General features: G+C 50.1%; 1 protein-coding gene across 8 annotated transcripts; it reads right to left on the bottom strand.

The window, feature by feature from the left end:
• Positions 1-12221: 12221 nt before the first annotated feature.
• LOC140904195 (uncharacterized) lies at positions 12222-60551 on the bottom strand. 8 transcript variants are annotated; one of them, XM_073326552.1, is made up of 5 exons: positions 53581-53598; positions 50265-50391; positions 46416-46529; positions 43949-46047; positions 12222-15197 (listed from the first exon to the last, which is right to left on the bottom strand). In XM_073326552.1, the coding sequence occupies exons 2-5, from the start codon at positions 50296-50298 to the stop codon at positions 14241-14243; spliced, it is 3204 nt and encodes a 1067-aa protein (XP_073182653.1). In that variant the 5' UTR covers positions 50299-50391; positions 53581-53598; the 3' UTR covers positions 12222-14240. The 8 variants fall into 8 exon arrangements, 7 of the variants coding, with proteins under 7 accessions (XP_073182653.1, XP_073182651.1, XP_073182650.1 ...); XM_073326550.1 differs by lacking the exons at positions 12222-15197; positions 53581-53598 and adding exons at positions 59579-59668; positions 60490-60509 and having other exon boundaries at positions 33483-46047; XM_073326549.1 differs by lacking the exons at positions 12222-15197; positions 53581-53598 and adding exons at positions 59579-59668; positions 60399-60483 and having other exon boundaries at positions 33483-46047.
• Positions 60552-71218: the final 10667 nt, after the last annotated feature.

A 71218-nucleotide genomic window follows, 5' to 3' on the forward strand; every position in this document is an offset into this window, starting at 1 on the left:
CCGTCCTCCTAGCCCCGCCCCCGGGTCCAACCGCCCCCCGGCCCCGCCCCCGGGTCCAACCGCCCCCGCGGCCCCGCCCCCGGGTCCAACCGTCCTCCTAGCCCCGCACCCGCCTCCAACCGGCCCGCTCGGCCACGCCCCCGGGTCCAACCGCCCCCCCGGCCCCGCCCCCGCGTCCAACCGCCCCCGCGGCCCCGCCCCCGGGTCCAACCGTCCCCCCGGCCCCGCCCCCGGGTCCAACCGCCCCCCGGCCCCGCCCCCGCGTCCAACCGTCCCCCCGGCCCCGCCCCCGGGTCCAACCGCCCCCGCGGCCCCGCCCCCGGGTCCAACCGTCCTCCTAGCCCCGCCCCCGCGTCCAACCGTCCCCCCGGGCCCCGCCCCCGCGTCCAACCGCCCCCCCGGCCCCGCCCCCGCCTCCAACCGTCCTCCTAGCCCCGCCCCCGCGTCCAACCGCCCCCCGGCCCCGCCCCCGGGTCCAACCGTCCTCCTAGCCCCGCCCCCGGGTCCAACCGTCCTCCTAGCCCCGCCCCCGCGTCCAACCGCCCCCTCGGCCCCGCCCCCGCGTCCAACCGTCCCCCCGGCCCCGCCCCCGCCTCCAACCGTCCTCCTAGCCCCGCCCCCGCGTCCAACCGTCCTCCTAGCCCCGCCCCCGCGTCCAACCGTCCTCCTAGCCGCGCCCCCGGGTCCAACCGCCCCCCCGGCCCCGCCCCCGCCTCCAACCGTCCTCCTAGCCCCGCCCCCGCCTCCAACCGTCCTCCTAGCCCCGCCCCCGCCTCCAACCGTCCTCCTAGCCGCGCCCCCGGGTCCAACCGCCCCCCCGGCCCCGCCCCCGCGTCCAACCGTCCTCCTAGCCCCGCCCCCGCGTCCAACCGTCCCCCCGGCCCCGCCCCCGCGCCCAACCGTCCTCCTAGCCCCGCCCCCGGATCCAACCGCCCCCCGGCCCCGCCCCCGGGTCCAACCGTCCTCCTAGCCCCGCCCCCGGGTCCAACCGCCCCCCGGCCCCGCCCCCGCGTCCAACCGTCCTCCTAGCCCCGCCCCCGCGTCCAACCGCCCCCTCGGCCCCGCCCCCGCGTCCAACCGTCCTCCTAGCCCCGCCCCCGGGTCCAACCGCCCCCCCGGCCCCGCCCCCGCATCCAACCGCCCCCGCGGCCCCGCCCCCGGGTCCAACCGTCCCCCCGGCCCCGCCCCCGGGTCCAACCGCCCCCCGGCCCCGCCCCCGCGTCCAACCGTCCCCCCGCCCCGCCCCCGGGTCCAACCGCCCCCGCGGCCCCGCCCCCGGGTCCAACCGTCCTCCTAGCCCCGCCCCCGCGTCCAACCGTCCCCCCGGGCCCCGCCCCCGCCTCCAACCGTCCTCCTTGCCCCGCCCCCGCGTCCAACCGCCCCCCCGGCCCCGCCCCCGCCTCCAACCGTCCTCCTAGCCCCGCCCCCGGGTCCAACCGCCCCCCGGCCCCGCCCCCGGTGAAAGGTTTGCTCGTGGGTGGAGTGCTGAGGCAGACCGCTTGGGCACTGATTTTGAGCAGCCAGATACCAGGGCTGTCAGAGGAGCCCAGAGGGGAGCTATTCGAATTAGGGCGGCTTTGAGGCAGCACTTTGACAATGACCTCCAGTAACATATATCTCTTTCTGAGTTGGTTCGATGTTACGTGCCATGTTGTTTTCCTTGGGGGCAATGGTGACATTTGGGGCCTTCGCTTCCTGTAATAAAGTGATTCAAATGCCTGTGAATGTATTGGCACTTCCTGCTATCTCACCGTATAGGGAAAAAAATAAAGAGGATTTACCATTATAGAAGTTTGCTTTCATTGCACAAGAAACAGCACACACGAACGTACAGTTGCTTGGCAGGAAAGGAGGAACCAGGGAAGGCCAGACTCTCACAGCTGTGTGTGGGTCCAGCTCTCGCTGTGAAAGTTGCCCGAGGGGGTAGAGTGAAGGGGAAAGTGAGAAGTCACGAAAGGTGGAAAGGAATGTGTGGGCAGAGTTGGGGGGGCAGGGGAAAGAGTTCTGAATGTGTTGCAGTGAAGGTGGAGCGCTGATCTGCTGATGCTGCAGCTCTATTAAGGACTTCAGCATCTGCGTTTGCTCCTCCATTACTTTAATTATCCGCTCAGTAGTATTCTTAACAAAGGCATGATTCTCTTTTCTGTCCTGCCGTTCGGCTTCCCAGCACTGCTTTTGTTTCCTTTTCTCTGCACTGGAACACTGCATGACCTCCCGGAACATGTCGTCTGTTCTGCATCTTGAGCGCTTTCTCATCTGGCGGAGAAGCTCGGCCAAGGTGCGTGGGGTGTTCCTGAAGACCACATCTGCTAAAGCACAGGGGACAATGAACAGAAGCGGGATTGTTAAATTCATGCACAGCACTGAAACATTTCTGTTAAACACAACATTAGCAACATTGCCATCACTTTCTCAGTGATCCTGGCCAGGCACACATCTCTGTGAACACCCAAAGCATTGTGAGTGTTGGCGGGGGGGAGAGCCCCACATGGGGAAAAGAGCACACACTCTTTGCAAGGGTTGTTTCCCCCACAGTGGGGGAAGGAACAAAGCTGCTCTGCCACGTAATCTTTGGCAGAGGATTGCCAATTACCTCCAAGAAACTTTCTTGTCAAGAGCCCTTGCAGGCCAGACTTGGTGGGGGGAGGGAATCATAACCCCGACATGGTGGCCGATGCTGGGAAAAAGGGTCCCGCCAGCTAGAGCCTGAGGGCATGTGGCCACCGACAGAGCAAGTGGCTGACCCGTGGCATCCCTGCACCACAGCCAGGACCTGGAAAGGAGGCCTGGAACATGTGAGAGAGAGACTGTGAACTTCCCTTATGTTCCAGAGACTCCTGTTTGCGATAGCTTGTGCCTCAGAATGAGATTACGTGTTTTCCTCTAACCTTTCCCATTTTCGTTATTTTTAAAAATCGATTGCTCTTTAATAAATTGTATTTGCTTGCTTGAAGTACATGCAACAACACCATCTTGGCCACTATGGATGTAGAAGCCCTCTACACCAACATTCCACACAAAGATGGACTACAAGCCATCAAGAACAGTATCCCCAATAATGTCACGGCAAACCTGGTGGCTGAACTTTGTGACTTTGTCCTTACCCATAACTATTTTACATTTGGGAACAATGAATACCTTCAAATCAGCGGCATTGCTATGGGTACCCGCATGGCCCCACAGTATGCCAACTTTTTTATGGCTGACTTAGAACAACGCTTCCTCAGCTCTCGTCCCCTAATGCCCCTACTCTACTTGCGCTATATTGATGACATCTTCATCATCTGGACCCATGGAAAAGAAGCACTTGAGGAATTCCACCATGATTTCAACAATTTCCATCCCACCATCAACCTCAGCCTGGTCCAGTCCACACAAGAGATCCACTTCCTATACACTACACTGCTAATAAACGATGGTCTCATAAACACCACCCTATACCGGAAACCTACTGACCACTATTCCTACCTACATGCCTCCAGCTTTCACCCTGACCACACCACACGATCCATTGTCTACATACAATACAACCGCATTTGCTCCAACCCCTCAGACAGAGACAGACACCTACAAGATCTCTATCAAGCATTCTTACAACTACAATACCCACCTGCGGAAGTGAAGAAACAGATTGATAGAGCCAGAAGAGTTCCCAGAAGTCACCTACTACAGGACAGGCCTAACAAAGAAAATAACAGAACGCCACTAGCCGTCACCTTCAGCCCCCAACTAAAACCCCTCCAACGCATTATCAAGGATCTACAACCTATCCTGAAGGATGACCCAACACTCTCACAAATCTCGGGAGACAGGCCAGTCCTTGCCTACAGACAGCCCCCCAACCCGAAGCAAATACTCACCAGCAACCACATACCACACAACAGAACCACTAACCCAGGAACCTATCCTTGCAACCAAGCCCGTTGCCAACTGTGCCCACATATCTATTCAGGGGACACCATCACAGGGCCTAATAACATCAGCCACACTATCAGAGGCTCAAAGAGAAAAGGAGGACTTGTGGCACCTTAGAGACTAACCGATTTATTAGAGCATAAGCTTTACATCCACCAATGTGATATATGCCATCATGTGCCAGCAATGCCCCTCTGCCATGTACATTGGTCAAATTGGACAGTCTCTACGTAAAAGAATAAATGGACACAAATCAGATGTCAAGAATTGTAACATTCATAAACCAGTCGGAGAACACTTCAATCTCTCTGGTCACGCGATTACAGACATGAAAGTTGTAATATTACAACAGAAAAACTTCAAAACCAGACTCCAGCGAGAAACTGTTGAATTGGAATTCATTTGCAAATTGGATACAATTAATTTAGGCTTGAATAGAGACTGGGAGTGGCTAAGTCATTATGCAAGGTAACCTTTTTCCCCTTGCTTTTTCCTACCCCCCCCCCCGCCCCAGACATTCTTGTTAAACCCTGGATTTGTGCTCGAAATGGCCCACCTTGATTATAATACACATTGTAAGGAGAGTGATCACTTTAGATAAGCTATTACCAGCAGGAGAGTGGGGTGGGGGGAGAGAAAACCTTTTGTAGTGGTAAACACCCACTAGGAAGACTAGGAAGCCTAGCCCTGGCACTCCTTTTTTAAGCACCAGGTGGGCAAGAAGAAAAGTGTGGCAGCAAGCAAAAGGGCCAAACTTTTGGGCATCAGGTGAAGCAGCGAGAATCCCAACCATCAGGTCAAACTGCAGGATTGCAGACATCGGTAGTGTTGTGAATTATACCCGATAGGTCACGCACAAGGACTGCTGCGAATTATACCCGATAGGTCATGCACAGTTTGAGTCTACGCTGAGGCACACGAACAAAGTCCACAACTTCAGAGTTCCCAAAGATACTAAGTTTATTACACTCAAGCGTGGTGTCCCCCTGCTAGTCAGGTTATACAAAGATTATATACCCTTCAGCAAAGCATGTTGCCCTTGTGCATCAGAAACAATAGACAAACCCTGTCCTTATCTACCACCTATCCCTGCTAGGTACATTCCCCATGCTTAAACTGTTACTTCAACTCCCCACCATGGCCCTGAAGCAATGCATCAGTAACTTTTCTTATCAGGATGGAAGGCCCACATCAAAAGGCCAGGAGGCAGGGAGTTAGGAACAAACAAAGAACAGAAACCGGGAATCGAGACAGGCTGGAGACAAGGGTCGTTTTCACAGGAATGCAGTATATAAGAAACACTCCTTCTGGTACATGATGTGTTTGCTTTTAGACAATGGTGGGCCCCAAACCAAAATGGAGTCATATATGCAAACTTGTCCTTAACAGTAGCCAAGGTGGCAAGTTCTAGAGGCCCAACCCACTGCCACCATCCCGTCACGCCATCCCGACCGAAGACCTGGCTCTGGTGGGCGAGAGTCACCCAGCTGGAGGGAAAAGACTCACTCTTTCACAGCTGGAGACAGGGAAGGTGAGCACTTCAAGTGCCAGGGCTTTGCCACAAGCAAAGAGGAGGTCCCACTGAGATTTGAATTCAGATTGCAGGATTCAGAGTCCTGACCGTTACACCATGGAACCAGCTTGTGCTGTTTTCTCTGGACATCTGTGACCCTCATGGGGCTGGCTTGCATAAGGGGATTGTTGGCCCCTTACTAAAGCTCAGTGGGGTTTTTTGGTTGGCTAGTTCCTGGTACAAAAGGAAAGGAGAAGGGTCAATAGGAAATCAGGACCCTGAGACTGACAGTCCCCAGGAGCAGTGGGGAGAGGCCAAAGCTCCAAGTTAGCCTGACTTTGTGCGGAGTCTCTGTCCTGCCCACTCAGCACTGGCCCTGGGGTCTCTCTGGCCCCTGGTGCCTGCAGCTCCTGGCCAGGGGCGGCAGAGCCTGGGACTGGGTCCAGCTGGAGAAAGTCCCCACCTCAGATGGGCCCAGAAAGTGCTTCAGTGAAAGTCTGTCCCCGGACCTGCCCCACGGGGGCCGCAGCAGCACCGGTAGTGTCTCGTACCGTACAGAGCCCCGCCTCCGGGATCTGCCCCACGGCTCTTTTCCTGCCCTCCTTCCTACCAGCCCTCAGCTCCCAACCTGGGCTGCAGCTGCCGCACTCACCAGGCCAGGGACTCTCTGAGGTGGGAAGTAGCCCCATCTCTGCTCCTCCTCCTGCCTCTGTGTGTCCCAGAGCTGCTGCAGGACTGACCCACACCCAGGCTTTCACTCCTATTAGCACTCGCAGGGGCCAATCCAGCTACGGGAGAGTGAGCGCCCCTAGGAGCAGGGAAGTGACCAAGTCTCCCTGCCAGAGGGTGGGGGGAGGGGAAAGAAAGGGAAAGTGAAGAGACTGAAAGGGGATAAGGAGAAATAAGTGGGGAAAGCAGTGCCCAGCTCTTTTCTCCTGCATCGCCCCTGAGTGGATTGCTCCTGTGCTCTGGGTAAATATCCCCCAGTGTCCAGGGTCTCCCAGATCCCCCTGCCTCCCAATGGAATGCACGTAGGTGTCTCCTTCCTGCCAGTCGTGATTACAAGCAGCTGCAGGTGTCACCCTTATGCCACGATTTGAGAAAGACAGCAAACCTTGGGAACATGCCTCTGTATTTACAGTCCAGTGTTACAATCCTTTCTCCAGGAGATGTTTCTTCTATACTCCTGCTGGATGGGCACAGAATGGGGCAGCAACAGGTTTGTGTCCATTTTGGTTGCTGCACATTCCTTAACTTAGAAGAGTATAAAATGAAGAAAATGGGAGATTCAATTAAAGGGAAATATACAAATACAAGTTCCAGCCCTGGTTGCTTATTGAAAGAAATGACTCGATATCCCAGTTACATGCTTTATTAACATGAACAAATAAATCCAAGAGCTCCCATCATGAAGGCTAAATGACTGTGGACACCACTCAACTAAGGGTTAAACAATGCAGTGATAAAGTTCAGGTCAAATCAGTAAGTCAATGAGTTAACGAGGATATTGCATTGGAATCAAGTCATCAATTTAGTCAAACCATCAGATTAATACAGCAGAAAATCAACACTTATAAACCCTAAGAGAGCAACCCGAAGAAGGCAGGTGCATATTTAGTGATGCTAAAACCCCAATCAGAGATTTTTACCCAGACAGTGCAACCCAGATTTAGCTGAATATTTCAATACCGAAACCAAATTATTGTTTACATTTAGCCTACAACCTCAAAGCTAATTAGTTTTCTTCTTAGATTTCACTATTCTGTAGCTAATACTTCTCCTTGCCCTCTCACCTCAAAACACATACAGACCTTAGAGAGACATTAGTAAAAGCAGTTCAAACAGCTCTCGCTGAACAATATCTATCTCACAGCTCAATTCCTTGCAATACTTCCATAGGTGAGGAACATGCATTCAGTCATTTCATTGGGCAGAGTTTGAAGGCTATTAAGATTTGGGGAACTACTCTTCCTAGCATATTTCCCTTTGTAGATTTCAGAGGTGTTACACACACACACACCCTTCCCCCCAATAGAAAGGCTGGGAGGTCTCCAAGTTCAAAAAGAAAGACAAAAAGAAACAAAACATTATTAAGATTATAAGGGGTTGGATCTCTGCACCTCTCGGTCTTTGGATTCACCTGGAGTAGGAACCGTAGTTGCAGTTTAGGAACCAGGTAACGCAATAGATGGTCCAGCACGTTGGGCTAGCAGGCTTTTCAGGTATAGGGAGACGAGTGAAGGCTGCATAGCCTGTCGACGTTGTGATTCATTCCCCAGAGGGGATCAGTGCTGGGATCCTGGCAGTCAGTCTCTCTGAGGCTACATCTACACGGGCAGACTTACAGAGCTCAAAGAGCACTAAAGGGAAACTGCTATTGTGTACTCACACTGTCAGCTGCCTGCGCAATAGTGTGTTCACACTTGCGGCACTTACAGCGGTACTTGGAGCGGTGCACTCTGGGCGGCTATCCCACTGAGCACCTCTTTCTCTTCTGCCGCTAAGAGTTGTGGGAAGGTGGAGGGAGGTGTTTCCTGAGCCCAAAAGCGGCATTCCACTGTGGTCAGCACCTCCGTGAATGCCCCGTGATGCATTGCTTCCCATCTCAGCAATCCCTGTGCTTCCGTCCACATTTGGTGCCACCTTTCAATGATTTGTGTACTGCACGCTCTGCAGGAATGGATCCCGAACTTACTAACACGTCACGACTGGCAGAGGAGTTATTCCTTAAACTACAAAGGTAGAGGAGTTAGACATTGATATTGCCATCCGTAGTAACTATGATAAAAGATTCCTTGTGGCATTCATGGAGGTGTTGACCACAGTGGAACGCCGCTTTTGGGCTCGGGAAACAAGCACAGAGTGGTGGGATCACATCGTGATGCACATCTGGGATGACGAGCCGTGGCTGCAGAGCTTTCGGATGAGGAAAGCCACATTCACGGGACTGTGTGATGAGCCTGCCCCAGCCCTGCAGTGCAAGGACACGAGAATGAGAGCTGCCCTGTCATTGGAGAAGCGCGTGGCAACTGCACCGTGGAAGCTGGCTACTCCAGACTCCCACCAATTGGTTGCTGTCAGGGTTCCTTCCCCACTCTGAACTCTAGGGTACAGATGTGGGGACCCACATGAAAGACCCCCTAAGCTTATTCTTACCAGCTTAGCTTAAAAACTTCCCCAAGGTACAAACTTTGCCTTGTCCTTGAACAGTATGCTGCCACCACCAGGTGTTTTAAACAAAGAACAGGGAAAGAGACCACTGGGAGATGTCTTCCCCCAAAATATCCCCACAAGCCCTACACCCCCTTTCCTGGGGAGGCTTGAGAATAATATCCTAACCAATTTGTTACAAAATCATCAAAGACCCAAACCCGTGGATCTTGGAACAATGGAAAAATCAGGCAGGTTCTTAAAAGAAGGATTTTATTTAAAAAAAGAAAAAAGAAAAAAAAGAAAGGTAAAAATCATCTCTGTAAAATCAGGATGGAAAATACTTTACAGGGTATTCAGATTCAAAACACAGAGGATCCCCCTCTGGGCAAAACCTGAAAGTTACAGAAAACAGGAATAAACCTCCCTCTTAACACAGGGAAAATTCACATAAAACAAAAGATAAACTAATCGCTTTGCCTGGCTTACCTATACTGATTGCAATATTGGAGACTTGGATTAGGATGGGTTGGAGAAGATGGATTTCTGTCTGGCCTCTCTCAGTCCCGAGTGAGAACAAAATGTAAACAAAGAGCACAAAACAAAAGCCTTTCCACCCTCCCACCCCCAAGATTTGAAAGTATCTTCTCCCCTTATTGGTCCTTTGGGTCAAGTGCCAGCCAGGTTAGCTGAGCTTCTTAACCCTTTACAGGTAACAGGATGTTGCCTCTGGCCAGGAGGGATTTTATAGCACTGTATACAGAAAGGTGGTTACCTTTCCCTTCATATTTATGACAGTTGCTAACCAGTTTTGGAGTCAGAAAGTTGACCATTGGATGCATATTGACGAGTGTGCAGGGCAATTAATTGCATCCTGCTCTGAAAGACTGAGGCTCTGGGCAACGTGCATGACATTGTGGATGACTCTGCACAAATATGATTCCCTACCTCCATAGGGGGATAGATGGCATGCATATTCCAATTCTGGCATCTAACTACCTGGCCACCAAGTACATTAATCACAAGGGGTATTTTTGTATGGTTCTCCAGGCACTTGTGGATGACTGTGGGTGTTTCACGGACATTAACGCAGACTGATCTGGAAAGGGGCAAGACACACGTATCTTTCAGGACACTGGCCTATTCAGGAAGCTGAAAGCAGGGACTTTCTTCCCAGACCAGAAGATCACTGTAGGGGAAGTTGAAATACCCATTGTGATCCTGGGAGACCCTGCTTACCCCTTAATGCTGTGGGCAGAGACAGCATTGTAGAAAGAGCCTTATAATCATTCCTGTGCCCACATTTTCCACAAGCTGTGTTCATTATGGAAGATATCTTGCTGCTGAGGGTGAGCAGGGAATCAAGGGAGGATCTTCTCCAAGACTGCGGCGTCCACCCTGGCCCTGAAGTAGCTCGCCTGTGTGAAGCAATTGTCTCCCCCACTCCTTCCCAGTGAAGGCAGTGTTGCACGGGAAAGTTACCCTGATGGGGGAAGAGACAAAGCAGTTCTGCCAAAAAAGCTGTGGCAATGGGTTGTCCAATATCTTCAGGAGAGATTCATGGAGGTCTCTGGGGCAGATTCCAGTGAAGCGAGGGAGTCAATAATCACCCTGTTCCGCCGCTCAGACTAGGCATATGCTGGTACACACATCATACAGACACAAGCCTGCTTTCTGCAACCCTCCTGCCCCGAAGAACTCACTTCAGTGGATTCCCAAAATCGAAGTCACTTACCAGGGGCCTCCTCTCCTGTTTGCACTTCACCAAGCTCCAACAGCTGTGACTGGCTAGCTTCCTCCGGGATAGAGAAGAACTCCTTTCTGCATGCATCTCTGACCCCTGACTCATCATCTGCCTCTGGGTCTCCCTCCCCCTCCTCATCCAAGATTTCCTCCTCCTGGCTCAGTCCACTCTCAACTGGCAAGTGAGCCACCGAAGTATTCACACTGGACTTCGCATTGGAGGTGGGGTCACCACAAAGTATCACATCCAGCTCTTTGTAGAACTGGGAGGTCATGGGTGCAGCACCAGAGTGGTGGTTTGCCTCCCGCGCCATGGAGTAGGCCTTCCACAGCTCCTTCACTTTCACCCTGGATTGCAGTGTGTCCCAGTGATGGCCCCTTTCTCTCATGCATCGTGAAATCTGTCCATACGTACCATAATTCCTATGGCTGGAGCACAGCTGGAAGGAGACAGCCTCCTCTCCCTAAATGCTGATGAGGTCCAGCAGCTCAACATTGCCTCAAGATGGGGATCGCCTGATGCGTGGAGCAGGCGTGGTCATCTGGAAAGATGCACTGAGACCACTGCATGCGTCACTGAGCCAACAGGAAGGGGATTTTCAAAATTCCCAAGGAATTTAAGGTGTGGGGTTCACAGTTGGTCACCTGCGGTCAGTGCAGTAGAGTTCAAACCGATGACCAGAGAGGCGAGAACAGGCATTGTGGGACACCTCCTGGAGGCCAATCGCAGCGCTGTGATCGACCCGGGTGTTTACACTTGCACCACGATGCTGTAGCCTTTGCACAGAAAGCTCTAGGCCTCTCATTGGGGTGGTATTTTTACAGCACTGCAACTTCACAGTTTCTGCTCACTAAGTGGCTTGGCTGTGTGTACACCTTGGGACTTACACCGCAGAAAGCTGCTTTACTGCGCAGAAACTTGCCAGTGTAGACAAGGCCCTAGATGGCTTACATAAGAACGCAAGACTGGCCATACTGGGTCAGACCAATGATCCATCTAGCCCAGCGTGCTGCATGAGAGTGACCAGTGCCAGATGCGTCGGAGGGAACGAACAGAACAGGCTTGTTAACCTGCAAGGTGAAGGTCTGTCACCCTTACCTTTAACATTATTAAATTGTTGATTCCTACTTATCCTATCTTACCACACCTCCCCTGAGGTCTCTGGACAAATCAGGTGTGAACCACTCCTTTGATACAGACGTGTCCCAATCCAACTGAATTGAGGCAGACTTTGGGCCAATGTCAGTTTGGAAAAGGCCTGCTTCACCCAGCAGGTTCCTCAAAGTACCTGTTGCTGTGAACCGCATGTAGTGTGAATGTGTGAACCCCAAAGATATCAAACATAAAAGACACACAAGGCCAGCTTTGGGGAGGTTTCCAAAGTCAGGCCTGAGGGTTTAACAGTTGTGCTCAACACCTATAAAAATAACTCGTTGAAAAATTTAAATTAAAAAATGAAACCAAAAAAAAAAATCCACCCTGCAGAAAAGCTCCCATCACATGCCCATCACCATTGTAGATTTCGACATCTCCTGCCTGATGTGACATCTTTGCTTTGCAAACAAGAGCCCTGGGGAACTCTGTGGCTGTTACACTCTAACTCGGTAAAAGGCTCCACATCTTGCCTCAAGTAATTTTCTTCTTCAGGGAAGATTTATTTTAAAATGTATTATAATAAATTCCATTTTAAATAGAAATAATTACAGTCTATACTGGGACTCTATTCTCATACATACTATTTCTCTCACATATTCCCCCACTCTAATTCCTTTGGAGTGAGGTTTTAATTTCAGGATTAGCCATCATTTCCTATGTAGTAGAAGGGGGCAGGGAGAGAACAAGAAGGAAAATTGAATTATATTGTAACTCTGAAAGTTATCACATGATCAGCTTCTTCCATTACACTAAATTACTTCATGTTTAATTTCATTGTCGCTGGTAACAACTTATTCACCAATTACAAAATATAAACAGATAGGGCAGTGTTCTCTTAATTCCCATTTCCACCCAGTCAGCTTTGTGTGAAGTCACATTCTACAATAACCTAGGAGCCTTCCATTTCTGTGAGTTCATTTCTCCCTGGGTCTTCTCCCATGAGTGTGGGTGGAAGGGGTCTCACACTACGCAGGAAGATCGCATCATGAGAAAAACCACCAGTGCTCTATTTTCACACTTTCTAATCTTTCAAAGTAGCAGCAGGAGAAGAAGTGATACAGATGCATTAGACTTAACAGCAAAACTAAGAGACCAAACCACAGATTCTGGACTTAGCATTCATGTATCCTGCAGTCTGAACTGGGAATCCGATACATTCCCTCATTGGCTACCATCATTTGCCCAGCATGGAAGTGCTTCTTGTCCAACAAGGCAGCCAGATTGGGACCAATAAGCATGGAATGGCTCTGAAGGAATCAGCTGTTTCTTTCTGTGCTTCATGAAACTTTGGATCCAAATGGTAAAAGACAGCTGTGCCCAGTGTAATGATGGCATCCTGTAGGAGTGTGATCAGTGCCACTTAACTAGGGAGCAGCGTTCTAAAAATAGTTTACCTGGGCCACAGGTCACCATAGCGTCCATCTCTGGGGTGAAAATCAACCACTAGCACGTGCAATTTCTACCTGAGTTCCTGTCAAATCCTTGACCTTCCTTGGAGTAATTTTACACTTCTCTGGTGCAGAATTCTTCACCAACCACACAACATATCAGTAGCGATAGTGAGGTATAACTCCCCGAAATATGTCCTTTTATTCCTTTAATCTGGTGGCACAGACTTAAATTAGGGACTAAATTTAGGTGCTACTTAGAATCCCTGTAAGACACCAAATGTCAGGTATCTATTAACAATAGGTGTCTTTCTGCAGGTATATCCCATTCAACATGGATTTCATTTTCTACACATTTGCAGGATCTCCCAGGGGTGAGCTGAACAGAAACGTCACTTCCATTTTTCCCATCCCGACCTAGATAGGGATTGCATTTCCCAAATAATAGGCAACATGCATCTGATTAGGAAGGAGATAGCTTCAGGAGCAACCTCCTGCAGGACCTGGGCCACAACTGCTTTAGGAGCCAAGTGCATGGGTATTTTGCTTAGTTACAAGTCATTTTTACTAGGGAATCCTCTTCCCAGCCCTTTAGAAAAGAAATTAACTTAAGCAATTGAACAACAGGGGGGATTGGGATGGTGATGGGGAATAAGGGAATCCCTCTGACTGACCCTATCTGTTGTTACAGAGGGGAAATGACATTTTCCCCTATCCCTGCCCTGTTCCTTTTTTATTATTTTATATATATATTATATTTTCTTTATTATAGTTCAATATATTTTAAGGGAGGAAAAAAAAATCTGCTCTCCAACACAACCTGAAGCAACATCAGAGCAACTGGGAATGAAATCATTTGTTCCCGAAGGGGGAACTTGATGACTAACAATTGCTTTGAAATGGGGGAACAGTATAACTGTGATGCTCAGAGTTTGTTTATACTAGGAAAAGTGATGGAGTTTAGGTCAGGTCAAGGGGAAAGCTAATGCCAAACACTGCACCTGAGCTGCATCTGCTCTACCACTAGAATTGTCCTTTTACACCAAGATCACGCACTTGAGGAGCCAAAGCCATGTACAGACCTAGTGGATGTAAGGCATGGGTAGTTTTTTGACTCAGTGAAGCTTGTTGGGATCAAACCTCTCTCCCCATCTGGGAGCTGTTGAATGTTCCTGGCTAGAGGGACACACATTCCTATGACTCAAAAGGAAAGCAGTTGAAAAGATCACAGGACTGACCCCAAAGAAGGGTGAGCTGCAAAAGGCAGACGCAGGCAACTGATCTCAGGGAGCTGATAGACCACAGTGAAGATGGTGCACAGATCACTATGTGAGAATTAGCAAATGTGATTTAAAAAAAAAATCTTTGCCCAGCCCTAATCAAGGCATTTGTCACAGTTCTCTCTCACGTGGATTTTCTGATGTCTAATAAGGTATGAGCTGTTTTTGAAGCTTTTCCCGCACTCAGAGCATGTGTAGGGCCTCTCTCCTGTGTGGATTCGCGGATGTGTGACGAGGGTTGAGCTCTGAATGAAGCATTTCCCACGCTCAGAGCATCCATAAGGTTTCTCATGCATGTGGATTCTCCGATGTGTAATCAGGTCAGAGCTCCGACTGAAGCTTTTCCCACACTCAGAGCATATGTAGGGCCTCTCTCTTGTGTGGATTCGTTGATGTATGATGAGGGTTGAGCTCTGAATGAAGCATTTCCCACACTCAGAGCATCCATAAGGTTTCTCACCCGTGTGAATTCTCCCATGTATAATTAGCTTAGAGCTCCGACTGAAGGTTTTCCCACACTCAGAGCACGTGTAGGGTGTCTCTCCTGTTTGGATTCTACGATGTCTGCTAAACTGTGATTGCTGACTAAAGCTTTTCCCACACTCAGAGTATGTGAAGGGCGTCTCTCCTGTGTGCTTTTTAAAATGTAAGATAAGGTGTGAGTGCTGACTAAAGCTTTTCCCACACTCAGAGCATGTGTAGGGCTTCTCTCCTGTGTGGATTCTACGATGTCTGATAAGGTTTGAGCTCTGATTGAAGCTTTTCCCGCAGTCAGAGCATGTGTAGGGCGTCTCTCCTGTGTGGATTCTCTCATGTGTGATAAGGTTTGAGCTCCGATTGAAGCTTTTCCCACACTCAGAGCATGTGTAGGGTTTCTCTCCAGTGTGGGTTCTCCAATGTGTGATAAGGGTTGAGCGCTGACTAAAGCTTTTTCCACATTCAGAGCACGTGTAGGGTTTCTCTCCAGAGTGGGTTCTCCAATGTGTGAGAAGGTCTGAGCTCCGGTTTAAGCTTTTCCCACATTCATGGCAAGTGTAGCGTGTCTCTTCCAAGTTGATTCTCTCACATGTAATAAGGTCTGAGTGGCTACTCAAGTTTTCCTCTGGCCTCTGCCGAGCCTCACAGGCTTTTGCTTTTTCTGGGAGTGCACAACTCCTGGAACCATTCCCTTTGGATCTTCCTGATAACGTTCCATGTGGTTCTACTTCCTCAGCATCTTCCTGCTGGGGTGTCTCCTCCTCATTCTCACTCAACATCCCATCACTTGATAGGAGACAGAGAGAATCCAGCCATAGGTCACTCCCTGCACCGGAAAGAAAGGAAATCTCAGAGAGAGGAATGGAAAAAGGGATGAACAAACCAAAATATGTGTGGGAGAGATCAAACCTATCAGGAGCTGATTTTCCCCAAACCCTTTCCTAGAGGAGAGAAGAAGGGATCAGTTTTGGTCTGCATCTCCCCAGAACACTCAGGGGAAAGCGAGATCGGGGAGGGACCTGCTGCCAGTCGGCAGTCAGAATAGGTGGGAGGCCATGAGTGACATCTGCCATAATGATTCCATTCTGCAGGGAACTATCCTGAAGTTGGAGAGCTCACAAGGTCTTTGTAGGGCATCCCATATGTTTCCTGCATTCCCAAACAGTTTTTGAGTTGGTTTAACCAATTCCTCACCTGCGCAGGCAGCTCTCAGGAGCACTTCTTTCTCAGAGCCCTGGAGGTCTGGGACCCATGGCTCTTCCCCTCGTTCCAGCTGCGAGATCACATCAGGTTTGGGAACTGGAAACCCTACTCCAGGGAAAGAAAACAAGGGAGGTCAGTGGAATTTGTGGGATACCTGTTGCAAAGAATATTCCATGGTTTTAATCCCAACTTATTTTTAAGCAGTAACATTCCAAGGCCATCTTCTTTGGCTCAAAGTGGCAGGATAGTTATTATTCTAAATCCTTAGTGCCTAAGGAGCGACTAACAGTGGGTCCCCATTGTTCTAGGCAAAGTACAAATAGACAATAGTAGATGGCCCATGGCCTGAAGAATTTACCATCTAAATAGACAAGACAGACACAGAAGGGGGGTAGAACCTACTGTTAGAATATAGGTATTCAGGACTGCCTGTAAAGCTTATACTTTAAGAACTTAGGTGTATTTTTATCACTTAGCTACTGAAAAGGGGTATAAAAACAAAGAATCAAAATCACAGTCCACCTGTGTGTGGGCATTCTCTCACGAGGATAGTCTTAGGCCTTATTATTAGGCTAAGGCCTTTGGCTAAGCAGCAGGGGCAGCCATAAGCTGGGAAGCATAGGGTCACATCCTCATATCCCAAACCAGTCACACTGACATAAGGTGTTACTGGGCTGTTAGGAACACGATCCTGTCCGGATAGTGCCCATCACCACCAGATAAAGAAACAGATCTTAAGATGGTTAAAGAAAACATAGTTTGATAGCATCCTGTCTGGCAATAAATCACTTATCAATGGTTGTGGTTGTGAAACCCTCATTTCTGTATTGTTTTATCTTTATGGCCACCACTTTTACCTTGTTAATCAGTCTGGTTCTCAAATTGTTTCTGTCTCCTATATAATTAATTTTGCCAGGTGTACGTTAATTAGGGTAATGGGATATAATTGGTTAGAGATTTGTGTTACAACATGTTCAGATTGGTTAGTTAAATTTCAGTACAATGCTTGGTTAAGGTATAGCTGAGAATATTATAAAGTATATATTATATTATAAAGTATAATATTTATATTATATAGTATAAACCTGTGAGCTCTGCCAGCAGGTCCAGCTGAACGACACTCCTCTTCAGAGACTATTCCTCATTAATGCTTCAATGCACCTCATAAGGCACACTGTCATGGATCTGTGCAATGCCTGGGCTTTTAAACAGCCCTTGGGAAGCCTCTGGCTTCAACACTCCTATTTCAACCTGTGAGCTCTCCCAGCAGGTCCAGCTGAACGACACTCCTCTTCAGAGACTGTTCCTTAGTCAATGCACAGAGCAAGTTTGTGCTGTGACACTGGGCAGACTTTTAAAACACAGCAGGGTTTATTAGTCAACTGAAACACAGCACTGGAAAGCCCTTAGATTAGGACAGGCAAGCGAAGAAGACAATATAATCCATACTGGCCAATGCCCTTGAGCCATGCTGCTGAAGAAAACAGTTTGGTTTCTTTTCACTGTGCCTGTCCATTAGTCTTCGCTCCGGCAGAGCTCCCTGTGTCTGCGAGCCCAGTTCTTCCTGCTCCCAAAAACATAACGCGTCCATGTATGCTTCACTCAGCCAAGCAGAGATCCTCCCATGGACAGGTGACAATTATTCCCTTGTCTGTGTCGGGTATTCCATTGATGTAGGTTAGTCCCAGCCAGTCCTTAGTGACCCATTCATATCACCCCATGACAGCTACATGACAAAAAACCTCATGTCTCCTGCTCTTTATAATCATAGCAATACCAATCACAGAGGGAAACTGAGGTGTGTATTGGCATCATACATGTATCACTAAAATACCCACCTCTATCACACACACACACACAGCTCACTGCCCTTGGAGAGAAAGCAAAGCACAGGAGCTGGAGGTTAGTCCAGTGAACACAGTGGAGGACAAGCTGCAATCCCCAAACCCTGGTCAAAAAGGAGAGGCATGTGGGTCCCGACCCATAGAGAAGGGCTGGCTAGAGGCCTGATACCTGAGAGGGCATTCCTTGAGCAGATCATGGAGGCGGGTCAAAGGCTTAGCTACCCCAGAACTGTGACATCGCAAAAGCACATTCTGGGGAATGAGGAAATCTAGTGACTCAGGTGTAATGGGAGGGAGAATGAAACTCTCCCAGTGTGTGGAGAAGGCTGGGGAATTAAACACAAAATTTTGGGAGCAACAGCCTCTAATTCTTCCAGAAAAGGAGAATGTAAGAAACAAGAACTGGGACACGCAAACTCAGGAGGACCAGGTTCAAAAATCCAAGGAGCCTGGAGGGAAGACAGCTTGTGGCTGCTGCAGATGGGGAGAGGGGGGAAAAGACTCTCCAAACTCTCACTCCTGTTGACCCCAACCTGATTTTATGATCTATGACGTAGTCTCTTGTCTTGTGGGCAATTTTATACTCGCTAGAGGTAAAATGTCATGATCAGAGTGTTGCTTATTAGCTTGGAACATGGGTGGAGGGGCAAGGAGGTGAACAGAAATAAATGGAAAAGGAGTACTTGTGGCACCTTAGAGACTAACCAATTTATTTGAGCATGAGCTTTCGTGAGCTACAGCTCACTTCATCAGATGTTTACCGTGGAAACTGCAGCAGACTTTATATACACACAGAAATCATGAAACAATACCTCCTCCCACCCCACTGTCCTGCTGGTAATAGCTTATCTAAAGTGATCAACAGGTGGGCCATTTCCAGCACAAATCCAGGTTTTCTCACCCTCCACCCCCCCACACAAATTCACTCTCCTGCTGGTGCTAGCCCATCCAAAGTGACAACTCTTTACATAATCAAGTCGGGCTATTTCCTGCATAGATCAAGGTTTTCTCACATCCCCCCCACCCCCATACACACACAAACTCACTCTCCTGCTGGTAATAGCTCATCTAAACTGACCATTCTCCAGGTTTAAATCCAAGTTAAACCAGAACATCTGGGGGGGGGGGTAGGAAAAAACAAGAGGAAACAGGCTACCTTGCATAATGACTTAGCCACTCCCAGTCTCTATTTAAGCCTAAATTAATAGTATCCAATTTGCAAATGAATTCCAATTCAGCAGTTTCTCGCTGGAGTCTGGATTTGAAGTTTTTTTGTTTTAAGATAGCGACCTTCATGTCTGTGATTGCGTGACCAGAGAGATTGAAGTGTTCTCCGACTGGTTTATGAATGTTATAATTCTTGACATCTGATTTGTGTCCATTTATTCTTTTACGTAGAGACTGTCCAGTTTGACCAATGTACATGGCAGAGGGGCATTGCTGGCACATGATGGCATAGATCACATTGGTGGATGTGCAGGTGAACGAGCCTCTGATAGTGTGGCTGATGTTATTAGGCCCTGTGATGGTGTCCCCTGAATAGATATGTGGGCACAATTGGCAACGGGCTTTGTTGCAAGGATAAGTTCCTGGGTTAGTGGTTCTGTTGTGTGGTATGTGGTTGTTGGTGAGTATTTGCTTCAGGTTGCGGGGCTGTCTGTAGGCAAGGACTGGCCTGTCTCCCAAGACTTGTGAGAGTGTTGGGTCATCCTTCAGGATAGGTTGTAGATCCTTAATAATGCGTTGGAGGGGTTTTAGTTGGGGGCTGAAGGTGACGGCTGGTGGCGTTCTGTTATTTTCTTTGTTAGGCCTGTCCTGTAGTAGGTGACTTCTGGGAACTCTTCTGGCTCTATCAATCTGTTTCTTTACTTCCGCAGGTGGGTATTGTAGTTGTAAGAAAGCTTGACAGAGATCTTGTAGGTGTTTGTCTCTGTCTGAGGGGTTGGAGCAAATGCGGTTGTATCGCAGAGCTTGGCTGTAGACGATGGATCGTGTGGTGTGGTCAGGGTGAAAGCTGGAGGCATGCAGGTAGGAATAGCGGTCAGTAGGTTTACGGTATAGGGTGGTGTTTATGTGGCCATTGTTTATTAGCACTGTAGTGTCCAGGAAGTGGATCTCTTGTGTGGACTGGACCAGGCTGAGGTTGGTGGTGGGATGGAAATTGTTGAAATCATGGTGGAATTCCTCAAGGGCTTCTTTTCCATGGGTCCAGATGATGAAGATGTCATCAATATAGCGCAAGTAGAGTAGGGGCTTTAGGGGACGAGAGCTGAGGAAGCGTTGTTCTAAATCAGCCATAAAAATGTTGGCATACTGTGGGGCCATGCGGGTACCCATAGCAGTGCCGCTGATCTGAAGGTATACATTGTCCCCAAATGTGAAATAGTTATGGGTAAGGACAAAGTCACAAAGTTCAGCCACCAGGTTAGCCGTGACATTATCGGGGATAGTGTTCTTGACGGCTTGTAGTCCATCTTTGTGTGGAATGTTGGTGTAGAGGGCTTCAAGATCACCTACAAGATCTCTGTCAAGCTTTCTTACAACTACAATACCCACCTGCAGAAGTAAAGAAACAGATTGATAGAGCCAGAAGAGTTCCCAGAAGTTACCTACTACAGGACAGGCCTAACAAAGAAAATAACAGAACGCCACTAGCCGTCACCTTCAGCCCCCAACTAAAACCCCTCCAACGCATTATTAAGGATCTACAACCTATCCTAAAGGATGACCCAACACTCTCACAAGTCTTGGGAGACAGGCCAGTCCTTGCCTACAGACAGCCCCGCAACCTGAAGCAAATACTCACCAACAACCACATACCACACAACAGAACCACTAACCCAGGAACTTATCCTTGCAACAAAGCCCGTTGCCAATTGTGCCCACATATCTATTCAGGGGACACCATCACAGGGCCTAATAACATCAGCCACACTATCAGAGGCTCGTTCACCTGCACATCCACCAATGTGATCTATGCCATCATGTGCCAGCAATGCCCCTCTGCCATGTACATTGGTCAAACTGGACAGTCTCTACGTAAAAGAATAAATGGACACAAATCAGATGTCAAGAATTATAACATTCATAAACCAGTCGGAGAACACTTCAATCTCTCTGGTCACGCAATCACAGACATGAAGGTCGCTATCTTAAAACAAAAAAACTTCAAATCCAGACTCCAGCGAGAAACTGCTGAATTGGAATTCATTTGCAAATTGGATACTATTAATTTAGGCTTAAATAGAGACTGGGAGTGGCTAAGTCATTATGCAAGGTAGCCTGTGTCCTCTTGTTTTTTCCTACCCCCCCCCCCAGATGTTCTGGTTTAACTTGGATTTAAACCTGGAGAATGGTCAGTTTAGATGAGCTATTACCAGCAGGAGAGTGAGTTTGTGTGTGTATGGGGGTGGGGGGGATGTGAGAAAACCTTGATCTATGCAGGAAATAGCCCGACTTGATTATGTAAAGAGTTGTCACTTTGGATGGGCTAGCACCAGCAGGAGAGTGAATTTGTGTGGGGGGGTGGAGGGTGAGAAAACCTGGATTTGTGCTGGAAATGTCCCACCTGTTGATCACTTTAGATAAGCTATTACCAGCAGGACAGTGGGGTGGGAGGAGGTATTGTTTCATGATTTCTGTGTGTATATAAAGTCTGCTGCAGTTTCCACGGTAAACATCTGATGAAGTGAGCTGTAGCTCACGAAAGCTCATGCTCAAATAAATTGGTTAGTCTCTAAGGTGCCACAAGTACTCCTTTTCTTTTTGCGAATACAGACTAACACGGCTGTTCCTCTGAAACCAGAAATAAATGGGTTATTAAGGGCAGGGACTACACTACAGCCGAGATCAAAGTTCGGAGATCGATCCACCGATGGTCGATGTAGAGGGTCTAGTAAAGACCCACCAAAACATCTGCAGAACGCTCTCCAGTCGACCCCTGTACTCTACCCCTGACGAGAAGAGTAAGGTAAGTAGACCCTGCGGCAACTCGACCTAAGGTACATCGACTGCAGCTACATTATTCACGTAGCTGGAGTTGCACAGCGTAGGTCGACTTACCGTGGAAGTGTAGACATAGCCTAAGCTTGCTACAGTTAAGGGCCTTATATTAGGCTGAGGCTTTGTGGGAGTAGTTATGCTGAAGTCTGGGATTTACCTGAACAGGCGTAAGGAGAGAATCCTAGGTCAGATATTTTGCACCCTCGTTTTGAGAGACTAACGAGTAACCACAAACAGGTGCAATACACCACAGGATTCTGAAAGAAGGAAGTTTGGGGCGGGCTTTCACAATTAGGTTGCTATGCAGTATCTCAGCAGTTGTACCGCATTCATATAAATAACTGTGAGTCGCCCTGGACAAGGGCAAGTTGTACCCCAAGACGTAATCTTATGGGTGTAAAAATTGTACAGGCTACACTGCCACCCTGTGACATCATCAACAAAGTGCCCATTAGTGCCTGGGTAGGGGCCCTGCCATGGGAGGGAGGAATGCAGCAAGGACTGAGGATCGGTGACCAGGGTCTCTATGCGTAGACATGAGGAGGGGAGTAATGAGTGGGAGAGAGAGGTCAAGAGTTAAAATAATAGTATCTGGGGGGGGAAATGTAAAATGAAGTAAAACTGAACAGAAATAAAACTGGAGTGTAGGCTCTAAAGCCACAAGGCTTGGGTGGGGATTCGGGGTTAAAGGTCTGGGATCCCCCACAGCTCTAGATCCCTAAACCTCTCCTCCCTCCCACTGACTCACCCAGCCCACTTCCTGGGTGCCCTTCCTCCACACTCCCCTCCCCTTCTTCCTATTACTCTCAGCCGGCACCACCTCCCGGCACCGTGGGAACTTCTTGTGATCCCTCCTCATCTCTCACTACCTCATCCCTCCCTGCTGCTTCTGAGCTCTTACCCTGCACACACCCTCCCCACGTCCTGGCACCCCAGAATTATCTACTCCCCTGCTTCTCCTCCCCTCCCATAGCTCTGTTCTCCCTTCACCCGTGGGGTCCTGAATGGCAATATTATACACTCTCATATGAAAAGAGGAGCTCGTCTGACTGTCACAAAGCCATGCATGAGTCATACACCTATTTACTCAATTTAGAATTCTACAGGTGACATATTTTCCTCTTAAAATGAGGAAAATGCATGAAACCTACAGTTATTAATGTAGTTATTAATGTATCCAATAAGGATACATTAAATGCAATTTTAAAATGACTGACAGCACCAAAAAGCACATGTCCAAAAATTATACTAGTGGGTGGGAGATAAGGCAAAAAAAAGGGGGGCAAGGAAACTTGTCAAAATATCTATGATGAATAAACATATAAAGTTATCACGACTCAGGTTCTTTAGAGACCCCACAGCTTCTAATAACCGAAGGCACAGAACTCCTTACCCAGCAAGACCACCGTCTCATAGTTGTCCTGCATGACATCCCTGTAGAAGGCTCTCTGAGTGGGGTCCAGCAGAGCCCATTCCCCCTTGGTGAAATACACAGCCACTTCCTCGAAACTCACTGGCCCCTGAAAGAGAAAGAGTCCAACACTCAGTATCTGCTGCCCCAGTCACAACTCCACTAGTCACAGAACAGCACCACCAGGTAAATGGAAGCTATGGGAGGCACATGTTAACAGAGTCCCAGCCCAACTTGCTTAGAGCAGCCAGGAGGCATCAGAGGGTAGAAAGAAAGACATTTCTGTTTCCCAGCTGGCAGACAGAGGCAGGGTCTTCGCATTTATCACACAGCTACTAGCCAGAGCTTGATAGAGGAGATGGGGCCGTCTCTGGACCCTGCTGGTGACTCCCTGGTAGGAATCCCAACACTCTCCAAATAAAATATATGGAAGAAAGGGGAAGTCAAGTGTAAAGAATAAAAGTTAGAAGGTCAGAATTGTAGAAAATTGGTAAGTGAAGCTATCAGAAATCAATGATCAATCAATGAAAATAAGAAGGAAGTTTTTAGAAGTATATTAAGTACAAAATTAATCCTAACAATAGTAGTGGTAAATGACTAGACAGAAATGGCAGAATTATCAAAAATAATGCAGAAGAGGTAGAAGTGTTCAATAAATATTTCTGTCCTGGATTCGGAGAAAAACAGATGATCTACTAATATCATAAGATGCTGATACAAACATGACACATGCACACAAATAGGAAAATCATATTCAGCAAATCATAACAATTTCCCCATAGGATTTTTCCCTGCCAATGGATATTTTAGGTTCTCCCACACTGTGAAGCACAGAGTGACCTTATTCCAGTACAGGCCTAGCCCCCTCCCACCAGGGTGTAACCCTCTGACACAGGGTGAAACCCTCCCAGTAACAGAATCTTTCGATTCTACTTATAAAGTTTGCGATGATACCAAGCTGGGAGAGGTTACAAGTGCTTTGGAGGATAGAATTAAAATTCAAAATGTTCTGGACAAACTGGAGAAATCGTCTGAAGTATATAGGATGAAATTCAATAAGGAAAAATCCAAAGTACTTCACTTAGGAAGGAACAATCAGTTGCACACATAGAAAATGGGAGATGACTGCCTAGGAAGGAGTACTGTGGAAAGAGAACTGGGGGTCATAGTGGATCACAAGCTAAATTGTTCTTCTTCACCTCTGAGGATAAGACAAGAAGCAATGGGCTTAAATTGCAGAAAGGACGGTTTTGGTTGGACATCAGGAAAAACTTCCTAACTGTCAGAGTGGTTAAGCACTGGAATAAATTGCTTTGGGAGGTTGTGGAATCTCCATCATTGGGGATTTTTAAGAGCAGGCTGCACAAACACCTCTCAGGGACGGTGAGATAATACTTAGTCCTGCCTTGGGTGAAGGGGACTGGACCTGAGCGACCTCTGGAGATCCCTTCCAGTTTTATGATTCTGTAAACCAAAGGCCAGAGAAAAGCAGAATCGAAGGAGTCACTTTGGGGGATCCTCCCTGTCATTGTCCCCAAGGCAGCTGTCTCAGGTTTACAAAGTCGTTTGATGCTCCAGCCTTTATGCAGTCTCTCCTGGGAGTGCCCCCTTTCATGGGCTGGGCTTAGTTTTAAAGCTTTTGGAAAACATGACCCCACGGGCTTTGAGACAGGACCTTCTTGCCTCAGCACACCTTGTTTCTTTCTGTGGTTCCCCAGTGAGTCCAAATGAGTAGATCCTCCTGATAGAGACTGTGAACATCAGAATGGCCCACCGAGGGAGACCAATGGTCCATCTAGATCTGTGGCCAATGCCAGGTTCATCAGAGGGAATGAACAGAACAGGGAATCATCAAGTGATCCATCAAGTGATCCATCCCCTGTCACCCATTCCCAGCTTCTGGCAAACAGAGGCTAGAGACGCCAACCCTGCCCATCCTGCCTGTGACACTGACAGATGAGGTGTTAACTTTTGAAAAAGCTCCCAAGTCTTAACTGAACATGGACAAACGCAGAGCTGGAATCAGTCTGGCTCACCTGTGTTACTACTGTTAAAACAGGGATGAGAATTATAAGAATGTGTTTAGTGTTTAGACTTTATTGAATGCTTGTGAGTTGCTGCCTGGGTTAATATCTGACTAGCTGCATTGTGAGCCTCTGTGGCTCTGTAAATCACCAGACAGGAGAGAGACTTTACCTCGGGCTGATTGCCAACAGAATGCGTTACACCCTGCCTGGCAGGAAAGGACAATCAACACCAGACTATTATGGAATATTAAAGATGACAAAAGACTGTTGCTGTGCTCTTGACTTTCCATTAGCTGAGTTCCCAGAAGCAAACCGCACATGGCAGGAAGGGGATAAAAAACCCCCTACAGAAGGAACTGATGATGTGTATGCTGTTTGGACTCTGGGGGGCAAAGTTTCTAGGCATAAGCAAGAGATCCCCAGCTCCTTAGCCTGGGTTAGTCCTAAAGAATATGTAGAGCTTGCTTATTAGAGAAGCTTCTATTACCTTTTGAAATTTAAGACTAACTCATCTGCTTTAACCTGCTTTAACTTTGTAAACAACTCTCGTTTTCTTTTAAATAAATCTAAATACAGGTTATTACAGGACTGGCTACAAATGTTGTCTTTGTTGTGAGTTCGAAGATTCTGTTCACCAAAGGAAGTGACTGATCCTTTGGGACTGGCAGTAACATGAACATTGCTCTGATTCGTGGCGTAAGGTAGTGGTTCTCAACCAGGGGTCAGGGGCCCACTGGGGGGCCACTAGCAGGTTTCAGGGGGCTGTCAAGCAAGCCTGTATTAGACTCGCTGAGGCCCAGGGCAGAAAGCTGAAATCCCAGCGCATGAGGCTGAAGTCCAGGGCCCTGAGCCCCACTACCAGGGGCTGAAGCAAAAGCCTAAGAAATGTAGCTTTGTGGGGGCCCCAGGCAGTTGCCCTGCTTGCTACCCCATAATGCCAGCCCTGGCTTTTCTATACAGAAAACCAGTTATTGTGGCCCACGTGGGCCGTGGAGTTTTTATAGCATGTTGGGGGGGCCTCAGAAAGAAAAAGGTGGAGAACCCCTGTGGTAAGGGACCATCTGTCACAAAGGTGAGCTCACCTACATGGTGAGATCTACGGGATGACCCAAGGGGACTGTCTGTGATTCCACGTTAATGCTGTTACAGTGCCTGAAGCCTTTACACCGGATATTTGGCTGGTGAAATCTACAAATCGACCTCACAATCAAGTTGGGGTTTGTGCCCTGCTTCTTACCAGTCTGCCTGAGGCTGGTGCTCATGCTCTCGGGTCGCTGAAGACAGCGTTACAGGGACTTATGGGCGCAATGCCACCAAGGGCAATTTGCAGCAACGCAGAGCAGGCTTTACAGTGACACCGGGTGGGACAAATGGTCCATGGACTCAGTCAAGCCCCAGTTCTCCTCCAGTGCACATCAGCATCCCGGCAACCTTTGAGGAGGCTCAAGACTGCCACTTGTTCAGTGATGATGGATCTCCAGCAGAGCATCACCCGCACCCCATGGCCCGCCTTGTCTCCTGAGACAGAGGTGAGTTACGGAGGGTGCACAATGGATCCTTGGGGGGCGGGGGTGGGGAAAGGGATAACAAAACACACCTTCCGGGGGTCACCCCTCAGGCCTTCAGGAAGTGAAGGTGACAGGCATTGTGGTGGCTGTAAAGGGGGAGGGGAGGGAGTGGGAGCAGGAGGGAGCAGCACCCCCTCAAAGGCAATGTTGCCAGTGGGTCTCCCCACCACATCAGGCATGGGGCTGATAGGGAGTCTTTCCCTCGGCCAAGGTGCCTGTGAAGGGCTATATAAACCCCACACTGTCACAGAAGGGGTTAAACTGCTGCCGTAATCTGGACTGGCCATATCCTCCACACCTGCAAACCATTCCAGGACTGGAGCAGGAGTTAACAGGAGAGACCTACTCTACTCAGAGGGGGACAACCCTGGGAAGGGAACAGTCTGTAGAGGATCTCCAGCCCCAAAGAGAGGGCTGGCAGCATTCAGGGCTCTAGCCTTCACTGAGGGAGGCCCAGCAGTTTGGCACCAGTTCGATGGGCTGGACAGTCTCTCACTGGGGGATGCCAGCAGCCTGGCACATGGAATAGATACGGGGTGGCCTGGGGAGCAGGAAGCGGGGCAGCATCCCAGACAGCACACCGAGAAGGGAAATGGAGAGGGGACGAGGGGCACTGCAGTGAACTCAGCACCCGTCCTGAAAGCCATTGGCAGAAAGTTGTCCTCTCCCTGGCCTACGGGGGTTAGCAGTGACACAGAGATCCCTTGGCAAAGGGTCACTTGGTCTTTGCCAGCAGTTCTCACCTGAGACCTGACAAACCCATCACACCAAACACATCTCTCTGAGGATGGTCATGTGAGGTGTCTCCAGAAAGCTCGTAACTGCTCAAGACTCATAACGACTGAGAGATCAATGTATGGGTCATATGTAACGAAAGAAGTGTTTATATTGAAAATTTACTTTATGGACTTGGAATGGAAAATCAATCACTGAGAGGTAACAGGTCCCGGGACTGGCCCATCCACCCAAGAGGGAGTTGTCACTTCTCACGAGTTAGCTGGCAAGGTAACACAGTGCTCAAGTGACCAGCCTTGCTCCCTCCCAAACTATCAATGGAAAACCATGGGGGCACCACCAAACAACTGAAACTGGGGTCGGGGAGCTCAAGGTAACACAAATTTAATCATCTGAATTCCAAAATATGAATAGTTCAAAGGTAGATGTCACCCGTGTATGGTGTGGAGGGGCAGGCCAGAGTGTATAGGGGAGGGGCAGACTGGGCAGAGCTAGGGCATGGCTGGACCAGGGGCAGGAGGCCCAGCTGGAAGTAGCAGTGAGGGACCCAGCTCAGTGTGCAGATCAGGCTACCTCAGGTCCAAGGTAACTTGCACCACACCATATGCAGCTGTTGCCTGTAATACGTGTGTGCAGCGCCTAGGACAGCTGACAGCTACTGGGTCCTACAGTGCTCAGAGAGGGCTGGAGGGGATGGACAAGAAGGGGAGACAGAGCTGGAAATGGTGGCAGGAGGAGGAGGTGGAGAAGGAGAGAGGCATTGGAAAGCATGACCATTATTCCCATTCCACCATAAGAAAAAGAATAGGAGAGGGAAGCAGCACTTTAGAATCACCCAGCAGCTGTCAGGGTTCCCTCCCCACTCTGAGCTCTAGGGTACAGATGTGGGGACCCGCATGAAAGACCCCCTATTTCTACTAGCTTAGGTTAAAAACTTCCCCAACGTACAAATTCCTTTTGTCCTTGGACGGTATGCTGCCACCACCAAGTGATTTAAACAAACATTCAGGGAGGGCCTAGGGGAATTGCTTGTGTGACTTGTGGTTAGCCAGTGGGGTAAAACCAAAGTCCTCTCTCTCTGGCTGGTTTGGTTTGTGTATTTTCCCTCTGTTTACCAGAGATCAATCTTGGGACCAATCTTATTCAGCATTTTTATTAGTGACCTTGGCACAAAAAGTGGGGGTGACACAAAGTTGGGAGGGATTGCCAACATGGAGGAGGCCAGGAATATCATCCAAGAAGATCTGCATGACCTTGAAGAAAGCTGGAGTAATAGAAATGGGATGAAAATTAATAGTGCAAAATTATTCACTTAGAGACCAATAACAAGAATTTTTGCAATTAGCTGGGGACTTATCAGTTGGAAGTGACAGAGGAGGAAAAAGACCTAGGTGTATTGGTTGACCACAGGATAATTATAAGCTGCCAATGGGACGCGGGCGTGAAATAGGTTAATGCAGTCCTAGGATGCATCAGGCGAGGTATTTCCAGTAGACACAGGGAAGGGTTAGTCTTGTTATACAAGGCACTGATGAGACCTCATCTGAAATACTGTGGGCCATTCTGGTCTCCCATGTTTAAGAAGGATGAATTCAAAGTGGAACTGGTGCAGAGAAGAGCTACTAGGATGACCCGAGGAATGGAAAACCTGCCTTATGAGAGGAGACTCAAAGAGCTTGGCTTGTTTAGCCGAACCAAAAGAAGGCTGAGGGGAGATAGGATTGCTCTCTATAAATACATCACAAGGATAAATACCAGGGAAGGAGAGGAGTTATTTAGGTTAAGCACCAATGTTGGCCCTAGAACAAATGGATACTGGCCGTCAGTAAGTTTTGGCTTGAAATCAGGCAAAGGTTTCTAACCATCAGAGTGAAGTTTTGGAACAGCCTCCCAAGAGGAGCAGTGGGGGCAAAAAACCCCACTGGTTTCCAGACTGAGCTGGATACCTTTATGGAGGGGATGGTACGATGGGACTGCCTACAATGCCATGTAGCCGATCTGCAACTGCTAGCAGCAAATATCTCCAAAGTTTCTCCCCAAATCCTCTAAGAAAAATTGAGGAAATTACTTCAGCTCTCTGAGCTTCAGTTTCCCCATCTGTAAAATGGGGAGCAGACGCCCACCATTTCCCGATTTAGCCTTTGGGGTTTTTGTGGCAAGGACCCTCGGTCGCTGTGGGCACGTCTACCCTGCAGGTGGGCACCGGCGGCCGGCCCGTGCCCGCGGACAGGGGCTCACAGGGCTCAGGCTGCGGGGCTGTTGAATGGGGGTGTCCATGGTCCGGCTTGGGCTGCAGCCCAAGGCCCGGCCCCCTCCCACCTCGCAGGGTCCTCCAGCCCGAGCCCAGACCCCTGCCCTGCCACGAACCAGCCCCTTCGCCCGAGCCCTGGGCGCCCGAGCCGGCGGCATGGGCCAGCGGCGGGCGTCGAATGGCAGGTGGGGGTACCCGGGGGGTCTGCGCAGCCCCTGTCCCAAGGGGGCCCCGACCTCGGTCAGGGTCTGTGCAGAGCCCGGCGCGACAGGGGCCCGACCTCAGCCGGGGGCTCCGCCGCTCCCGGACCCCGGATTTTGTGGGGGGCCCTGCAGCACCTGGGGGGGCTCCCCCGTGCTCCCCCTCGCTGCTGTGGGGACAGAAAGGGGGCAGGGCGGGAGCGGGGGGTCCCAGGGGAGGGGGCAGCGGTAAATCCGAGCGGATCTCGGCCTCCCCCCGCTGCTCCCCTCTCCCGGAGGGCCCCGGCTCCTCCCCCCACCGGCCATGTCCGGGCTGCGCCGAGATTTCCCCCGGTCTCCCCCCGCCCCTTCTCCTGCCCCCCCCGGTCTCCCCCCTCCCCCCCATCTCCTGCCCCCCCGGTCTCCCCCCTCCCCCCCTCCTCCTGCCCTCCCCCGGTCTCCCCCCTCCCCCCCTTCTCCTGCCCTCCCCCGGTCTCCCCCCTCCCCCCCTTCTCCTGCCCTCCCCCGGTCTCCCCCCTTCTCCTGCCCTCCCCCGGTCTCCCCCCTCCCCCCCTTCTCCTGCCCTCCCCCGGTCTCCCCCCTCCCCCTGCCCCCCCCGGTCTCCCCCCTCCCCCCCTTCTCCTGCCCTCCCCCGGTCTCCCCCCGCCCCCCCTTCTCCTGCCCTCCCCCGGTCTCCCCCCGCCCCCCCTTCTCCTGCCCTCCCCCGGTCTCCCCCCTCCCCCCCTTCTCCTGCCCTCCCCCGGTCTCCCCCCGCCCCCCCTTCTCCTGCCCTCCCCCGGTCTCCCCCCTCCCCCCCTTCTCCTGCCCCCCCCGGTCTCCCCCCCTTCTCCTGCCCCCCCCGGTCTCCCCCCGCCCCCCTTCTCCTGCTCCCCCCGGTCTCCCCCCCTTCTCCTGCCCCCCCCGGTCTCCCCCCCTTCTCCTGCCCCCCCCGGTCACCCCCCACCCCCCCTCTCCTGCCCCCCCCGGTCTCCCCCCGCCCCCCCTTCTCCTGCCCCCCCCGGTCTCCTCCCGCCCGGCCCCCCCCGGGGGCAGATCCCGGCGCTGCGGGAGGCCGGGTCCCCCCCCGGACCCGGGGCAGAGTCACCGCCCGGCCCCCCCGGGGCTCGCTCCGGTACCTGGAGGCTGCAGCGCCGCAGCGGGGCGGGCGGAGCCCGGGGCGGCCCCAGGGCGGCTCCGGCGGGAGCGGGGCCCGGGCCGGGCACGGGGGGGTTAACGAAGCTCTCGCGCCCCGCCGCGATCTGCGCATGCCCAGAGCTCCAACGGCCCCAACCGCTCCCCGGCCCCGCGCGAGCCCAGCCCGGCTCCGGCTCCGCCTCCCCCCTCCGACGTCACTTCCGCTCCCGGGGGAGTCAGGCACTACATCTCCCAGCCTGCCCCGGGCGCCGCTTCCGCCTCAGTCCCCAGTTTCAATGCCCGTCTCCTCCCAGAGCCTGTGTTACCGCCCCGCCCCCACCCCTGATTTTGGGGCCTTTCTCTTCAATAGGGTCCTATTACCCCCCCACCCCCCACCCCTGATTTTGGGGCCTTTCTCTTCAATAGGGTCCTATTACCCCCCCACCCCTGATTTTGGGGCCTTTCTCTTCAATAGGGTCCTATTACCCCCCCACCCCGGATTTTGGGGTCTTTCTCTTCTATAGGGTCCTATTACCCCCCCACACCCCTGATTTTGGGGCCTTTCTCTTCAATAGGGTCCTATTACCCCCCCACCCCTGATTTTGGGGCCTTTCTCTTCAATAGGGTCCTATTACCCCCCCACCCCTGATTTTGGGGCCTTTCTCTTCAATAGGGTCCTATTACCCCCCCACCCCCCACCCCGGATTTTGGGGTCTTTCTCTTCTATAGGGTCCTATTACCCCCACACTCCCCATCCCTGATTTTGGGGCCTTTCTCTTCAATAGGGTCCTATTACACCCCACTCCCCACCCCTGATTTTGGGGCCTTTCTCTTCTATAGGGTCCTATTACCCCCCCACCCCGGATTTTGGGGTCTTTCTCTTCTATAGGGTCCTATTACCCCCCCACCCCGGATTTTGGGGTCTTTCTCTTCTATAGGGTCCTATTACCCCCCCACCCCCCACCCCTGATTTTGGGGCCTTTCTCTTCAATAGGGTCCTATTACCCCCCCACCCCTGATTTTGGGGTCTTTCTCTTCTATAGGGTCCTATTACCCCCCCACTCCCCACCCCTGATTTTGGGGCCTTTCTCTTCTATAGGGTCCTATTACCCCCCCACTCCCCACCCCTGATTTTGGGGCCTTTCTCTTCAATAGGGTCCTATTACCCCCCCACCCCTGATTTTGGGGCCTTTCTCTTCAATAGGGTCCTATTACCCCCCCACCCCCCACCCCGGATTTTGGGGTCTTTCTCTTCTATAGGGTCCTATTACCCCCACACTCCCCATCCCTGATTTTGGGGCCTTTCTCTTCAATAGGGTCCTATTACCCCCCCACTCCCCACCCCTGATTTTGGGGCCTTTCTCTTCTATAGGGTCCTATTACCCCCCCACCCCGGATTTTGGGGTCTTTCTCTTCTATAGGGTCCTATTACCCCCCCACCCCCCACCCCGGATTTTGGGGCCTTTCTCTTCAATAGGGTCCTATTACCTCCCCCACTCCCCACCCCTGATTTTGGGGCCTTTCTCTTCAATAGGGTCCTATTACCCCCCCCACCCCTGATTTTGGGGTCTTTCTCTTCAATAGGGTCCTATTACCCCCCCACCCCCCACCCCTGATTTTGGGGCCTTTCTCTTCAATAGGGTCCTATTACCCCCCCCACCCCTGATTTTGGGGTCTTTCTCTTCTATAGGGTCCTATTACCCCCCCCCCACTCCCCACCCCTGATTTTGGGGTCTTTCTCTTCTATAGGGTCCTATTACCCACCCCCTACCCCCACCCCCCCGTCCCGATTTTTCAGTTTGATGCCTGGTCACCCTGCCCTGCCCCGTCTCTCTGCGGGGATGGGGGGCATGTGGGACTGTTCTCCCTGCCCTGCCCCCTGGCTGCTGGGTTGGGGGGGGGTGGGACTGTGCCGACCCCCCTACCTGCCTCCCCCGTGACCGGCCCCCCTCCCCCGGGAACGATGGGGCTGTCAGCAGGCCGTTGCTCTTCCAGGGGCTGGTGACCGTCGAGGCGGTGGCTGTGGATGTGGCTGCATCAGAGGGGGCCGAGCTGGACGTCCTGCAGGAGAGCTACGAGACCGTGACCTCGCTGGGTAAGGGATTCCCGGCCCCTCTGTTCTTATCAGGGGACATGCAGCGTCAAGGTTCACCTCGCCCCCACAATGCAACCTTAACTCTGCCCTGTTTCAGCATCACCCCGACATGCCAACGACCAACATTGCCCTGCCCGCCACAGAACACTTTGTGCTACACACTTGCGCTCGGTTCCCAACGTCTAACAGCTTCTCTTTGCTAAGGCAAATCTTGGGGTTCGGTCCAGTGCCGTGTTAAAGGGGGAGAGGACTGAAAGGCAAAGGAGGCGTGTGTGTGTGTGTGGTAAGACGAGACCCTTCGGCTTTCTGTGTCCCTAGGTTCGGCCTCCCTGTCCAACGTCTGTCATCAGGTAGGATCCCTTCTCCTGCAAAGAGGACCCCTCCCACCCTAAGTAATCAGGAATCAATCAGTAAAGGTAAAATCAAATCAAGTTTATTTATAGTTTATAACAAAGAGTCCCTGGATGTTCCTTCGGGACCACGGGAAGCAGAACAGAGGGTATGCTCAGGAGACCAGCAACGGATGGTGACAAAGGTAAGGGTTGTTTCTTCTCCTTCTCTCTTCTCTTTACAGGTGAGGAAGCTGTTGGAGGAAAATCCCTTGCCCTTCTATCATTAGGATGCATAGACATCTGCAAGTAAGACCCGTGACCGTCCCTGGCTGCCACTCAGATGGACAGCCCTGAGGCCATGTTCAGGGCAGCTTTTTATACACTTGCTCAGGAAACCCCTTAGAAAAGGCGGGAAGCCCCTTCTGGGTTCTGACTGGAAGTGGTTTACAACTCCAGGAGAAATGAAAGAGCAGGAAAATGGACCTACATTTCATGTGGGCATAAAATTCCGTTTTGAAACCAACATGGATTCCTGTAGTCACAAAACATATAGGAAAATGAACCCAACCTAACAAGAGGGGGGAGGGATAGCTCAGTGGTTTGAGCTTTGGCCTGCTAAACCCAGGGCTGCGAGCTCAATCCTTGAGGGGGCCATTTAGGGATATGGGGCAAAAATTGGGGATTGGTCCTGCTTTGAGCAGGGGGTTGGACTAGATGACCTCCTGAGGTCCCTTCCAACCCTGATATTCTATGATTCTAAGAGGGAACAGAAGTTACCTACCCCTGGCCTGCACTCAAACACAGAGCCTACTGATCACAATCTAGCTCAGACTTTTACGATGGTACCACCCATGAGCCTTGCACTGAGGATTCCTTCTGCGTCGTTGCCTTCACTTACCCCTCACTGAGTCCTGGAGACCAGTAGCATGCATGGCACCAGCCTGCTGACAGTTCTTGTGGCAAGAACACACCCGTGTGCGCCTTTATTGACACCACCTACAACGCTCGGCACGGCAATGAGGAATCCCTGTTCCTTCAAGTTGGACGTGCACCTCTCTTTGTGTCTCAGTCCCAGCTCTGCCCGGCTGCTCCAGCAATTCCCTCCTCCTCCCTTCCGTGAAAGCTACAGCTGACAGGGTGCCCACAGCGGGAGGGTGTGCAGATAAATGCTGGTATTCAAATCTGTACAACACAAACAATGGCATGTTCTTTTCCCCATTCCTCCTCTTGATTATTCCCCAATACATTTTAAGGCCGAGAGATACTATTAGGTCATCTAGTCTGATCTCTTCTATGATACGGGTCATACAGTTTCATCTATTTACCATTCTAATGAGCTGAATACTTCCTGTTTTGATGAAAACATCTTCCAGAAAGGCATCCAGTCCTGCTTCAAAGACTTCAGGAGATGGAAAATTTGCTAATTCCCTGGGTAGATGCTCCAAGAAACGCAGTGTCCGCCGTTTCTAAAGAAGTGCTTGGAGAGGGTTTCTCATGTGACTGAGTGGCCTACCGGCTAAGGCACCTGACTTTGGATCAGGTGATTGAGGGTTCGAGTCTCTTCGAGGTTCTGCTTGTGCAGTTCTCCCTGTGGGCTGGAAGTGCTGCTCTCTTCAGGGCCGGAACCTCTTCTTGGCCACTCAGGCCAATGCTCTGGTTCCGCTAGAGCCCCAGGAAGGAGTTGCGGGTAGGTCTTCCAGTCTAGCCTTTGCTATTCCTGACTTGCCAAAGACAATGGGTGGATGCCCAGGCTAGTGTGTAGAGCAGTTTCCCTCTTCCCAGTGTGTGCCCGTCCCTGTGCTTGAGGGGGCTAAATAGCATCTTTGGAACCTGGGTTTTTTGCTGCTTCTCACCAGCTGGGGAAAAGCCTCTTGGGGAAAAATCTCCTGCCCCACTGCAAAAGTGAGCACCTGGAGTGGGAACAGTCAGAGGCCCCACCAAGGAGGTGGCCCTGCTTTCCTACTGTCTTGATGTTGGCCAGAGAGCATCAGCAGCCACGCCACATGCTGGTCTGCGGGTGGTGTTCAGTGGGTGTTTGGCATTGCCAAGGAGCAGGCTGGCTGGGTTTCTTTGCGGCTGTCAGCTGGCCATGCATAAGCATGGTTCTCCTTGCCCTTGGTCACTCTGTAGCTTTTAAGCCTTCCCTTGGAGCTGTCAGCACCAGCTACCTGTGCTCTAGGTGCCCACAGGAGGAGAGGTGCGCTGGGCACCAGCCTGGGACCCTTCCTCCCTCCTGCCTAGCCCCGACTAGGAAGCCTAGCCCTGGCACTCCTTTCTTTAAGCACCAGGTGGGCAAGAGGAAAAGTGTGGCAGCAAGCAAAAGGGCCAAACTTGTGGGCATCAGGTGAAGCAGCAAGAATCCCAACCATCAGGTCAAACCGCAGGATTGCAGGCATCGGTAGCCAGGGTGGCAAGTTCTAGAGGCCCAACCCACTGCCACCATCCCGTCACGCCATCCCGACCAAAGACCTGGCTCTGGTGGGCGAGAGTCACCCAGCAGGAGGGAAAAGACTCATTCTTTCACAGCTGGAGACAGGGAAGGTGAGCACTTCAAGTGCCAGGGCTTTGCCGCAAGCAAAGAGGAGGTCCCACTGAGATTTGAATTCGGATTGCAGGATTCAGAGTCCTGAGCGTTACACCATGGAACCAGCTTGTGCTGTTTTCTCTGGACATCTGTGACCCTCATGGGGCTGGCTTGCATAAGGGGATTGTTGGCCCCTTACTAAAGCTCAGTGGGTTTTTTTGGTTGGCTAGTTCCTGGTACAAAAGGAAAGGAGAAGGGTTAATGGGAAATCAGGACCCTGAGACTGACAGTCCCCAGGAGCAGTGGGGAGAGGCCAAAGCTCCAAGTTAGCCTGACTTTGTGCGGAGTCTCTGTCCTGCCCACTCAGCACTGGCCCTGGGGTCTCTCTGGCCCCTGGTGCCTGCAGCTCCTGGCCAGGGACTGGGTCCAGCTGGAAAAAGTCCCCACTTTGGATAGTCACAGAGAGTGCTTCTGTGAAAGTCTGTCCCTGGACCAGACCAGAATTAGTTTTCTCCTTAGATTTCACTATTCTGTAGCTAATACTTCAACTCGCCCTCTCGCCCGAAAACACATACAGACCTTAGAGAGACATTAGTAAAAGAAGTTCAAACAGCTCTCGCTGAACAATACATATCTGACAACTCAATTCCTTGCAATGCTTCTGTAGGTGAGGAGCATGCATTCAGTCATTTCATCGGGCAGTGTTTGAAGGCTATTAAGATTTGGGGAACTACTTTTCCTAGCATCTTCCCTTTGTAGATTTCAGAGGTGTTCACACGCTCACACTCTGTTACACCCCAATCTAAAAGAAGGGCTGGGAGGTCTCCACGTTCATAAAAAGAAACAGACAGAAAATAGAAAAAGAAACAAAACATTACTAAGATTATAAGGAGTTGGATCTCTGCACCTCTCGGTCTTTGGATTCACCTGGAGTAGGAACCGTAGCTGCGGTTTAGGAACCAGGTAATGCAATAGATGGTCCAGCACGTGGGGCTAGCAGGCTGTTCAGGTACAGGGAGACGAGTGAAGCCTGCATAGCCTGTCGACGTTGTGATTCATTCCCCAGAGGGGATCAGTGCTGGGATCCTGGCAGTCAGTCTCTCTGAAGCTACGTCTACACGGGCAGATTTACAGAGCTGCTCAAAGAGCACTAAAGGGAAACCGCTATTGTGTATTCACACTGTCAGCTGCCTGCGCAATAGTGTGTTCACACTTGCGGCACTTACAGCGGTACTTGGAGCGGTGCACTCTGGGCGGCTATCCCACTGAGCACCTCTTTCTCTTCTGCCGCTAAGAGTTGTGGGAAGGTGGAGGAGGTGTTTCCTGAGCCCAAAAGCGGCATTCCACTGTGGTCAGCACCTCCGTGAATGCCCCGTGATGCATTGCTTCCCATCTCAGCAATCCCTGTGCTTCCGTCCACATTTGGTGCCACCTTTCAATGATTTGTGTACTGCGCGCTCTGCAGGAATGGATCCCGAACTTACTAACACGTCACGACTGGCAGTGGAGTTATTCCTTAAACTACAAAGGTAGAGGAGTTAGACATTGATATTGCCATCCGTAGTAACTACGATAAAAGATTCCTTGTGGCATTCATGGAGGTGCTGACCACAGTGGAGTGCCGCTTTTGGGCTTGGGAAACAAGCACAGAGTGGTGGGATCACATCGTGATGCACATCTGGGATGACAAGCCGTGGCTGCAGAGCTTTCGGATGAGGAAAGCCACATTCACGGGACTGTGTGATGAGCCTGCCCCAGCCCTGCAGTACAAGGACACGAGAATGAGAGCTGCCCTGTCATCGGAGAAGCGCGTGGCAACTGCACCGTGGAAGCTGGCTACTCCAGACTCCAACCAATTAGTTGCTGTCAGGGTTCCTTCCCCACTCTGAACTCCAGGGTACAGATGTGGGGACCTGCATAAAAGACCCCCTAAACTTATTTTTACCAGCTTAGGTTAAAAACTTCCCAAGGTACAAACTTTGCCTTGTCCTTCAACAGTATGCTACCACCACCAAGCATTTTAAACAAAGAACAGGGAAAGAGACCACTGGGAGACGTCTTCCCCCTAAATATCCCCACAAGCCCTACACTCTCCCTTTCCTGGGGAGGCTTGAGAATAATATCCTAACCAATTGGTTACAAAATCATCAAAGACCCAAACCCCTGGATCTTGGAACAATGGAAAAATCAGGCAGGTTCTTAAAAGAAGGATTTTATTTTAAAAAAAATAGATAAAAATCATCTCTGTAAAATCAGGATGTAAAATACTTTTACAGGGTATTCAGATTCAAAACACAGAGGATCCCCCTCTGGGCAAAACCTGAAAGTTACAGAAAACAGGAATAAACCTCCCTCTTAACACAGGGAAAATTCACATAAAACAAAAGAAAAACTAATCGCCTTGCTTGGCTTACCTATACTGGTTGCAGTATTGGAGACTTGGATTAGGATGGGTTGGAGAAGATGGATTTCTGTCTGGCCTCTCTTAGTCCCAAGAGAGAACAACCACTTAAACAAAGAGCACAAACAAAAGCCTCCCCCCTCCCAAAATCTGAAAGTATCTTCTCCCCTTTTTGCTCCTTTAGGTCACGTGCCAGCCAGGTTAGCTGAGCTTCTTAACCCTTTACAGGTAACAGGATGTTGCCTCTGGCCAGGAGGAATTTTATAGCACTGTATATAGAAAGGTGGTTACCTTTCCCTTTATGACAGTTGGTAACCAGTTTGGAGTCAGAAAGTCGACCATTGGACGCCTGTTGACAAGTGTGCAGGGCCATTAATTGCATCCTGCTCTGAAAGACTGAGACTATGGGCAACGTGCATGACATTGTGGATGGCTTTGCACAAATGGGCTTCCCTAACTGCGGAGGTGGATAGATGGCACTCATATTCCAATTCTGGCACCTGACTACCTAGCCACTGAATACATTAATCACAAGGGATATTTTTCTGTAGTTCTCCAGGCACTTGTGGATGACCGTGGGCGTTTCACGGACATTAACGCAGACTGATCTGGAAAGGGGCAAGACACACCTATCTTTCAGGACACTGGCCTATTCAGGAAGCTGAAAGCAGGGACTTTCTTCCCGAACCAGAAGATCACTGAAGGGGAAGTCGAAATACCCATTGTGATCCTGGGAGACCCTGCTTACCCCTTAATGCTGTGGCTTATGAAGCCATATATGGGGCATCTTGACAGCAGCAAGGAGCGGTTCAAACCAGAACTATTCTTTTATTAAAAATCAACCACCGGAGGAGAGAGGAAAAAAACCACAACAACACATCTGCTCTGCGGGGATGGGGGAAGGGAAAGTCCCATGAGGAGGTGGGGTCCCAGGACCGTTAAAGATTTGTGTATGTCTGCAGAAAAGGACCTAGGGGTTACAGTGGACGAGAAGCTGGATATGAGTCAGCAGGGTGCCCTTGTTGCCAAGAAGGCCAATGGCATTTTGGGATGTATAAGTAGGGGCATTGCCAGCAGATCGAGGGACGTGATCGTTTCCCTCTATTCGACACTGGTGAGGCCTCATCTGGAGTACTGTGTCCAGTTTTGGGCCCCACACGACAAGAAGGTTGTGGAAAAATTGGAAAGAGTCCAGCGGAGGGCAACAAAAATGATGAGGGGACTGGAACACATGACTTATGAGGAGAGGCTGAGGGAACTGGGGATGTTTAGTTTACGGAAGAGAAGAATGAGGGGGGATTTGATAGCTGCTTTCAACTACTTGAAAGGGGGTTCCAAAGAGGATGGATCTAGACTGTTCTCAGTGGTAGCTGATGACAGACCAAGGAGTAATGGTCTCAAGTTGCAGTGGGGGAGGTTTAGGTTGGATATTAGGAAAAACTTTTTCACTCGGAGGGTGGTGAAACACTGGAATGCGTTACCTACGGAGGTGGTGGAATCTCCTTTCTTAGAAGTTTTTAAGGTCAGGCTTGACAAAGCTCTGGCTGGGATGATTTAATTGGGGATCGGACCTGCTTTGAGCAGGGGGTTGGACTAGATGACCTCCTGAGATCCCTTCCAACCCTGATATTCAATGATATTCTATGTCCAGGTATCATATGCAACCTTCTTCTTTGGAGTACAGTGCAGCGGGTACGGTACTTCAGCAGGGCTAAACTGCAGAGGGACGGGTGTTGAGTGCAGTGGGTACTGGGCGTCCGCAGGGCTGGACTGTGATGGGGCAGGAGTGGAAGGCAGCGGGTACAGACTGGAGCCAGGAGGTTGCTAAGAGTGTGTTGGCGGTGTCAGGGGGGTGCATGGGAAAGAGTTTTCCGACAGAGGCTGCAGGTGAGAGCAGGCGCGGAGCTGCTCAGTTTGCAGTGCTAGTAGCACCTGGAGTGTGTCTGCTTGGCGCTCCATAATGTTTAAAAGCCGCTCCATGGCTTCGTTCTGGTGTACCGTGTTCTCCTTTCGGTCCCTCTTCTCACTGTCCAGCCACTCTTTCAATTCTTGTTTTTCGGCCGCAGAGTGCATCATGACCTCATGCAGAAACTTCTCTTTAGTTCTTGATGGCCACTTTCTAATTCTGCGTAGGCATTTGGCTGGCGATAAGAAAGAGGGAGGCTGGGCTCCCAAGGGCGTATCTGTGAAGCCAAAATGCAGCATTTTACAGAAGCAGTATTGTTTGCAACACAGAGACCACTGATGCAGTGATTTGAAACACAGCCACTATTCACATATGTGTCACTAACTGGCTGAACCCAGACAAGCACACATGAGCCACAAGACCCCCAAATGGTGACAGGGGACAGGGACAGGGGAAATCACTGTCCCAGGACAATACTGTACACTGGGCATGTTGCTCTTGGGGAGAGACAGCACTGTAGGAAGGGCCTTATAATCATTCCTGTGCCCACGTTTTCCACAGGCTGTGTTTATTATGGAAGATATCTCGCTGCTAAGGGTGAGCAGGGAATCAAGGGAGGGTCTTCTCCAAGACTGCGGCGTCCACCCTGGCCCTTAAGTGGCTCGCCTGTGTGAAGCAATTGTCTCCCCCACTCCTCCCCAGTGAAGGCAGAGTGGCACGGGAAAGTTACCCTTAATGGGGCAAGAGACTAAGCAGTTCTGCCAAAAAAGCTGTGGCAATGGGTTGCCCAGTATCTTCAGGAGAGATTCATGGAGATCTCGGGTAGATTCCAGGGAAGTGAGGGAGTCAATCATCACCCTGTTCCGCCGCTCAGACTGGGCATGTGGAGGTACACACATCATACAGACACAAGCCTGCTTTCTGCAACCCTCCTGACCCCAAGAACTCACTTCAGCGATTCCCAAAATCAAACCCACTTACCAGGCGCCTCCTCTTCTGTTTGCGCTTCACCAAGCTCCGACAGCTGTGACTGGCTAGCTTCCTCCGGGATAGAGAAGAACTCCTGGCTACATGCATCTCTGACCTTTGACTCGTCATCTGCCTCTGGGTCTCCCTCCCTCCAGTCACACAAATGAGGGTCATTCTTGTCAGTTGCCAGCCTCATCCAAGATTTCCTCCTCCTGGCTCAGTCCACTCTTGACTGGCACGTGAGCCACCGAAGTATCCACAATGGACTTCACGGTGGAGGTGGGGTCACCACCGAGTATCACATCCAGCTCTTTGTAGAATCGGGAGCTTGTGGGTGCAGCACCAGAGTGGTGGTTTGCCTCCTGTGCCATGGAGTAGGCGTTCCACAGCTCCTTCACTTTCACCCTGGATTGCAGTGTGTCCCGGTCATGGCCCCTTTCTCTCATGCATCGTGAAATCTGTCCATATGTATCCTACGGCTGGAGAACAGCTGGGACTGGACAGCCTCCTCTCCCAAAATGCTGACGAGGTCCAGCAGCTCAGCATTGCTCCAAGCGGGGGATCGCCAGATGCGTGGAGCAGGTGGGTCACCTGGAAAGATGTGCTGAGACCACTGCATGTGTCACCAAGCAAACAGGAAGGGGATTTTCAAAATTCCCAAGAAATTTAAGGGGTGGGCTTCACAGTAGGTCACCTGCAGGCGGTGCAGTACACCTCAGGAATTACACTGCAGAAAGCTGCTTTACTGAGCAGAAACTTGCCAGTGTACACCCGGTGTAGATGGCTTACATAAGAACGCAAGGCTGGCCATACTGGGTCAGACCAATGGTCCTTCTAGCCCAGCGTGCTGCCTAGTGCCAGACCAGTGCCAGGTGTGTCAGAGGGAATGAACAGAACAGGCTTGTTGACCTGCAAGGTGAAGGTCTGTCACCCTTACCTTTAACATTATTGTTGTTGATTCCTACTTATCCTATCTTACCACACCTCCCTTGAGGTCTCTGGACAAATCAGGTGTGAACCACTCCTTTGATACAGACCTGTCCCAATCCAGCTGAATTGAGGCAGACTTTGGGCCAATGTCATTTTGGAAAAGGCCTGCTTCACCCAGCAGATTTCTCAAAGTATCTGTTGCTGTGAACCGCACTTAGTGTGGATGTGTGAACCCCAAAGATATCAAACATAAAAGAAACACAAATCCAGCTTTGGGGAGGTTTCCAGAGCCAGGTCTCAGAGTTTAACAGCTGTACTCAAAAGGCAAAAGGTCCTCAGCACCTATAAAAATAACTGGTTGAAAAATTTAAATTAAATAAAAAAACCAAACCAAAAAACAAAACAAAAAAAACCAACCCAGAAAAGCTCACATCACACGTTCATCACCATTGTAGATTTTGACATCTCCTGCCTAATGTGACATCTTTGCTTTGCAAACAAGAGACCTGGGGAACTTCTCTGGAGTAGAATTCTTCACCAACCACACAACATATCAGTAGCGATAGTGAGGTATAACTCCCCGAAATATGTCCTTTTATTCCTTTAATCTGGTGGCACAGACTTAAATTAGGGACTAAATTCAGGTGCTGCTTAGAATCCCTGTAAGACACCAAATGTCAGGTATCTATTAAAAATAGGTGTCTTTCTGCAGGTATATCCCATTCAACATGGATTTCATTTTCTACACATTTGCAGCATCTCCCAGGGGTGAGCTGAACAGAAACGTCACTTCCATTTTTCCCCATCTCTACCTAGATAGGGATTGCATTTCCCAAATAATAGACAACATGCATCTGATTAGGAAGGAGATAGCTTCAGGAGCGACCTCCTGCAGGACCTGGGCCACAACTGCTTTAGGAGCCAAGTGCATGGGTATTTTGCTTAGTTACAAGTCATTTTACTAGGGAATCCTCTTCCCAGCCCTTTAGAAAAAATATTAACTTAAGCAGTTGAACAACAGGGGGGATTGGGATGGTGATGGGGAATAAGGGAATCCCTCTGACTGACCCTATCTTCTTCTGTTGTTACAGAGGGGAAATGACATTTTCCCCTATCCCTGCCCTGTTCCTGCTCTTTATTATAGTTCAATATGTTTTAAGTAAGGAAAATGGTAGTAAAAATATCTGCTCTCCAACACAACCTGAAGCAACATCAGAGCAACTGGGAATGAAACCATTTGTTCCCGAAGGGGGAACTTGATGAGTAACAATTGCTTTGAAACAGTTGCTTTGAAACAGGGGGAACAGTATAACCGTGATGCTCAGGGTTTGTTTAGACTAGGAAAAGTGATGGAGTTTAGGTCAGGTCAAGGGGAAAGCCAATGACAACCATGGCACCTGAGCTGCATCTGCACAACATTTAAAATTGCCTTTTCACACCAAGATCCCTAACTTGAGCAGCAACTGCCATGTACAGCCCTAGTGGATGTAAAGCACAGGTAGATTTTGCCTTAGTGAAGCTTGTTGGGATCAAACCTCTCTCCCCATCCGGGAGCTGTTGAACATTCCTGGCTGGAGGGACACACATTCGTACGACTCAAAAGGAAAGCAGTTGATAGAAAAGATCAGAGGACTGACCCCAAAGAAGGGTGAGCTGCAAAAGGTAGACGCAGGCAACTGATCTCGGGGAGCTGACAGACCACAGTGAAGATGGTGCACAGATCAGTGTGTGAGAATTAGCAAATGTGATTTAAAAAAAAAAAATAAAAATCTTTGCCCAGCCCTAATCAAGGCATTTGTTGCAGTTCTCTCTCATGTGGATTTTCTGATGTCTAATAAGGTGGGAGCTGCTTTTGAAGCTTTTCCCGCACTCAGAGCATGTGTAGGGCCTCTCTCCTGTGTGGATTCGCTGATGTGTGATGAGGGTTGAGCTCTGAATGAAGCGTTTCCCACACTCAGAGCATCCAAAAGGTTTCTCACCCGTGTGGATTCTCCGATGTATAATCAGGTCAGAGCTCCGATTAAAGCTTTTCCCACACTCAGAGCATGTGTAGGGCCTCTCCCCTGTGTGGATTCGCTGATGTGTGATGAGGGTTGAGCTCTGAATGAAGCGTTTCCCACACTCAGAGCATCCAAAAGGTTTCTCACCCGTGTGGATTCTCCGATGTATAATCAGGTCAGAGCTTCGACTGAAGGTTTTCCCGCACTCAGAACACGTGTAGGGCGTCTCTCCTGTTTGGATTCTGCGATGTCTGATAAGGTGGGATTGCTGACTAAAGCTTTTCCCACACTCAGAACATGTGAAGGGCATCTCTCCTGTGTGGTTTCTACAATGTGAGATAAGTTCTGAGTGCCAACTAAAGCTTTTCCCACACTCAGAGCATGTGTAGGGCTTCTCTCCTGTGTGGATTTTAAAATGTATGATAAGGTGTGAGTGCTGACTAAAGCTTTTCCCACACTCAGAGCATGTGTAGGGCTTCTCTCCTGTGTGAATTCTCTGATGCCGGATAAGGTTTGAGCTCTGATTGAAGCTTTTCCCGCACTCAGAGCATGTGTAAGGCTTCTCTCCAGTGTGGACTCTCTCATGTGTGATAAGGTTTGAGCGATCATTGAAGCTTTTCCCGCACTCAGAGCATGCGTAGGGCTTCTCTCCTGTGTGGATTCTACCATGTGTGATAAGGGTTGAGTGCTGACTAAAGCTTTTTCCACACTCAGAGCATATGTAGGGCTTCTCTCCTGTGTGGATTCTCTGATGTGTGACAAGGTTTGAACTCTCATTGAAGCTTTTCCCACACTCAGAGCACGTGAAGGGCGTCTCTCCTGTGTGGATTCGACAATGTGAGATAAGTTGTGAGTGCTGACTAAAGCTTTTCCCACAATCCAAGCATGTATAGGGCTTCTCTCCTGTGTGGATTTTAGAATGTATGATAAGGGTTGAGTGCCGACTAAAGCTTTTCCCACACTCAGAGCATATGTAGGGCTTCTCTCCTGTGTGGATTCTCTTATGTGTGATAAGGGTTGAGTGCTGACTAAAGCTTTTCCCACATTCGGAGCAGGTGTAGGGCTTCTCTCCTGTGTGGATTCTACGATGTGCGATAAGGTTTGAGCTTTCCTTGAAGCTTTTCTCACACTCTGAGCACGTGTAAGGCGTCTCCCCTGTGTGGATTCTCTGATGTGTGATGAGGTTTGAGCTCTCGTTGAAGCGTTTCCCGCAGTCAGCGCATGTGTAGGGTTTCTCTCCTGTGTGGATTCTACCATGCGTGATAAGGTGTGAGTGCTGACTAAAGCTTTTCCCACACTCGGAGCATGCGTAGGGCTTCTCTCCTGTGTGGATTCTCTGATGTGAGATGAGAGCTGAACTACGAATGAAGTGTGTCCCACACTCAGAGCATCCAAAAGGTTTCTCACCCGTGTGGATTCTCCTGTGTGCGCTCAGGGTAGAGCTGTGATTAAAGCTTTTCCCACACTCAAAGCATGTGTATGGTCTCTCTCCTGTGTGGATTCGCTGATGTGAGATGAGGGTTGAACGATCAATGAAGCTTTTCCCACACTCAGAGCACGTGTAGGGTTTCTCTCCAGTGTGGGTTCTCCAATGTGTGAGAAGGTCTGAGCTGCGATTGAAGCTTTTCCCACACTCATGGCATGTGTAGCGTGTCTCTTCCAAGTTGATTCTCTCACATGTAATAAGGTCTGTGTGGCTACTCAAGTTTTCCTCTGGCATCTGCTGAGTCTCACAGGCTTTTGCTTTTTCTGGGAGTGCACAACTCCTGGAAACATTCCCTTTGGATCTTCCTGATAACGTTCCATGTGGTTCTACTTCCTCAGCATCTTCCTGCTGGGGTGTCTCCTCCTCATTCTCACTCACCATCCCATCACCTGATGGGAGACAAAGAGAATCCAGACATAGGTCACTCCCTGTACCGGAAAGAAAGGAAATGTCAGACAGAGGAACGGAAAAAGAGATGAACAAACCAAAATATGTGTGGGAGAGATCAAACCTATCAGGAGCTGATTTTCCCCTAACCCTTTCCCAGAGGAGAGAAGAAGGGATCAGTTTTGGCCTGCATCTCACCAGAACACTCAGGGGAAAGTGAAATCGGGGAGGGACCTGCTGCCAGTTGTCGGTCAGAATAGGAGGGAAGCCATGAGTGACATCTGCCATAACGATTCCATTCTGCAGAGAACAATCCTAAACTTGGAGAGCTCACAAGGTCTTTGTAGGGCATCCCAAATATTTTCTGCATTCCCAAACAGTTTTTGAGTTGGTTTAACCAATTCCTCACCTGTGCAGGCAGCTCTCCGGAGCACTTCTTTCTCAGAGCCCTGGAGGTCTGGGACCCATGGCTCTTCCCCTCCTTCCAGCTGCGAGATCACATCAGGTTTGGAAACTGGAAACCCTACTCCAGGGAAAGAAAACAAGGGAGGTCAGTGGAATTTGTGGGATACTTGTCACAAAGAATATTCCATGGTTTTAATCCCAACTTATTTTTAAGCAGCAACATTTCAAGGCCATCTTCTTTGGCGCAAAGTGGCAGGACAGTTATTATTATTCTAAATCACAGTCATTACCTTAGTGCCTAAGGACCAACTAATAGTGAGTCCCCATTGTGCTAGACAAAGTACAAAACACAGAATAATAGGTGGCCCATGCCCTGAAGAATTTACCATCTAAATAGACAAGACAGACACAGAAGGGGGAAGGGGTAGAACCTACTGTTAGAATATAGGTATTCAGGACTGCCTGTAAAGCTTATACTTTAAGAACTTAGGTGTATTTTTATCACTTAGCTACTGAAAAGGGGTATAAAAACAAAGAATCAAAATCACAGTCCGCTGTGTGCGGGCATTCTCTCACTAGGATAGCCTCACACTTATTCTTAGGCTAAGGCCGTTTGCTAAGCAGCAGGGGCAGCCATAAGCTGGGAAGCATAGGGTCACATCCTCACATCCCAAACCAGTCACATGGACATAAGGTGGTACTGGGCTGTTAGGAAGACGATCCTGTCTGGATAGTCCCCATCACCACCAGATAAAGAAACAGATCTTAAGATGCTTAAAGAAAACGTAGTTTGATAGCATCCTGTCTGGCAAGAAATCACTTTTCAATGCTTGTGAAACCCTCATTTCTGTATTGTTCTATCTTTATGGCCACCACTTTTACCTTGTTAATCAGTCTGCTTCTCTAATTGTTTCTGTCTGCTATATAATTAATTTTGCTAGGTGTACGTTAATTAGGGTAGTGGGACATAATTGGTTAGAGAATTATGTTACAATATGTTAGAACTGGTTAGTTAAATTTCAGTACAATCATTGGTTAAGGTATAGCTGAGAATATTACTATATAAACCTGTGAGCTCTGCCTGTTCAGAGACTGTTCCTCGTTCAATGCACAGAGCAAGTTTTTGCTGGGACATTGGGCAGACTTCTAAAACACAGCAGGGTTTATTAGTCAGCTGAAACACAGCATTGGAAAGCCCTTAGATTAGCACCGGGAAGCAAAGAAGACAATACAGTCCATGCTGGCCAATGCCCTTGAGCCATGCTGCTGTAGAAAACAGTTTGGTTTCCTTTCACTGTGCCTGTCCATTAGTCTTCGCTCCGGCAGAGCTCCCTGCGTCTGCGAGCCCAGTTCTTCCTGCTCCCAAAAACATAACGAGTCCATGTATGCTTCATCAGCCAAGCAGAGATCCTCCCATGGACAGGTGTCAATTATTCCCTTGTCTCTGTCGGGTATTCCATTGATGTAGGTTGGTCCCAGCCAGTCCTTAATGACCCATTCATATCACCCCATGACAGCTATATGACACCTCATGTCTCCTTCTCTTTATAATCATAGCAATACCAATCACAGAGGGAAACTGAGGTGTGTATTGGCATCATACAAGTATCACCAAAATTCCTACCTCTGTCTCTCACACACACACACACACACTGCTCACAGCCCTTGGAGAGAAAGCAAAGCACAGGAGCTGGAGATTAGTCCAGTGAACACAGTGGAGGACAAGCTGCAATCCTCAAACTCCGGTCAAAAAGGAGAGGTATGTGGGTCCTCAACCATAGAGAGGGGCTGGCTGGAGGCCTGATACCTGAGAGGGCATTCCTTGAGCCGACAATGGAGGCTTGTCAAACTGTGACATTGCAGAAGCACATTTTGGGGAATTAGGAAATCTAGTGACTCAGGTATAATGGAAGGGAGAATGAAACTCCCCCACTGTGTAGAGAAGGCTGGGGAATTAACCACTAAAATTGAGGAGCAACAGCCTCTAATTCTTCCAGAAAAGGAGAATGTAAGAAACAAGAACTGGGCCACGCAACCTCAGGAGGGCCAGGCTCAAAGATCCAAGGAGCCTGGAGGGAAGACAGCTTGTGGCAGCTGCAGATGGGGAGAGCGGGGAAAAGACACTTTCCAAACTCTCACTCCTGTTGACCCAGACCTGATTTTCTGATCTATGACCTAGTCTCATGTCTTGTGGGCAATTTTATACTCGCTAGAGGTAAAATGTCATGTTCAGAGTATTGCTTATTAGCTTGGAACATGGGTGGAGGGGCAAGGAGGTGAACGGAAATAAATGGGTTATTAAGGGCAGGGACTACACTACAGCCAAGATCAAAGCTCTGAGATGGATCCACTGATGGTCGATGTAGCAGGTCAAGTAAAGACTCGCCAACTCAACTGCAGATCTCTCTCTCCAGTGGACCCCTGCACTCCACCCCTGACGAGAAGAGTAAGGTAAGTAGACCCTGCGGCAACTTGACCTAAGGTACAACGACTCCAGCTACATTATTCACGTAGCTGGAGCTGCACAGCGTAGGTCGACTTACCGCGGTAGTGTAGACATAGCGTAAGCTTGCAACAGTTAAGGGCCTTATATTACGTTCAGATTTTGTGGTTATGCAGTTATGCTGAAGTCTGGCCTAAGGAGAGAACCCCAGGTCAGATATTTTGCACCCTCATTTTGAGAGACAAACGAGTAACCACAAACAGGTGCAATGCACCACAGGATTCTGAAAGAAGGAAGTTTGGGGCGGGCTTTCACAATTAGGTTGCTATGCAGTGTCTCAGCAGTTGTACCGCATTCATATAAATAACTGTGAGTCGCCATGGACAAGGGCAAGTTGTACCCCAAGACGTAATCTTATGGGTGTAAAAATGGTTCAGGCTACACTACCACCCTGTGACATCACCAACAAAGTGCCCATTTGTGCCTGGGTAGCGGCCCTGCCATGGGAGGGAGGAATGCAGCAAGGACTGAGGATCGGTGACCAGGGTCTCTGTGCATAGACATGGGGAGGTTATATGGGGAAGGGGGTAATAAGTTAAAATAATATTTGGCTGGAAAAATGTTTAATGAAGTGAAACTGAACAAAAATAAAACTGGAGTATAGGCTCTAAAGCAATAAGGCTTGGGTGGGGATTCGGGGTTAAAGGTCTGGGATCCCCCACAGCTCTAGATCCCCAAACCTTTCGTCCCTCCCACTGACTCACCCAGCCCACTTCCTGGGTGCCCTTCCTCCACACTCCCCTCCCCTTCTTCCCATTACTCTCAGCCGACACCACTTCCCGGCACCGTGGGAACTTCTTGTGTTCCCTCCTCATCTCTCACTATCTCATTCCTCCCTGCTGCTTCTGAACTCTAACCCTGCACACACCCTCCCCATGTCCTGGCACCCCAGAATTATCTACTCCCCTGCTTCTCCTCCCCTCCCACAGCTCTGTTCTCCCTTCACCCGTGGGGTCCTGAAGGGCAAGATTATTCGCTCTCCTATTAATAGAGGAGCTCATCTGACTGTCACACAAGCCATCCATGAGTCATACACCTATTTACTCAATTTAGAATTCTACAGGCGACATATTTTCCTCTTAAAATGAGCAAAAGGCATGAAAGCTACAGTTATTAATGTAATTATTAATGTAGCCAATAAGGATATATTAAATGCAATTTTAAAATGACTGACAGCACCAAAAAACACATGTCCAAAAATTATACTAGTGTGTGGGAGATAAGGCAAAAAAAGGGGGGGCAAGGAAACTTCTCAAAACTTCTATGATGAATAAACGTGTGAAGTTATTACAACTCAGGTTCTTTAGAGACCCCACAGCTTCTAATAACCGAGGGGGCAGGACTCCTTACCCAGAAAGGCCACCGTCTCATAGTTCTCCTGCATGACATCTCTGTAGAGGGTTCTCTGAATGGGGTCCAGCAGAACCCCCTCTTCCCTGGTGAAATACACAGCCACTTCCTCGAAACTCACCGGCCCCTGAAAGAGCAAGAGTCCAACACTCAGTACCTGCTGCCCCAGTCACAACCCCACTAGTCACAGAACAGCACCACCAGGTAAATGGAAGCTACGAGGCACATGTTAACAGAGTCCCAGCCCAACTTGCTTAGAGCAGCCAGGAGGCATCAGAGGGTAGAAAGAAAGACATTTCTGTTTCCCAGCTGGCAGACAGAGGCAGGTTCTTCACATTTATCACATAGCTACTAGCCAGAGCTTGATAGAGGAGATGGGGCCGTCTCTGGACCCTGCTGGTGACTCCCTGGTAGGAATCCCAACACTCTCCAAATAAAATATATGGAAGAAAGGGGAAGTCAAGAGTAAAGAATATAAGTTAGAAGGTCAGAATTGTAGAAAATTGGTAAGTGAAGCTATCAGAAATCAATGATCAATCAATGAAAATAAGAAGGAAGTTTTTAGAAGTATACTAAGTACAAAATTAATCCTAACAATAGTAGTGGTAAATGACTAGACAGAAATGGCAGAATTATCAAAAATAATGCAGAAGAGGTAGAAGTGTTCAATAAATATTTCTGTCCTGGATTTGGAGAAAAACAGATGATCTACTAATATCATAAGATGCTGATACAAACATGACACATGCACACAAATAGGAAAATCATATTCAGCAAATCATAACAATTTCCCCATAGGATTTTTCCCTGCTAATGGACATTTTAGGTTCTGCCACACTGTGAAGCACAGAGTGAGCTTATTCCAGTACAGGCCTAGCCCCCTCCCACCAGTGTGTAACCCTCTGAGACAGGATGAAACCCTCCCAGTAACAGAATCTCTGTATTACTCTTATAAAGTTTGCGGACGATGCAAGCTGGGAGGGGTTGCAAGTGCTTTGGAGGATAGTATTAAAATTCAAAATGTTCTGGACAAACTGGAGAAATGGTCTGAAGTAAATAGGATGGCATTCAATACGGACAAATCCAAAGTACTTCACATAGGAAGGAACAGTCAGTTGCACACATACAACATGGGAAATGACTGCCTTGGAAGGAGTACTACTGGGGGTCATAGTGGATCAAAAGCTAAATATGAGCAACAGCATTACACTACTGCAATGTAAAATCAATCGCTGAGAGGTAACGGGCCCTGGGATTGGCCCATCCACCCAAGACGGAGTCGTCACTTCTCACTAGTCAGCTGGCAAGGTAACGCAAGGCTCAAGTGACCAGCCTTGCTCCATCCCAAACTATCAGTGGAAAACTATTGGGGCACCACCAAACAACTGAAACTGGGGTTGGGGGGAGCTGACGGTAACACAAATTTAATCATCCGAAATCCCAGATATGAATAGTTTAAAGGTACACGTTACACATTGTATGGGGTGGAGGGGCAGGCCACAGTGTATAGGGGAGGGGACTTGTTTGGAGGAGGGGCAGACTGGGCACAGCTAGGGCATGGCTGGACTAGGAGCAGAAGGCCCAGCTGGGGCACGACCATGTCAGAGATTTCTCTCATTGGCTCTGTTACAAACTGCCCATGACAAACACTTGAAAGAAGGGGAGACGGAGCTGAAAATGGTGGCAGAGGAAGAAGGTGGCGAAGGAGAGACATTTGAAAGCATGACCATTATTCCCATTCCGCCATAGCAAATAAAAGTACAAGAGAAGGGAGCTGCACTTCAGAATCACCCAGCACCTATGTGGAAAGAGCACTGGACAGGGACTATTCCTGGCTCTGGCACAGGCCTGCTGGGTGACCTTGGGTAAGTCATTGCACTTCTCTGTGCCTCTGATTGCAAACTTGTGTGAGACCCAAAACTGCCTATAGGGCTTCTAACTCCTCCTGCCAACATCGCTCTGTGCAAAAAAGCTAGAAAATTCACTTACAAAAAACATTATGAACGCAGGATTTGAGGTTGCCTGGAGCTGTCTGCCCCTCCAGAAGAGAGATCAGCAAAACTCAAACTTGTAATAATCAGGAAATGCAGAGATAAGGTACACACCAGCGTAATTCTAATTCTGACCCATGGGAGCAGTGACCCTTTCTTTAGTCCTACAACACACTTATGTGCACCCGGCCATTTGAAATAGTGCCTGTCACTAAAGTACGAGGGAAAACAACAACCAGGGCACACAATAAAGCTCTTTATCTTTGCTAAGACGGAATTTGGTTTTAAGTGAGCTGCACCATACAGGAGCTACCGACACCTGTTCTACACTCAGACACTGAGCCTGCTCCCCAGAAACAGCCGCACACTTGGTCAATTGAACTCCTCTTCACCCCTTTTTACAAGTGTTTCATCCTTACTCACACAAGTTCCAGCTGACATTCCACATTCACTTACCCATCGTTAAGCACACAGACTGCTCTCAGATCCCACCTCGCTGCTGATCATTTCCATGGTAAACAGTCCCCTGTTTCCTCCTGACAACATGCCCAGCTCAGTGCAGAAATGATACAGACTGGAAGCTCAAAGTACACCTACACCTCTTTCCTTTCATCGCACACATGGGGGGGGACTCAGACCCAGATCGCCTCATATCACAATCTCACCTCCACCAAGCTGTTCTAACTAATGTCTCTACCTTTCAGTGCAGCCACACCTAACAGAGTGGTGAGTGCAGGCAGCTACCTCCCCGTGGCTGTTGCCAGCTCCAGGGGGCAGAGTTAAGGTTGCACTGGCATGCATGTTAGCTCTGTACTTCCAAGTTTTTGGAGGTTTGACTTTTGCTGAACTTGACATTCTGGCAGGGCCCAACATACTGCGGGGCAACCTTACCTCTGCATTAATGAAGGGGTCAGTGACAGGATGAATGTTCAGTACATTCCCAGAAAGTGATAACTCCTCATCCCTGCCTGCCATTCACACAGGCAGAAAAGCCCTGGGCAAGCCAAGCCTCTGTGGGGAAAGAGAAGGGGATAGAGCTTAGAGTTTCTCTGCCAGTCAGGAAGGGGTAGCAGCGCGGGAAGACTGGCAGCGGATAGTTGGAGGGGTGAAGAGGTTTGGGGTAGGGTGGGGGCAGAAGCAGCTGGGGCTGAGCAGTCACCATGGGGGACACTTGCTCCTCCTGTGCCCCTTCCACACCCTCTTGCGAGTAGAGAATGACCACCCTCTCCCCACCCCCAGGGGCAGCCGTGTCTCAGGACTCTCCCAAGTTGCACCCACTAACTCTCTTCCCATTTGGGGTGTAGCTCAGGGCAACAATTTCCCACCAAGATGAACCCAGCCGGCCGCAGCCGTTCTGGTGCCACAGGGGCCTCTGGTGGGTGAAGGGCAGAACCGCAGCACTTCTCGGGCAGAATGGATCTCCTGCATGCCAAAAAAAAAAAAAGAAAAGAAAAGAAATTCCGTGCTGGACGTGAATTCTGTGCGTACGCAGCGGTGCAGAATTCCCACATGAGTAACTCACACCCTGCACAAACATCACCTGCTCACTCCCATCTCTTCTCCCTGTGTCTCCGAGCTGCCGCTGTCATTAATGCACACAGGCTTTCTCTCCCGTTAGTGCTGGCAAGACCCAATCCAGTGACAGGACTGAACCCTTGTTTTCCCATCACATGGGACAGTCTCAGCTGAGGGGGAGGTGAGATCGGAAGGGGGTACAAAGGGAAAAGAGTTGTTGTAGCCATGTTGGTCCCAGGATATCAAAGAGAGGGATTTTTAATTGGTTCTAAAAGAAATTACCTCCAAGAGATCGGAAAGTGGCAGAAGGAGACATAAACAGGAAGAGAGAGCTCAGGATGCTAAAGCAAACATTTTCAAGCCCCTGGAAGGAATTACATTTCCCATCTGCCCTTCTGTGTGTTTGTGTCTTATATGAAGGACCACTCCATTCCTCTCACAGCAGCAAGGGGAGACTGCAGCCAGCCCCTGAGGGTCCTTCCCCATCCTGGGATGTGAAGGATCCTTGTCCCTTAGGTTCCACAGTGGCCAAAGGAGTTTACTAGTACTCCCTCCCCAGACTCCCGGGGGCAGCCAGGGATAATTAGTGGGTTATGAGAGTTAGAAGATGAAAATTCATGAAGAACAATGATATTTGTATGTTTATTACTAAATCCCCAGACACCCATGAATCCCCGTCCTTTTTCCGATGAGCTATAAATACCTAAGGGACTCAGCTACTGATCCTGCAGTGAGTTTCCGCCCCTCCCCACATTCTATAGCAGTACTTTTAAGAACAGGCCAGGGAAACGGAAATACTTTGAACCAAATTCCAGAAGCTGCTGAGCATGCACAAGTTAAAATGACACCAAGACTCCGTTTCTCCAAGGACCTGGCTCCTAGTGCAAAAGTACAGCCATTCCCCAGAAATCTGAAATGGCAACTTCATAACCGATAGAATGTTATTTATCTATTGACTTCTGGGAATTACCAATAAAAGAAACAACCAGTGAAGGTGATACCATGAGGGAAAGATCTGATGTGTCTTTACAAATCAGTATAATCTAATCTGGGACTTTATACGCTAAAATGCCTTAGTCGTAGCCCTATGACCATTGCCTGGTGTCACTATGGGGCAGAATTAAGGTTGGGTGTCTTAGCTATGAATTTCCATCCCACAGCACATTGTGATTGCTGTTAAGTGGGTTTGGCAAAATTCATTCTGTCTATTTCTTTTTTTAATTTCAATAGATGATATAGATATTTATTTTTAAGCCCTTTTTTCAATGTTTACAATTTCAATGTTCAGATCTGTGGGAAGTTATGGGGGTGGTCAGACAACAATTATTTAATTACAGTAAATGTTGAGATTCAAAAAGCCAAATCTTTATAACTATTCAAACACAAATTGTCAATGTCACATGCAAAATATACAGTGTAAATATCCATAAATCAAACTCTACTTTCTCCAGAAGCATTTCTATATTTTACCTATTTAAACATTTTTTCATCTCTGTGTGTACAGTGAAATCAACATTTACTGCAATTTATTCATAAAAATCCAATCCTTTCAAGCGTACTTTCAAGTAATGAAGTATTTTAATTCTTTCACTTCCTAGACTGTAATGCTTCCTTTGAGGATAATTACATCCTCCCTGTGATGTATTTTACTCTCAGTACCGTAACCCCATCGTGATGTAGCTCCTGTCTGGGAGCTCTGCTGAGGCCAGTGGCATTATGATCAGAAGGGGACACTCTCACACATGAGCAGAGACACATGGGGGAGGGTGGAGGATGAGGTAACATGGAGACTACCAGGGTTGAACATGGCCCAGCAGAGTGTGGGGAACAAACTCCCTCTCAGTCTCTCCTCTCTCCCACCTCCCAGAGTCAGTAACTCTGATAAATCATTCCCTGAAATCTAAATAGCCCCAGTATGCGAGACAGTGACTGATGCAGGTGTCTAAGGGGCTGCAGCGCCAACCCCCTGCCTGGACGAGGGGGATGAAGAACTGCGGTAGAAACGGGTTAGGCTAGGAGAGGGCACAGCTGATGTGGGACTGGGAGCTCAGTTGACCAATAGACAGAACTCGTGGTGGGTTGGGACAAGAAGTTAACAGGACTCAGTAGAGGCACTTCTGTGTATTTTCCCCGTTTACCATCCTGACATGTATTTAATTTTGAAACTTTTCATTCAGATTTAAATGCATTGGAGCGAAGCTCTGTTGAGGCATTTCCACTTACAGTGGTACAGTTTTAATTAGGTGCTTAATCAGATGCAAATGGAACACAAAGCAGGCAATAATTGGTGTGCTTTCCTTCATTAACTTGACTGTGTGCGGTACATAGCTTTTAAAAAGAAAAGATGCTGTGAGAGAGTGTCAAAATTTCAGGCATTAAGACATGGAAATTAGGTGTCAGTTCAGTTCTCATGCGTTTATCTCATAATTTTAATTTCGGTTTTGAATCAGTATTAATACTACATTGTTTTCATAGTATTAGAGTCTATTTGTATAATCGTTTGGAAGATTTCATTGGATATTGTGAACCAACCATCTTAACCTTTTATTTTGAGATTACTAAATACAATCCAGCGCCCCACTCCTGAAAGTCTGCAACCCCTGGCCGGTGACATGCTCCCTAGAGAGCAAACACCTGACAAGCCCTTTTACCCTAAAAAGTGCTTTTGGCTCTTTGACATTGTTTTGACGCCACCTGAAAATGCTATAGGTAACCAGGTAATTACAGGTTTCAGAGGAGCAGCCGTGTTAGTCTGTATCCGCAAAAAGAAAAAGGAGGACTTGTGGCACCTTAGAGACTTGTTAGTCTCTAAGGTGCCCCAAGTCCTCCTTTTCTTTTTGCAGGTAATTACAGCGTACCTTCACTAGGTATAGTTCTACTAGCTATGTGCCAAAATTCAAATGGTTCTGTTTGGTTTATCTTTCATTCAGCTTTGCAATTATTAGATCTCATTTAACAACTGGAACTGAAATAACCAAAGCAAGTTAAGAAGAGAGTGGCCTCGGGCACAGGCAGGGGGAAAACAATAAAGAGAAAGAACTGACTATGCAAAAAGGAACATCCCAAACTATCAGAGCCCCAGACCCCCGTCCAACTGGATCCACCCCAGCCAGGCATATCAAGCTGGGCCCCTGAAAAATCGCCCATCCCGTCTGGCAGTGAACGCCGCGTGTTCCAGATGGAGCTATGGTGTGTGTGTCTGCTCCGCTGACATGCTGCTTTGGTACGGAAGCCACCACGGCCACAGGGAGCAGGGACATGGACTCCTACAAAACAAAATCCAACACCGTGTCCCCTCCCACCTCCGCACGGTCTGCCATCCCTTCCCCCACCTCCACATGGCCACTCTCAGCCTATTGCTAACAGTTCCTTCCAGCCTTCAGCAGTGTAAATAAATAAAACATGATGTTACAACAGGTAGATCATGCCAGAGCAACTTGATCTCCTTCTGTGAGAAGGTCACTTTTTTTTGGACAAAGGAAATGCAGTAGCTCTAATCTATGTGGAAGTCAGTAGGTATTCGATACAGTTCCATATGGGAAACTATTCGTTAAATTGGAGAAGATGGGGATTAAGATGAGCACTGAAAGGTCGATAAGGAATTGGTTACAGGGGAGATTACAAGGGGTCATGGTGAACGGTGAGTTGTCAGGCTGGAGGGAGGTTACTAGTGGCGTTCCTCAGAGGTCAGTCTTGGGAACGATCTTATTCCACATTTTTATTAGTAACCTTGGCACAAAAAGTGGGGGTGTGACACAAAGCTGGGAGGGATTGCTAACATGGAGGAGGCCAGGAATATCATCCAAGATCTGCATGACCTTGAAAGCTGGAGTAATAGAAAATGGGATGAAAATCAGTAGTGCAAAATTATGCACTTAGGGACTAACAACAAGAATTTTGCAAATCAACTGAGGACTTATCAGTTGGAAGTCACGGAGGAGGAGAAAGACCTAGGTGTATTGGTTGATCACAAGATAATTATAAGCTGCCAATGGGACGCGGGCGTGAAATAGGTTAATGCAGTCCTAGGATGCATCAGGCGAGGTATTTCCAGTAGACACAGGGAAGGGTTAGTCCTGTTATACAAGGTACCGATGAGACCTCATCTGAAATACTGTGGGCCATTCTGGTCTCCCATGTTTAAGAAGGATGAATTCAAAGTGGAACTGGTGCAGAGAAGAGCTACTAGGATGACCCGAGGAATGGAAAACCTGCCTTATGAGAAGAGACTCAAAGACCTTGGCTTGTTTAGCCGAACCAAAAGAAGGCTGAGGGGAGATAGGATTGCTCTCTATACATACATCACAAGGATAAATACCAGGGAAGGAGAGGAGTTATTTAGGTTAAGCACCAATGTTGACCCTAGAACAAATGGATACTGGCCATCAGTAAGTTTTGGCTTGAAATTAGGCGAAGGTTTCTAACCATCGAAGTGAAGTTTTGGAACAGCCTCCCAAGGGGAGCAGTGGGGGCAAAAGAACCAACCGGTTTCCAGACTGAGCTCAATACCTTTATGGAGGGGATGGTACGATGGGACTGCCTACAATGCCATGTAGCTGATCTGCGACTGCTAGCAGCAAATATCTCCAAAGGCCGGTGATGGGACACTAGATGGGGAGCGCTCTGAGTTACTACAGAGACTTCTTTCCCAGGTGTCTGGCTGCTGGCTCTTGCCCATATGCTCAGGGTCTAACTGATTGCCATATTTGGGGATGGGAAGGAATTTTGCACAGACTTAGATTGGCAGAGACCCAGGGGGTTGGGGTTTTTTCCCTTCCTCTTCAGCATGGGGCATGGCATGGGTCATTTGCAGGTTTAAACTAGGGTAAATGGTGGATTTTTTTGTAATTTAAGGTCTTTAAATAATGATTTGAGGATACACTGATGGCGATCAGGGACCCATTGTGCTGCACTTTGCAGAGAGCCTGACTGAGATCAGCACCCCCATTGTGCTGGGCACTGCACAGACAGAGAGGGACAGTCCTTCCCCCAAAGCAATCACAATCCAAGTAGACAATGGGTAGGAGGAAAACAGAGAGGGGCTGGGACTCCCCAAAGTCACCAAGCAGATCAGTGACAGAGCCAGGAACAGACTGTGCAAACTCCAGAGCCCCAACACTCTCAGCTTGGAAAGGTCCCCAGACCCCACTGTATTAGGCTGCGGGAAGAGGTGGTTTGTCCATGGAGGCACAGGCTGTCCTGGCAGGGCAGCTCAGCTGCCGTCCCTGCACACAGCTGGGGGGGGGGTGTCCCCCGGGTCAGGAGAAGTCAGTGTCCAGTCGTGTGGGGCTGTGCTCCTGGCTCGTACCTCCAGCACTCACTGCTGCCCCTCCGTTACCAGCTGCACCGTTCAGCCAGCCCCAGGCCTCAGTGAGGTCACTGTCCCCCTCCCCACCCCAAACCGTCCGACTGGGACATGGTGCACCCGTGCCAATCAGACTGCACTAGTGTAAATTGTGTCTGTACTAAGGGTTTGCACCAGTGCCTAAAACACCGGCGTGGCAGAGACCTTCAGTACCCCAAACAGCACTCGAACTGGGATCTCTTTCTAGCTCTGTCACGGACAGCCTGCGTGACCTTGGACACGTCAATGTTTCTCCTCCCAACTTTCGTCTATTTACCCAGCTGCCCACTCACTGGGGTCTCCTCTCTCTCTCTCCAGAGCTGCTCACCCCTAAGGTCTGTGTGGGTGGCCCCAGGGCCAAGGTAGCTCAGCTCTGGAAGAGTCTCACAAGGGCGGCTGTGGAGTCTCTCTCTCTGGAAGTTTTTAAGAGCCGGGAGGACAAAACTCTGTCGGAGATAATCTACCTGCACTTGGTCCTGCCTCGGCAGAGAGAGCTGGGCTTGCTGACGTCTTGAGGTCCTGGCCAGCCCTACATTTCTATGGTGCGATGCAATCTATACGTAGAAAAACACAACCCACAGAATAAAACCCACCGCCGCCAGGCCAGGCAAGTGGGGGGAAAACCCCCAAGCCCCCCAGACCTCCTCGGCGCCGCGCGGGCCAGGTGTGGGTCAGCGGGGAAACCCGAGGGCGTTTCCCGTCGCCGTTGGGCCGAGGGACCGAGCGAGAAGAGGCCGCGCTGGCAGGGAAACGCACCCCCCGGCTGGCGCGCGGGGGGCAAGGGCGAAGTCGCAGGCGGGGGTCGTACGTTACCGCTGGCGGGACGGGGCCCAACGCTCGGGGCCCAGCCCGGTCGAGCGGACGAGGAGGGAGCAAGTGGGGGGGGGGGATTTGGGGGATATTTTCTAGCCATCAGTTGGGGGGGGGACGGGTCACAAACCCCCCCTTTGACAAGAGGCGAGAAACCCCCCCGGAGCGGGCGGGGGGGGATTTCACGGGGCCGGGGGAGGGGGAGGGGGGGCCGTTTGAAGGGATTTTATGGGACTGCCCAGCACAGACAGGCACAAAGTGGGTCCCCCTCCTTCACACGGGCCGCGGGGGGGGCAGTTTGAAGGGGCCCGGGGGGGGGGCGGTGCCTGGACCAGGGAAGGGGGCAGCAGCGGGGGATGGGCGGGGGCAGCAGCGGGGGATGGGCAGGTGCCCCCCCCCCCCGCTTCTCCCAGGGACCAGAGACACTTCAACCCCCCCCCCCCCGCCCACTACGGAGGCCGAACCGGGACCAACCAGCGCAGGCCCCGCCCCCGGCCCGGCGGGGGGGGTCTCGGCCCAGTTCCCCCCCCCTCGAGGTGCGGCTCGGACCCCGCCCGGCTCTTACCGGCTCTGCCCCGCGCGGGCCCCGGAAGTGACGTACCCAGGGGGGCGGGCGGGGGGGGGAGGGGAGGGGGGAAGGAGGAGGCACGTGACGGTTGCGGCCGTTAGGGCCGTTGGAGCGCGGCGCGCGCGCGCGGGGCTGTGAGGCGGCGCCGCCCCTTCCCCCCCCCCCGTTGGGGGGCGGGGTTCTCCACAGCCCCGCCCCTTGCCCCGCCCGCCGCTCCCGGCCCCGCCCCTTGCCCCGCCCGCCGCTCCCGGGGAGCTCGGGGGACCCCCCCCCCCACCGGGGCAGGGGGCGAACCGGGCCCGGCCCCTCCCCCACCCCCGGCAGGAGCCGCGGGGGCGGGGGGGGCGGGGACAGGCTCCTGCCCCTCCCCCCCCGCGGGGGGGCCGGCATTAACCCCTCCCTGCCCGGGGGGGGAGGGGCAGCCCCTGGGCCGGAGCCCCCCCCCCGCCGCCCGAGGGGGGGGGAATTCCCAGACCCCGTTTCCTGGGAAGAAGGGGAGGAGAAGCCAGTTCCCACCTCTCCCTATTCCCGCCCGGGGCTGGGGGTGGGGGTGGGGCTGGGCTGCCCCCCCCCCGCCCGGGGACCAGCCCTGGGGGGTCCCCCCGCCCCCCATGACTCCTTCGGCTGGGCTCTGCCAAAGGGGGACCCGGCCTGGCCCCTGCGGGGGGACTCAGCCCTGCCCCCCCTTGCCCCCCGCGCCGGCTGCCGAGCCCTGGCCATGGCTTGCTCCCCGGGGACAGGGGCGCGGGGACAGGGGCCCCGGAGCCCGCTCGGGAAGGGATCCTGGGCGGGAGAGAGGAGCAGAAACTCCCCAGGAGGGAGGGAACTTGGGGGGAGCTCGGTCTGGAGGTGGGAGAGGGCGGGAAACAGCCAGGGGGGACAAAAAGGAGGGGGCCCTTGCGCTTTCAGGGGCCGGTGGCTTTCGAGGCGGTGTATTTCACCGAGGAAGAGGGGGGCTCTGCTGGACCCCGCTCAGAGACGTCACGCAGGAGACCTGTGAGACGGTGGCCTCGCTGGGTAAGGGTTCCCGTCCCCGCGGTTCTTGGAAGGGGGAATGAAGAGTTCAGGTTCACGTCACCCCCACAATGCCACCTTAACTCTGCCCTGTCTCAGCAACGCCCCGCCACGCCAGGGACACACGCACCCCAGCCCGGTGCCCTGCCCTGCCCCACAGCACTGGGAACAGAGCCCAGGCGCCGAGCAGCACAAAAGTCTCACACCTTGCTTGTTGCTGGGGTAACATCTGGGTGCGTGTGTGACGTGGGGAACAGAAGCAGCTTTCACTCAAACACGGAGCCTGTTCCACACGAACCACCACAGACGTGCAAAATATCCCTGTGTTCGAGAGAGCTTGGAGCCCTGGGCCTGGTGCAAGACCGGAGGCCTGAATCAAAGTGAGCAAAAGCCCGTGCTGTGAACCAAAGTCAGGCCCCGTCACAAAGCAGGTGCTTGCTTATGAGTTCACTGTCCGGTACGTGAGCTTGGCCAAGGCATGGCTAGCATTGCAAAAACCCAGGCATTCCTAAGTAGTATTAGGTACTGGCTATTCATGTAGCGACATCCTGTTCTCTCACCTTGAGCAACGCAGTCTGGCCCTGCTCATATCCATTCAGAAGTAAACCGCCACAAAGCTGCCTCGTTCTCCTCAGACATGCCCAGTTTGATTCAACCTTTCCACATAGGTCATGTTTAGTCATGGGAAAAGAAGGCCGAGAGGGAACCTGATATTAGTCTTCCTAGATGTTAAGGGCTGTTACAAAGAGGACGGTGATCAATTGTTGTCCATGTTCACAGGGGGAGGACAAGAAGTAATTGGCTTAATCTGCAGCCAGGGAGATTTAGGTTGAATATTAGGGAACAAAATTCTAACAATGAGGATAGATAAGTACTGGAATAGGTTACCAAGTAAACGGTGGGATCCTCATCGTTGAAGATGTTTTAGAACAGGTTAGGCCAAATTGTGAGGGATGGTCTAGGTATAATGGTCCTGCCTCAGCACAGAGGGATGGACTAGATGGCCTCTCAAGGTCCTTTCCAGCACCACGTTTCTGTGATTCGTAATCCTAGCCCTTCACTTGGAACATGTCACCCTGTGGAGAATCTGGGAATTTTTTTAGTAATACTGTTTTCTTAATAATATGCACAACTCAGCTTCCCATCTCCCTTTGCTTTGTTACCTATGGTGCAGATGTTGTCTGGAGTTTGGTGCCATGCAGGGCTAGCAGTAATGAGAAGGAGTTGGATCAGGAGCTCACGGAGCTGGACAAGTTGTTGGTGAAAGTAAAGGAAGGGTGGGTGTAGGGTAGTGGGTGCTCCAGGAAATTGGGATGGTTGCAATGGAAGGGAGGCAAGGGACTCTTTTTTTTGGCAGGGGCTCCTAGGAGTTAGGAGCAAGTTACACTTGGCATAGTTGCAGGGTGGGGTGCAAAGTGGTTGGGGAACAGGAAATTTGGGGAAACTGGTAGTGAGGAGGGATTTGGGCAAGGGGCAGGAAGGAACGAACACAAGGAACGGGTACTCCTGAGGTCGCATAAGGTGGGAAGAGCTGAGATTGGTGGGAAGGAGGAGGACTGGGTATCATAGCTACACCTCTGTCCCCTCCCAGGTCTCTCTAAGTACCTCCACCACCGTCCCCTAAGCTGTCAGGCCTCGTGCATCTCCTCTCCTGGAGTGGAATTCTGGAATACTCTTGCTCCGAGACAGGGCCCTGGGAGACAATAACCCATGTGTGAACTGTGCTTACCCAGCAGGCCAAGTTGAGTGCAAAGACCTTCAGGAGTCTGGGATCAGGAGTGCACAGTGACAAAACAGCCTTCTTCAAACGGCAGTCATGTTTGTTTTGCATAGGGAAAAAGCAAAAGAGAAATAAGGATTTTAAAAATTAGTTTTCACACATGCTTGTCTTACCTAAAGGCCCGCTATCCCCAGTGATCATCTAGGCAGACCTTCCTTCTTCACACACCCCTGCTCAGTCCACAAGTCTCTGTCTCACTTCTCCAACTAATTATCTGAGCAGCCATCCCTCTTTGTAGCGGGAGTCCCTTTTTAAACTGCCCCAATCCTTTTGATTTTCTTGGTCCCAGGCCTTGGCCTGGCTCGTCAAACCCCGTTCTGTATGTGGCTTGGAGACAGGAGCTAGAATATTCAAAGCAAATAGTTCAGGCCTTGTCTCTTAACAAGGGACCACCAAGGTGTATCTCATCATGAACCATTTGCCTTCCCTTTCTGCTTGTTTTCCTTACAGCCCCCGCATTAAACTAAACCGAATTATTCACACAGTAAATATCCCAATATCCAGGTGATCATAAAATATTCACCAACATTGCAGAGCAGCTCCAACTCTGTCACGGGGGGGTTGGAGAAATTGGACCAAGGGACACCTGGAAAGCATGTGGAATGGGTCAGTGGGACATAGGGGAAGGGAGGTTTAGGGGATGTGGAGCTATGGGGGATCCCAGAACATAAACGCAGAATCCCTGCCCGGACCATATTGATATAGAGCCTGCAGCCCCTTCTTACAATAGTCCAGTGTCACTTTATTTTACATATTTTTCATATTTTATTATTTTCACTCTTCTCCTCTCTCTATTGCTCAGTGCCTTCCCCCCGGCTCCTATGCATACGTCTCTTCCCTAAGACCTGTGAGGCAGCCACTTTTGATGAAATCTTATGTTCCTTGCACCGAAAATACGCTCCATCCCTGCCACAAATGTGTGCTTCCCTGTGATGTCCTAGGTTGGTAGGGAAATTTCTGGGTACTAAAAAGGTCTCACTTTTCCCACTCTCCATCTGCAGCATCCACAATCTGTCTTCCCTGCAGGTTCCTGGGATCTTTGACTTGGTCCCTCCTGAAGTCCCAGGGCCTGATTCTTTTTTTTCACATTCTCCTTTCCCAGAGGAATTAAAGGCTGTTGAGCCTTGTTGCAGGGCAAGCACTCCCTGTCCCCATTTGGGGCGGGATAAGGGCCGCTATAGGCAGAGTTTGCCTGACCACCCTTAGCTTCAGGGCATTGCGGCCTAGAAGTCAAGGTAACACGTCTCCTTGCTGGTGCCTCCCCGACTATCGTTGGTCTAGGTTGGAGGCTCGGACACCCTGGCTCGTGTCTGCGGGTAACTCGCTCCAGCAGTCAGCCCAGGTCCCTGAGGATCTCGGTCCCTGAGGATCTCAGTCCTTCAGCCTCATACCTCCAACTCATCGTTGGCCATGAGGGGAGTCCTCCATGAGGGAGATGGCTTCCGTGAGCGAGGTCAGGGGATGATGTTTTACCCACTCCTTCCCCCCAGTGGGGAGGATTTGTGCAATTTTTTCCAGCACCACCACCTTCTCCACCTGGGCCCCCGCAAGCTTCTCTGGCTCCAACCAGCATCAGCAGTAACCCTGGAGGTTCTGGGATTGTTTAGTCTGCAGAAGAGAAGAATGAGGGGGGATTTGATAGCCGCTTTCAGCTACCTGAAAGGGGGTTCCAAAGAGGATGGAGCTCGGCTGTTCTCAGTGGTAGTGGATGACAGAACGAGGACTAATGGTCTCAAGTTGCAGTGTGGGAGGTTTAGGTTGGATATTAGGAAAAACTTTTTCACTAGGAGGGTGGTGAAACACTGGAATGGGTTACCTAGGGAGATGGTTGAATCGCCTTCCTTAGAAGTTTTTAAGGTCAGGCTTGACAAAGCCCTGGCTGGGATGATTTAGTTGGGGTTGGTCCTGCTTTGAGCAGGGGGTTGGACTAGATGACCTCCTGAGGTCCCTTCCAACCCTGATATTCTATGATTCTATGAATCTAGGGTGACCCGATTTTATAGGGACAGTCCCGATATTTGGGGTTTTGTCTTTTATAGGCACCTATTTCTCTCCCCCACCCCCCATCCTGATTCTTCACACTTTCTATCTGGTTACCCTAGGTGAATCCCATGTTCCTTTCTGTAAACTCTGTAGTCCTATGACTCATGGGAATGTGTGTCCCTCGTACCGGGAGTGTCAGTCAGCTCAGGGTGTGGGGGATACTGGTGACCTCAGCTAACTATATCAGCGTAAAATCTACCCGGGCCTCATCCCCAGTAGGATTTTCTATGGAGTTAGGTAGCTCGCATTAGCTATCCGGATGTAAAAGCCCAACTATTCTTACAGTAACTACATTTCCCATGTCTAGTGTCCAGGGTTATCAAGCACATTTCCTTATGCCCTGACCCAGCCTCCATCTCCTAGTCAAAGCCAATCTGGAGCATCACATTTATACTCTTCCTCCCACTGCAAAGTGATTGTTAGAGCCGCAGAGTTCACCCTGTGGAACAGATCGTCTCATTCCCAGTTGCTCACGCGGTGCCCTGGGGTGTGCTGAGGATGTTTTGTACCTTTTTCCTCATTTAAAATATATTTAAATAAAAAGCAGGAGCAAGGTGGGGAAAAGTGTCGCTTCAGCCTCTGTGAAACCCGAAGGCGATGGGGTGATTCACAGGGATTCCCTCCTGCAGCATCGCCCCAGCAGCGTTCCCTTCTGTCTGACCCACTCAGAGTTTATCTTTTTCACATTCTGCCTCTCCACCTCCCAAACTGTCCCATGATGCAGTGTCCTTAGCTCTCAGAGGCTAATAGACTTAAAGTCGAGAAAGGACCATCATGATCATCTCGTAAGCCTCCTGCCCATTGCAGGCCACAGAACCTCCCCCACCCACTCCTGTATGCAACCTCTGGCTGAGCTCCTGAAGTCCTCAACCCATGATTTAAAGATTTCAAGTTACAGAGATTCCACAGTTAACTCTCATCCAAACCAGAAAGTTACCTATGTCCCATGCTACAGAGGAAGGCAACTCCACACCCCTAACCAGGGTCTCCACCACCAAACATGATGATCAGTTAGACCATGGACATGTGAGCAAGACCCACCAGCCAGAGAGCTGGGGAAAAATTCTCCATAGGAACTCAGAGTCCTCCCCCTCTAGTGTCCCATCTCTGGCCACTGGAAATGTTTGTAACAACAATCATGCGGGGGCCATGTGCCATTGTAGGCAATCTCATCATACCATCTCCTCCATAAAAGTAGCAAGATCAGTCTTGAAACAAGTTAGGTTTTTTGCCCCCACTACTCCCCTTGTGAGGTTGTTTTACAACGTCACTCCTCTGGTGGTTAGAAATCTTGTAATTTCAAGCCTAAATTTGTTGAGGGCCAGTTTATATCCATTTGTTCTTATTCCCACATTGGGCCCTAACTTAAATAGCTCCCTCCCTGGTGTTTATGCCTCTGATGTATTTATAGAGAGCAATCATCTTTCCAATCAGCCTTTGTTTTCTTAGGCTAAACAAGGCAAGCTCCTTTAGCTTCCTCTCATAAGGAAGGTTCTCCATTTCTCTGATCATCCTAGTAGCCTACCTTTATGCTTCAGAATCATGTTTTTATTTCTTTGATCCTAAATCAGACTACTTAGGGCTAGAGATGAAAATGGCATAGAGCTGGAAGGGGAATTTGAATGGATCCCAAACACAGTATGATCGTTCAGAGTTTAAATCACAGTTCCCAACTAGTCACAAAGCCACTTCTGGGCTTTTGCCTGCTGAATTGGGATTGTTTGCAGGTGGAAATGTGGACTGTTCCCATTATGATGATTCTAAGCCACACTAATAATGCTAATTAATCATGAGACTTTGCTGAGTGAAGCAGATTAGAGGAGAATGCAATGGGGCGATCTCTTGTCCTGATTCATAGAATCATAGAATCATAGAATATCAGGGTTGGAAGGGACCCCAGAAGGTCATCTAGTCCAACCCCCTGCTCAAAGCAGGACCAATTCCCAGTTAAATCATCCCAGCCAGGGCTTTGTCAAGCCTGATCTTAAAAACCTCTAAGGAAGGAGATTCTACCACCTCCCTAGGTAACGCATTCCAGTGTTTCACCACCCTCTTAGTGAAAAAGTTTTTCCTAATATCCAATCTAAACCTCCCCCACTGCAACTTGAGACCATTACTCCTCGTTCTGTCATCTGCTACCATTGAGAACAGTCTAGAGCCATCCTCTTTGGAACCCCCTTTCAGGTAGTTGAAAGCAGCTATCAAATCCCCCCTCATTCTTCTCTTCTGCAGGCTAAACAATCCCAGCTCCCTCAGCCTCTCCTCATAACTCATGTGTTCCAGTCCCCTAATCATTTTTGTTGCCAAAAATTCTGGGACATCAGATGTAACCTGCTCTGGAATTTCACTTTACATAAAACAAAGTGTCTTCTACCTCTTCTTTATGGGTTTTTCCCTTTTTGCTGAAGGCCGCCTCATCACAGAACTGGATATTAGTTTGCCAGAATGTAGCTGAGATACACTGGAGGCTTTGAGATGAATGACCATTTGCTGAAAGAGAGACAAGGTGGTTGAGTAATATTTTCTATTGGAGCAACTTCTGTTGGTCAGATAGACAAGCTTTTGCTCTTAGCCCTGGTCTAGATTACAGCGTTAGGTCGACTTAAGGCAGCTTACATCAACCTAACTCTGTAAATGTCTACACTAAAAGCAGCTCTTAGGTAAACTTAGCCTATGTCTATACTGGTCAATGATCAAAAAGCATTACAAGAAAATCATTGTTGCAGTGTTCACACTGTCTTCCTCTGTCAGCATAGCATGTCCACATGCAGGGCAGTCGTATCCACAGTGAGAGCAGTGCATCCCACAGTTCAGCTCTCCACCTTCTGCTGCTAGGTCCTGTGGGAAGGTGGAGTGGATTGCAGCACATTATGGGTCCAGGCTCAATGTCCCACGATGCATTGCTTTTCAGCCCAGCAGTCCATGTGCTTCCATCTTTGGTTTGGGGCATTTTTCAATGTCCCTTGTTTCTGCTCACCACGCTGTCTCTGTCTGAAGGAATAGGCCCTGCACTGCTCTCCAGTGCTCTCCTAGCTGTGAGTTGCATATCGTGAATGGCAGCGGAGTTAATCTTGAAGTTCTGAAATCAATGGGAATCTCAGTTGCCGGACGTGCTGTCTGACATGGATAGGATCAACATTAGATTACTTTTGGCATTCACAGAACAGCTGAACAAGGTGGAACATCGCTTCTGGGCTCGGGAAACTAGCATTGAGTGGTGGGATCGCATCATTTTGCAGGTCTGGGATGACGAGCAATGGCTGCAGAACTTTCAGATGAGGAAAGCCACCTTCCTGTGCTGAGCTCAACCCAGCCCTGCTGTGCAGTGAAGCCTAAATGAGAGCTGCCCTCTCCGTGGAGAAATGCATGGCAATCGCAGCGTGGAAGCTGACCACTCCAGACTGCTACCAGTCAGTCGTGAATCAGTTTGGAGTCAGGAAGTCGACCATTGGGTCTGTGTTAACACAAGTATGCAGGGCCATTAATCACATCCTGCTGCAAAGGAATGTGACTCTGTCAACTACAGAAGGGTTAGAGCTCTGGTTGCTCTGCTTTTATTGACTGAGCATCCTTGGTGCCAACCAGAGCCACGTCTGGTCTCTCTCTTAGGCTAAGTCTACACTTAAAACACTACAATGGCACCAGACTTCAGAATAGACACACAGCACAGAAATGGGAGGGGTGATCTTGTCACTGTAGTTAATCCACCTCGCCGAGAGGTGGTAGCGAGGTAACAGAAGAACTCTTCCATTGATCTAACACTGTCTACACAATGGCATAGGTCGGCTTAACTGTGTTGCTGCGGGGGGTGTGTGTGGGGTGTGTGGATTTTTCACATCCTGAGAGACATAGCTATGCCAGAGTAAATTCCCAGTGTAGACCAGCCCGTCTATCTCTCTTAGCATTTCAATGTATTCAGGAAACTGTGAGGGTAAAACACTGAATTCCACAAAGTTAATCTCTGCGTGCTTTCCAGAAGACCACAACATTCAGTTCACTGTCACAAGAGAGGGAGAATAAAGGCAACACTATGTTTATGATTGATTAAATAAAGTTTAAGAGATTAATTGTGTACATTAAAATTAATTACGGATTCCTCTAAAGAACGGCATACCATGAAATAAGAGAGACAAATCTGGTCAGTAAAGGCCAATTTCCAAAATGATTTCTAAAAACATTAATTTTCAACCTACCCTCGTAGGACATCTAGGCCTCTGCAGTGTACCTGCTCTGCATCCACCTTCCCACTGGATATGTTGTTCTTGGACATTCCCAGGCTCGGAAATCTGTGAAATTCAGACTATGAGCAGCAAACCTGGTTCCCCACACCAAGAAGGATTTGGGAGTTTTCTTCCTTTCACTTTACAGTCACACGGAGACAGTTTTACAAAAAGCCAAACCCTCCCCTCCTCAGCCAGCCAAGGAGCTGGGGGAGATGTTACAGGCAGTAGAGACCTTGGAAACAAAAAACATCAGAGATAGCTTGTGCCTCCCCTTACGATGGGGGCATAGTCTAAAGGGGACGACACGTGACACCCCTATGTCACCCCAGTGACCTCCCCCCACCCTGTAATGCTGAGCTGTCCTCACCCCATGTTACCTGTGTGTGTGGCAGGGGGCCCTGTCCTCTCCCTGTCTCACACACACACACACACACGTTTGGCCTCTCGCTGGCAGCTGGATAGGAAGCATGATGGAGCCGCTTCTGCCTGAGACCTGAGAGCCTGGCTGGGAGGCGGCAGCAACCTGTTCCCTGCCCGGGCTCGGCTCCCAAGCACAGGGGCCGAGTATGCTGGGGGGGGCAGGTGCCCACTGCCATCCCAGCTGCTGGGGATAGGGGCAGAGCGAACCAGAGCCCCTGACAGCTGGGATGGTGGTGGTGGTGGGCCACCCCCGCCTGGGCCCTGCTGCTGGGACAAGGGCCAAGCCAGCCACAGGGCCCCATTCACCCACAGCGTGCTCATCCCCTGTCCCTGGCAGCCAAGCCCATAAAGGGAGCAGGCTGCCACTGACTCTCAGGCAGACGTGGCTCTGTCCCGTTCCCTGCCTGGCGGCTCGGGAGAGCTGCTGCCCATGCCGGATGGGAGGCTCAGGGAGAGGACAGAGCCCCGCTCCCTCTCTGCCCCTGGAAAGCCAATCTGGGTGGGACGGGCACTTGACCCTCTAGACCACCCCTGCACGCATCGCCTCTGAATAACCCGTCCGCAATGTAGCCAAGTAGTTGAAGCGATGATCTGCTAATTTAGTGCCATACTGGCTGGCCACGTTTCTTCTCCCATCTCTCCCCAACAACCATCTCCCTCCTTTAGTTCAGTGACAGCCCCCCACTCATTGCTTCCTTCACACAAAGGGTAGGCCTACCTATAAGCACCTCACCAATGCAGCCATGCCACTGCAGTGCTTCTGTGAAAACTTTTATTGATGGGAGGGCTTCTCCCGCCAGCTTAGCTTCTCCACCTCCCCAAGCTATGTTGATGGGAGAGGCCCTCCTGCTGGCACAGCACTATCTACACCAGGGGGTAGGTCAGTCTCGCTGCATTGCCCAGGAGGGGGTACATTTTTCACACCCCTCAGCAAAGTAGTTACACCGACCTAATTTTGTAGCGTAGACCAGTCCAAAGATTCACACACACACCTTGGGAGTAAAACTTCACCTGCTTCTCGGCGTTCCAGAATTCAAACGCAAGGAAAGTGGCTCTTTTGTTTACACTGGGGTTTGAGTCCTCCTTTGTTCTCCATGTCTGAGAACGAAAATCGTAAACCAGCCTTTGAAATAACAAATGCAGCAGGGCGTGTTATTGCCACTGTTCCAAAGCAGACAGACCAATGGAAAAATGCCACTGAGTCCAGGGGAATACTTCACTGCATTTTTACCATTTCCACTTACTA

The sequence above is a fragment of the Lepidochelys kempii genome, chromosome 28, assembly GCF_965140265.1.
Source record: "Lepidochelys kempii isolate rLepKem1 chromosome 28, rLepKem1.hap2, whole genome shotgun sequence".
Classification (NCBI taxonomy): domain Eukaryota; kingdom Metazoa; phylum Chordata; order Testudines; family Cheloniidae; genus Lepidochelys; species Lepidochelys kempii.

Bases quoted from the DNA above. Each gene is read 5' to 3' on its own strand.
- LOC140904195 (XM_073326552.1), bottom strand. From the start codon at position 50,298: ATGCAGGAGAACTATGAGACGGTGGCCTTTCTGG. The intron at 46,530-50,264 runs GTAAGGAGTCCT...TCCCTGGAGTAG, and splicing joins TGAGACGGTGGCCTTTCTGG to GGTTTCCAGTTTCCAAACCT. The intron at 15,198-43,948 runs ATGAGAGAGAAC...GAGAGAATCAAC, and splicing joins TTAGACATCAGAAAATCCAC to TTGGAAGAGACACGCTACAC.